The sequence below is a fragment of the Prosopis cineraria genome, unplaced genomic scaffold (genome assembly GCF_029017545.1).
Source record: "Prosopis cineraria cultivar Desert tree isolate PC_DT_omini unplaced genomic scaffold, ASM2901754v1 PC10, whole genome shotgun sequence".
Taxonomy (NCBI): Eukaryota; Viridiplantae; Streptophyta; class Magnoliopsida; order Fabales; family Fabaceae; genus Prosopis; species Prosopis cineraria.
In genome coordinates, this window is record NW_026555341.1 from 38,136,390 (window position 1) to 38,206,092 (window position 69,703).

The following is a 69,703-nucleotide window of genomic DNA, read 5'->3' on the forward strand; positions in this document are numbered from 1 at the left end:
GTTTTAGGGTGGGGGCCGGGCCAAATGGATTTAACATTATAAATGTGTGTATATACATTTACTCAAATGCGTCATATCATGCATCGAAGAAACGAATTGTGAAGCATCTGATCTTTGGTCTGCCATTTGAGATAAAATTATTCCATTTCTTTCCCCCTTTTTCATTAATGAAAAGCATAAATGCTTTTCCAGATGCTTCCCTCTGTGATGGTTCTTGCTCGATCACCCGAAAAGAAAATGCGATATATATGCATTATGCTTTCTGGCTTTTCAATACAATCAGCATCAACATTTTCCTAAACTGAAGATAAACAAGAATTTCAGTAGAGGAAGGCTCTTATGGAGGAGAGAGCTTTTTCCTAAACTAAAGACAAATGTTTCCTATGTTCCTCTTGTTTTGAGACAGAGTTATAAAGGTTTTGATGTTCTTATTTTCATACAAGTCATTTTACAGAAAATTGTCAGTAAATTGATTGATGTTTTTCCCCCCTAAAATACCCTTAAAATTGATTAAATACTCTTGCTCTACCCACCAAAAAAGTACGAGCGTTTCTCATGCTAAGAAAGTTTGGGATACATTTACAAATATAAACTATTTTTTTTTATACCAACACTCAAACTAATTTTAACTGTTTTCTTGGTCTGTATAAAGTGGGTAATTTGTTTCATAAAAAAAAAAAATAGCGAGAGTATTTATTATGGACTACTATCCAGAAATATTTGTAACTAATCCAAAGGGCGACCTATGTTAGGAAATTAGTAATTTGTTAATTGTGCATCAATATCAAACTTCGGCAACACACTGATGTGATAAACTGGTTGAGTTTTATATATTATGGATCATGGATATCCTAAAATGCGTGGGCCACCCCATGAGCCCATTTAGGGAATACAAACCCAACACACAACCTACACAGATCTGTGATCCATAGTTCTGTACTTCTCTTTCATGTTACCCAAATTGAATAAATGCTTAAATAATCATAATCTTTTTTAGGGAAAATCATTTTAAGGTCCCATAAAAGCATTTAAAATATGCTGAAATCCTATAAATTCATCAAATAGCTGTCAGATCCTCAGGGACTTAAGGGTGAATAAGTTTAAAAATGAAATTACCGATTTGTCCTCTACCATTAAAAAGGAAATTTTGCTTTAACGCACATCTCATAGAACCTATAATCAGCGATACTGAAGATTGCCGTATATCCATGATTGTTGATCACAATAAGATAATTTTTGCTTCGTCATATCCATGATTATTGCCCTTATCTTCATCTAAGCAAGATGGGAGTGTTTCATCAGCGACTGCAGTATTTCATTGATAGAAAACAATACAATGATTGTTGAGCGGGTAAATGATTTTTTGGACGTTAATAATTTCATTATTGTTTAAAGGTAGGATAATGATTTCTGGGTATACATGCGATCATTCGGTTTGCATAGCTAATGGGTATGGATTTATCTTGTGCAACACTGATAAATTGAAAAATATCTTATACCAATAACTCTGCATGTTGTCAATAATGTATTCTTGTGTTGTTAATATGTTATGAATAGTTGTCGATATACTGTATTGTGCAGAATGACTTGTAAGAATGCAAATACTACTGAAAAACATGTATTATATTATGTTTTTTTTTTCATATAGGGGATATTTTATATATTATTCTCAAGCATATAATGCAAGCTTGTTTTGTTAAAAAAATCTCTATTATAAAACAACAATGCATCTTGTCAATAGTGGATAAATGTGTTGTCATTATGCTATGTATAGTTGTCAATATACTGTGCGTGGTATAGGTTGACCTCTAAAATGGCAAATTCTTCTAAAGAACATATATTATATTTTTTTTCATATAGGGGACATTTTCAAAATTATGATCAAGGAAGTATGCAATATATTGGGGGGTGTTAGAACAAGAACAATAAAGGAATAGACAATGTATGAAGAGTTAACAAGAATGATATCATCAAATGACTAGCACATACATGCTCTTGTTTGGCATGGCAAATGAGTAGAATACCCTATATACATGCATGTGCAGCAATCAAGCTGGTTTGTGGCAATGTGTACAATTTTGTAGATGAATGTTACAAGTTTACCACTCAATAGAAGATATATGTCAGCAACATGAGATCGATAGCCACACATGACTGTCCATGTCTATAAGCATTGATGGTGACAAATTTATTAACCTAAACCTGCTTCAAGCTATCAATGACTATAAGGCCTTTGGGTAGGCAAAGCGTAAAAGAAGGAAATCTCAAATCTAAAACAAAAGGGTTTATCATTATACAAGATATCATGAGACTGGTCATACCTTCAAGACTTGCAAAAGTCCTAATCCATGCTAGAAAATATCAGAGACAAGTGTACTTTTTGTTTATATATCTGAAATTTATTTTTTTGTTTGTTGCACCTAATATATCAGCACTTGTCAATGAAGAATGCATAGCTAATCAATGAAGTGATAACTTGTAATCAATGGCCAATGGCAAGTAGTCAATCGGTTCTTATAACTAGTTAATTTTTAAAAGGAATTATTGCACTTAATGTATTAGCACTTGTCAATGAAAAATGCATAGCTTGTTAATATAATGATAACTTGTAGTCAATGGCCAACAACAAGTAATCAACAGGTTCTTGTAACTAGTTGATTTTTAAAGGAAATAACAACACCTAATGTATTAATACTTGTCAATAGTGAATGCATGGTTTGTCAATATAGTGATAACTTGCAGTCAATGGTCAATGGCAAGTAATCAACAAGTTCTTATAACTAGTTGATTTTTAAAGTGAATACCAGTACTTAATGTATCAGCATTTGTCAATGATGAATGCATAACTTGTTAATATAGTGATAACCACTTCTCAATTGCTAACAACAAATAATCAATAGTTTTTGTAACTTGTTAATTTTTAAAGGGAATAACAGTACCTAATGTATCAGTACTTGTTAATGGTGAACGTATAGCTTGTCAATATAGTGATAACCACTTGTCAATATCCAACAGCGAATAATCAACAGATTCTTGTAGTTTGTTGATTTTTAAAGGGAATAACAGCACATAATGTATCAGCACTAGTCAATAGTGAATGTATAGCTTATCAATAAAGTGAAAACCACTTATCAATCACAGTTGGCCACTTGTTAACATTTAATTAATAAAACAAACTATTTGTCACATTTACAAATTCGTAATCACCATTCATAATAACATTGTCTAAGTTAACTACACGAAATGAGCTAACTATATAAAAGGACATGATTATCAATAAATTTATATCCTAAAGTTTTATCAATAATCTTTTATTTCCTCTTCTTCCTTTCTTGAGATCTTTCTAATAAGGGCATGGCTTCATGCTCCTTCACATTGTTACAATAACTCAATAGCCACCACAAGAATTCTATCTTCTTCTTATAGAGGTCATCCTGCACCACAAGTAAATCTTATAAGGTACAACAGAGATTTTTTAACAAAACAAACTTGTATCAAATGCTTGAAAATAATATATAAAATGTTTCTTGTATGAAAAAAAAATAACATAATACATGTTTTTCAATAGTATAAGCATTTTTACAAGCCATCTTGTACGATATAGTGTATCGACAACTATCCATAGCATATTGACAATACAAGAATATACTATTGACAACATGTAGAGTTATTCGTATCAGATATTTTTCAATGCATGAATGTTGCACCAGAAAAATCCATACCAATTAGCTATGCAAATAAAATGATCATAGGTATATCCAAAAAGCATTATCCTACCCTTAACCAATAATGAAATCATTAACGCATAAGCAATTGTTTACTTGCTCAACAACCACTGTATTGTTTTCTATCGATGAAATATTGCAATTGCGGATGAACATTCCCACCTCGCTTAGATGAAGACAAGGGCAGTAATCATAGATATGAGGAAGTGAAAATTACCCTACCGTGATCAACAATCATAGATATGCATCAATCTTCAATATCGGTGATTATGGGTTTCATGAGATATGCGTTCAAGAAATTTTCCTTTTTAATGGTAGAGGAAAAATCAATAATTTCATTTTCAGACTTATTCACCCTTAAGTCCCTGAGAATCTAGCAGCTATTTAATGAATTCATAGAACTTTAGCATATTTTGAATGCTTCCATGAGATTTTAGAGTGATTTTCTCTCTTTTTTAACATCACAAGCTTCCTCCACTCTTATTTATAAATCAATTTAATTATATTTAAAAAATTAATAAGTTTTTAATTTTAATTTTAATTATATTAATATAAATTTTAATACCATATTTACTTCTTTTCACCAAAATTTAAACGGAATAAAATAAAAAACCTTATGACGAAAAGTCAAGAACATGAACAAAACAATTCTTCCCTGCCTTATGAAATTTTTCTAAAAGTTAATGAGTAAATAATGACGTGTGATAATTTTATACATGTAATTGTAAAGGTTGATAATTAAAAATCGCATAAACCTCCGGGGTAATCATCAGGTTGTCAGCTCCTCCGGTCTCCCCTCCATAAACCCTACCAAATATTTAGTTTTTCGCCTTCTCCACAATCTGCGAAACCTCAAGCTATGAATGCTTATTGCATGACCAAGCCTCAAGCACTGGAAAATGAAACTATTTGAAGGCATTTTGATCTCCTTACTCTACAAGATGTTGCTTTTTATGCGCAACCTCTTTCAAATTGGTCGGAGAACTTCCCTCCGAGTAAGCTCATTCGCTGCTTCATATTCTGAAAACCCTAGTTACCCATTTGCCGCTGCGTACGGTGTTTCATCATCGATATCATTTTCTCATAGTTCGTTCATTGCTTGCCCTTTGGTTTGGTTCACTGGCTTTCTTTTTGTATTTAGATTCCCCTTTGTCTCCAAATCGAGCCCCCAATGCTCTCTTGATGATATTAGTTCTGACTCATTGCGAAGTATATTAAAAAATGGCGATTGGGATGATCCAAAAGTGGCTAGTATATTTACATCAGCATTAGCGCCCATTTGGGTGGGCAAGGTTTTGGTCAAATTGAATGGAGATCCGAAGCTTGCCTTGAGGTTCTTCAAGTGGGCAAGAAGCCAAATTGGATTTCGCCACACCACAGAATCGTATTGCATCGTGGCTCACATTTTATTTTGTGGGATGCTTTACCTTGATGCAAGAGAGATACTTAGGGAGTTGATTTTGTTAAATAGAACACTACCGGGTTATGATTTGTTTGATATGTTGTATTCGACAAGGAATGTTTGCCGTCCAGGCTTTGGAGTATTTGATTGTTTATTTAGCGTATTAGTTGAGCTGGGATTACATGAAGAAGCTAGTCAATGTTTTTTGAAGATGAAGAAGTTCATGGTTCTTCCAAAAGTGCGATCCTGTAATGAGCTTTTGCATAGACTTTCAAAAGCAGGCAAAGGGGAATCATCAATGAAATTCTTCAAGAACATGGTTGAGGCTGGTCTTTCACCCACAGTTTTCACATATAATATAATGATAGGTTATTTGAGTAAAGAAGGAGATTTAGAAACTGCTAGGAATTTTTTTGAAGAAATGAAAGGGATGGGCCTCACTCCAGACAGAGTGACATATAATTCTCTCATTGATGGACATGGGAAAGCAGGCTTATTAAAAGAAGCAGTTAATTTATTTGAGGAAATGAAAGGTGTAGGATGTGAACCAGATGTGATAACCTACAATTCTCTAATCAATTGCTTCTGTAAGTTCGAAAGAATTCCTCAAGCTTTTGCCTATCTGCATGAGATGAAGAAAAGGGAGTTGAAACCAAATGTCATAACTTATAGTACGTTTATTGATGCATTTTGCAAGGCAGGAATGATGCTGGAAGCAATTAAATTTTTTGTTGACATGAGACGGCTTGGTCTTCTACCTAATGAAGTTACCTATACTTCTCTGATTGATGCAAACTGTAAAACAGGTAATATGGTTGAAGCATTTGCACTGGCAAATGATATATTGCAGGCTGGATTTAACTTAAACATTGTGACCTATACCACTTTATTGGACGGTCTTTGTGAAGATGGTAGGATGAAAGAAGCAGAGGAGTTATACAGGGCAATGTTGAAAGCTGGAGTGGCTCTTAATGTAAAAACTTATACTGCCCTTGTTCATGGATATGCTAAGGCTGAGATGGCAGAGAAAGCGATCGATATTTTAAAGGAAATGAAGAAGAAAAGCATCAAATCAGATCTATTGCTTTATGGAACCATAATATGGGGCCTTTGCAAGCAGAACAAGATTGAAGAAGCAGAGACTGTAATTCATGAGTTAAAAGATTGTGGTCTAACTTCAAATAGTTACATATATACAACCCTTATGGATGCATATTTTAAGGTTGGGAAAACCACAGAGGCGCTTAATCTGTTTCAAGAAATGCAGGACTTGGGCATTGAGGCAACAGTTGTAACCTTTGGCGTACTAATAGATGGTTTTTGCAAAATGGGACTTATCCAGGATGCAGTTAGTTACTTTGGCCACATGACAAGCATTGGTTTGCAACCTAATATAATGATTTATACTGCTTTAATTGACGGCCTTTGCAAAAATAATTGCCTTGAAGAAGCAAAGAAGTTGTTCAATGAAATGCTGGATAAGAGAATGAGTCCAGATAAAATTATTTACACTGCTTTGATTGATGGGTACCTGAAGCATAAAAATCCACAAGAAGCTTTGTGTTTACGAGTGAAAATGGTTGAAATGGGTATGGAGTTAGATTTGCTTACTTATACTTCATTAATTTCGGGTTATTGTGATTGTGGTCTTGTACAAGAGGCAAAGTCATTGCTTGATGAGATGCTTGTAAAGAATATAATCCCTGATGAGGTTCTTTGTATTCGTCTATTGAGAACATATTATAAGCTAGGAGATATAAGTGATGCTGTGGCTCTGCAAGATGATATGATTAAGAGGAGCCTGATTACTGGACCCATCAATGTCACAGCTTCTTCTATACACACTTGAGAGGGAAATTATCTCGTTCTTACTTCATTGTTCCCAGATATAGTGACCAGCAATTAATATTTTGATGATTGCTTCCGGGGCTGAATAACATAATTGAAATGAACATGATGCCTGATTATGGAAGGGCAATTGCTGGTTCCAATCGATGTTTCTAGAAGGTACTCTGATGTGAGTTCTGCTTCTAGGATTTCTATTGCAAACTTTTGCATGTAACTTGGCAAAAGAATGATATTATTGTTCCAGAGGATAATTCTTCATGGTGAGTGATGATCATCTCGCTAAAATTTTGAATTATTTTCTTTTCTGGGTACTTTCATTGTCCATTATTAAGTTAGAGCCTTTTTCTTGTGACTATTTAAGCTTCATGAAGATTTTCTGATGGCTGTTCCTTGTAGGAATCAACCACGTCAGAATAACAACAACTTTTATAGCAGATGAGAAGGATTTCAGGTACAGTAAATGATTCTTTTATTGCTAAGATGCACAAGGTATTTTATATTTCTTAACCATTTTCATCTTAATATATACATGAAGATATTAGCTTAATCATCATAATTGTGTCATCACTGCAGCCATATTAGTGTTCATATGCAAATTTATTATAGAATTTCAGGGCAACAAGTTTCTCAATGTCCCTTTATCTTTGCATGGTAAATGGTGTACTTGTTTGAGAAAACAAATTGTTCTTGTCTTAAAAGTGTTCTGGATTTTGCAATGTAAATGCTTGCTTCTTTATGCTTTTATTTTTTGGTTGCACATCCAGTATCATGGGCTGCCCTACGTCAACTTGAGGGGACTTAACGGGGGCCCAAACTAACCCTGATTGAGCATTATAAAACCCTTTCAAGTGGCTGGCTTTACCATCGAGTTTTGATGTTTGTTGTATTCCTACAGCTTGAATTCGAGGTCACTAGTTAAGTTGGAATAACCCCCTATTGGTTGATCCAGCCATCCAAGAACTCAGTAGTTTTATGCTCTTTTTTTTTAATGACCCCCGAAAGCAATTTTGTCTTCTTCAATCTCTATAAGCAATCTATAGAATAATAAATACTATTTGATATTACAACTCCGTAGTTGATTGAGCTAGCTAACCTCTGCAACTCCTGAGCTCTCTCTTTTTCCTGAGTCCTATGTGCCACTTGCACCTTCAACTTTCTCCCATATTTATCTGACAGCTGAGAGTTCTTCGAGCAAGTCTTGGATTTATTTTGTATTACTTTGTTGCTATTTGGGATTGCCAGAGTTATGATTGTTGGATTTGGAACTAATAAGCACTACAAGTACAAGTTTTGATAGATGGCTTGTGATAAAATTATTTTTCTGTACAGGCTCCACATCATGTTCTTATTTCATGCATAAACAATTTTCGGTTACAAACCAAATGCGAACCAAATGCATGCCAGCAGGCTTGAATTGGAGGTACCTTAGCATCCAGATTGCCCACGTGCTTGGAATCAGGGGGATTACCCATCTTAAAGGATCTTATATATTTAACCTTGTTGGGTTGGCATGGGAAGCTGTGGTTGTTATTATTTACTCACTTCAAAGCTGAGAAGAATTATGGCATCTCGACTCAAGTGGTCATACATGTTTAGAACTGGATCAAATCTATGAGAACCTCTACTGCTATGAGCTCATTCGATGAAGAGATTGCCCATGTATTTATTTTTCCCACATTCTCATTGTCTTGAATGTTGGAAAGGTTGCTTCTCTTGATCCAAGGCACTAGAGAAGTTGGGAAGGATACTTGCATTCAGACTTTACCTTGAGAACAAGCTAGTTTTCAAGGGAGTGACAATTGATGGCAATTCAAGCGCAACGCATGAAAGCATGTATGACTTGACCCAAAACTCAGCCCAACAACCTTGAGTGGAGAAAGTACAGTTGTCTGAAGTTAATACTACAACATGAATTATGGAGAGTATTTATATTTATTAGGCCACTGGTCCTTCGTAAAATAATGTGGATTCACATTGGAAGGACATCATTTGAGGGTTGTTATCTTGATTTTTTCCTTTTACTTGTTTATTTTTGCTTTTGTTAAAATCTGAGTATTCTAACCTGGCAAGGCAAGCAAATGATCCGTCATTTTTTGTAGTTATAGTTTCACCCTCATGATATATAAGTAAAGGACAATTTTGCCTTGTCACGGACCCTGCCCCTTCATCCTAATCTCCAAATTCTTTAGTTTATCCTTTTTGGATATCAAGTTTGATTGGATCTGTCATTTTGCGTTGTTCTTGGTTTTCAATATTTCAACTAATTCATTCAATTGTCTCTTTATCCAAAATGACTTGCTACTCGCGCGCTTGCATCCGCCAGCGCGCTTGCGGACGGAGAGAACAAGTCTCAATTTTACAAATGAGAATTTTTTGGGTTGTTGATAAAAATTGTTCTGGTCAGTAAAGATGGGTGTTAAAAGTTATGCAGGCTTGAACTCGATTTCCTCTATTGATACAAGTGCTTTGTTCGTTGGAAGCAAGGTAATTTAATTTTAAATTTTTTATTTTTTAAAATAGAATTTAATAACTAAAAATAATAATTACATTAGAATTAAAATTGTAATAATGTAAGTAGATTGGTGTCATTTTCTTTTTTGAAAAATTATGTTAAATCGGTTAATATAATCTTTTATGTAAATATACTTTTCATATTTATCTCAACCATTAAAATATTACACATTTAACTTGATTTTGAACCCAATTTTTTTTTATTTTTTATTTAACCCAAATATTTGATTAAATAAAGATCAAGAGTAGAAAGTGTAAAGATATAAAATTTACATATGTTACTTACTTCCTCTATTAAAAAATATAAAAAAAAATTAATTGAATATTACTTCTCAATAAAGTAGTTACTTATTTTTAAGCTAAACCATTATTTTGATAGAGTGTTTTATCCTAAAAAAATATAAAGTAATCTATTCAATAGGGACACTTAAAAGAAAAAAAGATAATGATTACACTTTAAAAAATTAAAAATATCTTACATTTTTAAATATCTAATTCTTCAAAAAATATCTTACATTTTAAGTCATTTTTAATTAATTTACATTCTCCAATAAATTGGTTAATTGTTTTTAAAATCACACATTATTTACATGTTTATATTTATTTAATAGGATGTCTTAGAGAAATCTTATAAATTACAACTTTAATTAAGAACACTTTTTTTTAAAAAATTTATTAATTACACCTTAAAAAGACAAAAATATTTTAGAGAGAATTTCAGTTAAGGACTTAAAAAGACACATAATTTCTAATGAATTTTTAAAGAATTTAAAACTTCAATCTAATCCTCCAAGATAGAATTGAAAATAACTTGAATGTTGAAAAGACAAAAATGCCCCCTGTTCAAATATTAAAAAAAAACTAGTTCAGTTTGCATGTGATAGTGGGAGAAAGAGCAAGATGTTTTTATGAAGAAAGAACTGCCATCAAGGTTCATTTTTCATCTTCAGTTCTCCTCTCCATCTTCATCTTCATCAAGCTCTTAGCTTTCCAATTTGCATTCTCATCTCCGACCAGATTTCGGTTGATGTTTTCACTCCCATTTTGAGGGATTTCATCTTTCATTGTTGACGACCTTCACACAAGCATGTCTACATTGTGCTTTTTGTTAGGTTAGTATTTCAACCATGTGATGACATGAAGACCGCATTCATATTTGCATTGTGTAATTTCAAAACACACAAATTGGGTGTATGATAATAAAGTATACTCTCATATAATTTTATTATTCAATATCACTTGTTAATCTCATACATTACACTCGTTAATTTCTTGGATTCACTTGTTATCAAGGTTCATACAATTTATATACTAACAGACATTATATTCAATCTTACTTGTGGATCTCATATATTAGCTTTGTTAATTTCCTAGGTTTACTTGTCATTTTGCTTTCTACAATTTATAAATCAGCAACCTAACATATATGTTGTTAAATTACTATTAATGACTAGCAAAATATTTAACAACACTAGCAAATCATCAAACTAAACTTCATCATTTTTTGTAAAATCATATTCCAATTTCAAAACATAAATCATGCAGGCAAGAAAGGGTCAAAAATTAACACACCCAACAAGTTCTTGATAAGGGAAAAATGCTTTACATGAATAGGGGAAAATGGTTAACAAACTTACTATTAAAAAGAAGAGACATATCAATGATTGAGTGTATTTGGGAAAGAGAAGGAGACACAACTTTCTCACTTGCGTGCCAGTCGTGAATGGTGAAAGACAAAATCCCTCAAGATGAGGGTTAAAACATCAACCAAAATCTAGCCAAAAATTCGGACGTAAATCAAAAATTCAAGAGCTTGATGAAGATGAATATGGAGAAGAGGAACTAAAGATGAAAAATGAACCTCAATAATGGTGCTTTCTTCAGAACAACATCTTGCTCTTTCTCCCACTATCACATGCAAACTGAACTGATTTTTTTAATGTTTGAACTAAGGATATTTTCTTCTTTTTTGCATTCAAGTTATTTTCAGTTTAATTCTCAATTTCAATTTCTTTAGAAACCCATTAGAAATTATGTGTCTTCCCAAATCCTTAACTGATATTCTCTCAATATTTTAATATGATAGTTTAGAAAAAAAAATGTTTTATAATTTTGAAAAAGGGAATAGATCTATAGGTTATTTATCCTAACCTAGATCTCTCAAAAATCAAAAGACTGGGACGCACGCATGCTGATGCAGACAATTGCACACTTTCTATTTACATAATTAAATGCATTTCCCAAAAATGTGAAAATCCTTAGGAAAGAGCTAATTTATACAAGGGCTATGATATGACAAAGACAAACACAAACCCAATATTCTATGGAATCTGGATTCACTATGAACACACAATATCATGTTCCGATCCTCTTTGAACCACACTCAGAGCAAAATTTAGATGTTTCTCTCAGGAATGGAGCACCACATTCATCACAAAACTTTGCAGGACTCGATGGCTGCAACACAAAAGTGAAGTTGCCAGTCAGGAAAAGGATAGCAGTTATATCAAGGTATCTCAATCATCAAAATCAAATGCTCTGTTAAATTCTCTTGGAGCATTAGGAAACAATCCTAAATCTCCAACTTTAATAGAAGCCCAGAACACCGGTAGAAGAATGAGAAAGAACGAATAGAATTGCAAATCTGTATTTATTAAATCGAATCAGAGCTTAAAAACCCAGGCGCAGGGCCATAACAATAAAACACACGCATAAAACAGCAACGATGACTAACATGTGCCTCTTATCAGAATATAGAAGCAAATTCATTTTAGTTAGATTCGGAAATATGTTGAGATGACTAAGGAATCATCATCCACATTTCCCAACAAGCAACATGGCTGTTAGTATTTCTATACTTCTCAGACATTATTGCTGTTAGAAATAGCGCAGATAATGTTATTTCTTATCTCAGATATAACGGCATATGTGCATATCAGTTATCATATTCGTCCCTTGTATCCTTACTTGTAATTTACTCATCGTAGCTTCCTGATGCCAATAAATACTAAATACTCGTGTATTATGATGCTTCGATGAACATACATGACTATTCTAGACAACTTGTAATGGCATAAGAACCTTAAGATCTTTTTAAAAATATTCCTGTGCGATTATTGCCATTTTTACATTTCCACTTAGGCCAATGGCCCTCATTGTCACCGACATCTATCTTTCTAGACCAGTCTGGTTTACAATTGACCCAAACATCCTGAGAAATCACAGGGCATTTTAAGTGCTTTGGTCCAGATATGAATCTTAGACAATAGGAGCTTTCAAATATTTCGTTAGCTTTAGTTTAAGCCTTATTGTGATCAATTGAGATTTAAGTGACAGTTTTTTTTTTGGCCTGCTTTCATATGATATAGATTTATATATCCAAATATTTTCAATCAATAAAGTTTAGAGGATTAAAAAAAAAAAAATTAAACACTCAATTTTTACAAGATATACTCACCAGTATATGCAGGCGTCCACCAACATGGCCACCTGTGAGTGGTTGTAAACAGGGTAACTGTTGAGATATTGTTGGTGACTGGTGAGCATGAGAAATTTCAGATAAATGTGAGGATGGACCACAGTGATGGTTGTGAGACTGAGAATAGGGGCCTGGTTGCTGACTCTGATGCATAGTTTGATGGTTCTGGTGAACTGGATGAAAGTGAGGCTGATGTGTCAAAGATTGCATGTAATGTTTGCATGGAGTTTGCTGCTGACTTGGTGACTGAAAAACACATGAAGAAAACAAAATAGTTCCTATATTATAATGCATCGGCAAGATCAAAACAAGGCATGTCTTCTCATCAGTTCAAGGGCAGATTGACAGATTCACATTGACCATTAGGATTGCAGTGAAAAAAGGGCATGGAAGAATTATAAAGAATTTGATCTTGAGAAATAGTTGCATGACTTTTGACGCAATTGAGGGAAAATGTATATGATTTAGTTGAAAGATTAACATAATATATACTTTTTGACCTTGAAATTACATTTAATGTTACCTTTGTCCCAATTTATAAGATATTTTCAAATAAAACTACACATACTAATAAAGCTCATTAAATACACTTTACAATCTTATTTTTTCAAAATAAAAATAAAAAATTTCAAAAATACCCTTCATTTAATACTCTATTTATGAAAGAATATTAAAGAGATAGAATATATAGGAAAAATAATATTGAAAAAGTATCATTAACGAAACTTTATTTTTGACAAAGTGTCTTATATTTTGGGACACTAAATCTCCCTTAAAAGTGTCTTATAAATTGTAACAAAGGGAGTACTATGTAGACATGAATACATATAAATCATGATTTATTGATTTACTCAGTTTTAAAATAGAAGGTTTTTGGAGCCGCTAATGAGGACAGTGAAATAGATAGTTTTAAGTCATATGAAGAGAGGTAGAGAAAGAGTAAAGAGAACACTTAAATGAAATTATTGAATGACACCTTATGGTTAATAATATATCACAGATTTAGTTTTTGATAGAGTACAATAGGGTCACCCAATCTGTGTAGCCCATCTAGTAGGATAATGCCTGTTGCTGTATTTAGTTTTATGTGTCTTCACACTAGTTTAGTGAACTTTGATAAAATTAATGATATTGATAATTTTGTTCATGTTACAACTTAATAGTATATAATTATACCCATTTATATAAAGTTCACCTAGCTATGTATCATTTTCTTACCATATCTTACAATACATATGATCCCCAATTCACAATATACTTTCAAGTTCACAGCAAATGGTGCAATTTGCAAATATGGTTTTTGATTTCCAAACATATGACTCAAAAGAAAATACTTAAAATGTGGTTACAATATTTACCATCATCTCTGCAATCTACAACTGAATTGTATTGGAGTGACAAAAACACTAATTGCTGACCAATAAATTAGAATACAAACTTATAATAAAAGCAAATTTAACTTGTGCTTCACTTACAGAGCGGAATCCTTGAGAAGTAGTCAACGTAGTAGAGTTGTCAGCTCCAGGAAAACTCTGTAGAATTGAGTCAAGTCAGGACCATGAAACACTACAAAAAGTTTCGATTAGTAAAAGCCCATAAGTTAAAATGCAGTTACCCTCTCAATATTTTATCATGAAGCTATTAGTGTAGTTTTATAAATATCAATCATGATTATGGAGTCAAAAATAGCCAAGTGCATAAATTGATAATTTTAGCTGAGGCTGCTGAGCCATCTGAACTTCATCGTAATGGTTCTTACATATAAAATGCAATTTTTGTAATGTTTAAAAAGTTGCAATCACAGAAACATCTCTTGGAATCTAAAAGAAGCATTTTATTTGCCAAAGTGAGTCGCACTATGCTTACAGGTAGACCAGAGATATTGGGTATCATGTTTGATGCTGCACGCCTAAACTTGTGCCTTGGAGAATAAAATTTATAGTCACGTTCAGAGATAGCAACCTCATGGCGACCTGTCAATCTCTTAAACCTGAAACAAACAAGTAAGACAAGCATTCACAGTTGGTAGAGTGAAACACCATAATGCTCAACTTACCACTCAGCATCAGCAATAGGCATGTTATCTGGTTTTTCAACAATATTCAAACCATTGACTACCACAAAGCGAACACGCTTCTCTTCTTGAATTACTAGTTCTGGAAACCTTGTCCTTGTTTCCACAGAAGTTGCTAATTCTCTTCTCTTGTACGTAGTACATGGACCTAATGTGCAGTAACTTGATAAACACATTAGTGAATCAAAAACTTGTGAAGAAAAATAAATAAAAGTCCATCTACATCACAAATGCGAAAGTCAGTCTTGTTTTAGAGGATGAGTAAAAGAAGAGTGCGTAAACTAAAGCCTTATAGAACTTCTCATTATAATATATAAACTAAAATGTTATAGAACTTCAGAATTGTGCTAAATACAGAGAAATTAAACTTGTGAGTCATACTATGAAATTATGGGAAAGAATGATTGAGCATAGGTTGAGATTGAAAACTGATATTTTTGAGAATCAGTTCGGCTTCATGCCAGATAGGGTGACTACAAAAGCAATTTATCTACTAAGAGGATTAATGGAAAAGTATCGATGCAAAGGTAAAAATTTACATATGGTTTTCATTGATATGAAAAAAGCTTATGATCGTGTATAGAAAGAAGTACTTTGAAAGGCATTCGAAAAAAAGAGTGTCTAGGTTGCCTATATTCGAGCTATACAAGACATATATGAAAGAGAAACAACTAGTATAAGAACGTCTAGTGGTGAAACAAAAGACTTTCCTATAAAGATTGAACTACATCAAGGATCATCTTTGAGTCTTTATTTGTCTGACCTAGTCTTAGATGCTTTGACTGAGCATATTCAAGAGAAAATCTCTAAATGCAAGCTTTTTGCAGATGATATAGTTCTAATTTGCAGAGATAAAAGAAGAGATTAATTGTAAACTTGAGTTATGGAAGAGGGCATTGGAGTCAAAAGGTTTTCGCCTAAGTAGGAGTAAAACGGTACATTTACATTGTAATTTTGATAAGGGCTCAGTAAGCAGTAACTTGGAAGTGAAACTGAGTGATTAGATCATACCTCAAGTAGAAAAGTTTAGATATTTGGAAGCAATTATTCAACATAAGGGAAAAATTAATGGAGATATTGCGCATAAGATATAAGTTGGGTGGTTTAATTAGAGAAAGGCTAAAGGAGTTATCTGTGATTATAAGGTATCTAATAAACTTAAAGGAAAGTTTTATCGAACTGCTATAAGACCAGCAATATTATACAATAATGAATGTTGGGTTTTAATGAAATAGTAAGAGCATAAAATTGGAGTAGCAAAGATGAAAATGTTGAAATGGATGTGCGAATACAAATGTAACAGCAAATTTCAAAATGAGCGAATACGGAAAAAAGTAGGTGTTGCACCTATTGAAAAAAAATGGTAGAAAATCATTTAAGGTAGTTTGGATATATACAAAGAAGGCCACCGGAGGCACTTGTAAGGATAGTGGAACAGATGACTTTGAGTCCTATCAAGAAGGGTAGATGAAGGTCAAAGAGAACACTTTTGGAAGTGGTTGAGCAAGATCTTTTAATCAACAATATTTTTAAAAAAAGTTAATAAATGATAGAGCATAATGGTATTATATAATCCATGTAGCCGACCCCATCTAATGAGATAAGGTTTGTTGTTGTATAATATTATAGTATATAAAATTAATAATATATTAACTAAGTTATGATTGGTTTGACTACACTCTACAGTCCCGCTGGTGAAACTTGAACTAATTCCTCGATTGGTTTCAGGGCTGATCCAATTTTCATAGCATTGGAAGAGGCAAGAAAATTTCTGTACCTTTCTTTGGAAATTTTTTGGCGAGTCTTCTGTACAAACCACCAGCTGCTTCAAGCGCTACCCCAATTGTCTTTTCACGAATACCATTCAAGGAAGCGATCCGGATGTTGACATCGTTTACTAAACTTTCATACATATTTGCAATATACATCAGAGGTAAAGCAAAATTCGAATCTCCTTCATACTGGACCTCTCTTGTCTTCCTTTTATTAAGCTTGTCTTGCGCAGACTGAGCAGTGGAATCAGCCTCAGAATCAGCCACTTCAATTACATGATCATCAATAAAATGATCCACAACAATTTGTAGAAATCTTGCCCTTGCTGATTCAATGGGGGAAACGTCTAGTTTGCAGTTGTAATAAAATGAGTTTACAACAACTTCATCTTAAATGACCACATATATTTAACCAAAGACCAAAATTCTTATCAACTAAAAGAATAAATAAGTCCAGGAAATTTTAGTACTTTACCATCAATGGTCAATATATCAAAAGGGTCCCTTGAAGAGTCGTTATTCTCGAGACTGGAGCGATCCTCTTCAACTTCAACATTGTGAAGTGGTAAAGAATTCCCATGGGGTTCATGCATGCAGTCCTGCGAAACAGGTACAAATTGTCCGTGTAATTGAATTACTCTACAACCACAAAAATATAATTTCTTGCTCAAGCACGCACATCAACCCGCCACCTGAACAATTGAACAAACTAAGCACTACGGAGATCCATGATGACAAGGATAAGGGAAATGAATCACATAAATTTAGTGAAAGAACAAATAATGTAGTGCTTGTATGAAAACTGAAGTTTTGCATTAGCTCTGTTTGAAGCATCGCATATGTATTGGCCACGATACAGGTCCCAATTTTAAGCTTAACACTTACTACGGCACCATTATCGTTATCATTGTCCAAGCTATCTTCGGTGACAGCTTCGCGATCGACCTCGGCTTCCATGTCGTCCAGATCGGAGGTCCTACTCTCAACGGTGTTGAGAACGTGGAGTGGGCTCTCAATGAACGAAGTGGGGGAGTTGAGATTATAGTGCTGCACAGGAACCCTAGTACCCATTTTCCCCCGACTCGGGAGATGAAAAATAAAGGGTGATTTCAAAGTCAAAAATCAGCCAAATTCGAGAATTTCTGATAATTCTCCACCTTGAGTAGAAAAGCTTGGTTACTGCAAATGAAGGAGAGAGAAGACATTAAATTGAGGGATACAGAGAAGAAGTAGAAAGTTGAAGGAGGGAAAGGGGAACGAACCAGAGCCCAACGGCTATACAGAGAAGGGAGAGACAAGGAGGGAAAGAATCCAAAGCTGAGACCATACCTGAGGTCTGCGGCAGGTCAACGCAACCACCAAACCTAGGTCCGACCTAAACGCGACTTGCCAAACCGGTGCTTTCCGAGTTCCGACTTCTAACCAAAATTTGTCTATTTTCTGGTTGCTATTTATTTAAAAAATGGTACTTTTAGTTCGCACATTTTAATTGGGCTTTTATATACATCCTTACACTTTATTTTTATTGATTTAAATTCCTATACTTTTCTTGATCTATAACATTAATCCTTATATTTACATAAAAATATTGACATAATTCAAATGGTGTTAATAATGCCAACATGTCAATGAACACCATTAATTTTGTCTTTATATATCAAATTGATGCTAACATAAAATTTTTTAATTAAGAAAAATTAAAAAAATTTACATCAAATGAAATAAAAAAGATGATTTGGACTCTTTAAATAATCAACAAAATGCACAAATTCTATATAGGATTTTTTTCTAAAAAAATCTTATTAAAATTTTCATGTTAACATCAGTTTGCATTTAAGCACAAAATTAACATTCTTAATTGACATTTTAGTATTATTAACACTGTTTGTACCACGTTAACATCTCTCCAAAAATATAGGGAATAGTGTTGTAGATGGAGGAAAGTGTAAGAACTTATAACATCAAAAATAAAGTGTAGGAATTTATATTAAAACTCAAGTAAAATGCAATGACCAAAAGTAATATTGTTCCTTATTTATTTTACTTTAATAAGAGGTTGTATTAGTATTTTGTAGAGCCATTAATTCAAGTAAGGCGAGCTTATTTGAGTCGAATGCAATTCAAGTTGGACTTATTTAGATCGAACTCAAAGTATCTTAACTTTTAAAAAAGCTCATATAGTTAAACTTAACCCTAACTTTTTTTTCGAGCGGGTTTAGGTTAGCTCATCAAATTAAAGCTAGTAATTCTTGTGACTTAGTTTATTCAAGTTAGGTTTAAAGTATCATATCTTTTTTAAAAAAATCCATATAATCAAGCTTAGTTTTAATTTTTTTTGAACGGGTTCGAGTTAGCCCGTCGGGTTTTATCCAAATTACCAGCTCTAATATTTTGGCTAGACTTCTATACTTAATCTTATATACTTAATATAATTTTATTTAATCAAATTAAGAATCAAGAATAATATTAATAAAAAAATTTGTTATAGAATAAATAATTTATCAAAGATGTATGTGTCTTAATTAATTGAAAACAACGTAAATTTCTAAATTACTTTAATTTTTAAAGAAATTTAGCACAAATATACTCCACCACCAACAACAAATTATAATTTGCTACTCAAAGTAAAAGGTAAAGTAACGCCCTTACATTTTAGGAAAAAGTAGTCAAAGATTTAACCATCAAATTAATTGCTAAAAAAGCATTAGGGAGTTTTGAAAAATGAGGTCTTTTGATGACAATATTATAGTGACATTAAAAGACCAAAATGCCCCAAGTAAATGAGATTTGAAAATAAAAAAATGTTTTGATCAGTAGAATTTTGAGGGTGGTGGAACTTGTAAAGGACAAACAAAGAAGATGAAGAATTGGTAGTGTCAACAACTTGTTAGCTGGTCAGCCACTTAAGGAGTACTCAAGCAATATCCAAGCAACACTGGCAGTGGAATTTAAATTTACACAACTTTGGATTTGAGGTGCATTACTTGACAACCTTAATCTCTATTTCTCAATAAGTATTGTGTTTTTCATGATAACGATATAGTATATTTGAATAAATGAATGTCCTTGGGCTCTATATGCTTATTTTTCATGAAAACTAGAATACATAGCATGAAAATGATTATGACCTTAGGCTCTGTATGCTTATTTTTCATGAAAAAATGAATACACATCCTGAAAATGATTGTGCCCTTAGGCCCTATATGCTTATTTTTTATGAAAACAAGAAAACATATCCTGAAAACTAAAACACGGTACCACTTTTTAAAAAAATGCACCTTTAAGAAAGATTCGTTGCATATGAAGACTAATACATGCATATATAGAAGAGTTCTGAACATGAGAGAGCATATTGCATCACAAGGAGACCTTTTACATATGCATGATAACTTTCTCATTCTTCAAAAGAGTATTGCATTCCATTGAAGATACATCCATTTATATGAAGACTAATAGCATATCCTTGAAGTTATATACACCCTCTAGAAAATGAACATCCAAGAAGATTCATTGCAAATGCTAACTGATTACATACATATATGAAAGAGTTCTGTACATGATGGGAGCCTATTGCATCATAGGCAGACCTTTTACATATGCATGGTAACTTTCTCATTCTCTGGAAGAGTATTGCATTCCATTGAAGATGCTTGCATCTATATGAAGACCAATTGCATATCCTTGAAGTCATATGTGCTTGCTAAAAAATACACATTTAAGGAAGATCTATTGCATTTGTGGACTGATTACATGCATATATGGAATTGTTCTACACATGAAGGGAGACTATTACATCACAAGGAGGCCTTTACATATGCAAGGATACTTGTATATGTTGTTGAAGATGATTGCATAAAGGGGGGAAGGTATATGTGTAACATCTCAAAAATTATTTCTTAAATTAATTAAGCTAATAAAAGATAAATATGTAAATTTAAGTATAAATGGGTTTAAGGATAGTTAGAGATAGCTATTGAGTTTGGTTTTAGCATTTAGATTGGGTTCAACAGTGAATTAGGCCACCCAAGCTCAAATTGTAGAGAAAAAATTGGATTTTGGCCTATTACATTATGTTGCAGTGTAAAAATTTATGTTGCAACATAATTTTTAAAATCAATCTTTTTAAAAATGTGAAAGCAATTCAAAAATAGAGGAAAACACTAAAAAACAAAGAAGGGGGTGACAGAGAGTGTATTTCTTTTGCTAAGGCATCAACTTTCGAGCATTTTAGAACTTGATTTCACCTAGTTTAGTCTTCCTTATCTCTTTTTCTTCTCTCTATACATTTTAAAAGTGAGATTTGAGGTTGGGAGATGATGATTTTCTGACCTAGGGATATGAGTCCAAACCCATTAGTCTAAATAAGACTAATGAGAGTTATTTTGAGTTGTCTAAACCTAGCTTTGATGAGTTTGAGCATCTTTGAGCTTAGGCTCATTAGTATGAATGAAATTATGCTTTAAAGTACCATAAATGTTGGTACATGAGGTAGATGATTGCCATTGATGTTGATTAAGGATGGTGTTAGTGTTAGTAAGAGTTAGTGAGAGTTAATAAACCTAATATGGTAATTAAACTCAAGAGTTGAGAATTTTGAGTGATTAAAGTGTTTAAATTTGAGAGTTAAAAGTGAGTAATTTGTGATATTGGTGATGATTTTGGGTTGTTGGATAATATATTAGTGATTATTTAAGTTATTGAGAGCTAAATGAAGTTAATGAGAGTTAAGGAGTTCATTGGATATGAGGTTGATCTTGTAGTTGGGAATTTTGGTTATTAAAGTATGAAATTAGATGTTGGAAGTGGTGATTTTGATGATTATTAGTGATAGGTGTTAATGTTAAATTATAAACTAATCCCATAAAGCACCAGTGAGCTTGAATTTAGCTTGTAAAAGTAAGTTATAATTGAGGGATAACCTTTGACCTCTCAAAAGTTTGAGGTAACCAAGAAAAATTTAGTTTATACATTTATTTATTAATTAATTATAACTATTTATCATTGAATAGAAAATATGAGTATGTTTTTTTAATATATGAAAGAATAAAAATTGTGGCACAAAGTTAATATTTAATGGTTTTTTTGTGAAAAAAATTTGATTGTGTGAAATTATTTCTTATGCTTTGTTTAAACATGATTTGAAGAAAAACATGAATTTGAGAAGTGATGAAATTGTGATGGGAGTATAAAAGAGTATGAGAACAATGAGTATGATACGTGTATGCTATATAAAGAACTTGATGAATAATTGCATATATTATATATTAGCCATGATTTCATTGCATGATCATATAAGATGAGGGTTTCGCCTATAAAGAAAGGAGTAGATATTGGAAATCCACTTAGTAAGACCGCTATTCGGAGCTCGATGACTTGTCTCTTTATTTTATTATCCCACTTGTTCTTTGAGGGATTGTCCTACTTGATTATCGAGGGACTCGAATCTAACTAGTCTTCATTGGTTCATGAGAAAGTTAGATTAGAGATAGAACATCCTATGGTTGTTAGTATTATGAGAAACCGTGACTCAAAAGTGAGTATAATAGCCTTGGCCAAGAAGCTCCTCACAAGTAGAAGGCTTGGGCAATTCGATGACAAGGACGAATTCCACTAAACAGCCACATATTTCATGTCGGAGGTATCAAGAGGGTATAAAGTTGGTATTGATCATGCATATCATTATATGGCCACATGATTGTTATTTTTGTGATCTTGCACATTTTATAAAGGTTACATGGTTGTAAGTGTTATGATTCTTGCATGCTAAATAATCTAATATCATATGGTTGTTAGTTTTGTGACTATATGAATTGGGTGATTTAAGATGTGAATAAGTTTCATTTGAAAATGACATTTGCATCACTATAATTAATTAACATACATTTGTATAGGTTTGATTAACCTTGATTATTAAGGGATTTTACTTACCCCTCTATTTAATATTTTACAGGCATTAGTTCCGAGCAAGACAAAGGAAAAACACCAGAGGCTTAGGAATTCGATTTCCTACTATAGGCCTCTCGTAATTTTAGTTACATATGTATAATTAATTGATATTGCCAATCAGGATGCTCATATTTTGTTATACTTGCACCATTGAATATTGAGTATTGAAATATTTATTTTGGACCCTAATGCATATGGTATCTTTTAGTTAAAATATTTGAGCAAAGCCAAAATACTTGTATAAGTAAGGAGTGAGTATATTTGTGAATGATGATGATTTTGATGTGAAATTACATGATTTGGCCCCCTTGTATTTTTATGATCGAGGGGTTGAATAGTGAAAATATGATATATATGTTGTTTAATTGTTGTGGTGTATTGCATGAGTCCATTATAGCTTATTGAGTATGGTCTAAAAGTTAGTGTGGGATTTTGGCACTTGGATTAAGTTTTGCATACTATAGTTATGTTTTGAAAGCATAAATGAATGAGTTTGCATTTTTGTGTCAACTTTTGATTGGCAAATGATTTGAATGTGAAACTAGTGTCATTAGTTAGAGTTCGGAGAAAACTTTCTGTAAACACCTAGATTGCCTCAATCGGATATTGAATGGAGATTTAGTGTACATTCAAAGTTTGGCAAGAAAATTTGCCATGACAGCTTGTTGCTGTTATGGGTTCTGTAGTTTACGCCACCACAGTATGACATTTTATGTTGTAGCATATTTTGTCAAAATTTTTATTTTTACTCTTTTAACCCTAATTTAATATTATCTTACTTGGTATGATGTCCATGTTTTCGTATATAGGTTTTGCTCTGATTTTAATTTATAAAATAATTTTATAGCATTTGAAGTTTTGAAAACTTGGAATCTCGTTTATGTAAATTACAAACTTGATAATTTACTTGAGTTAGTCTTGTGATTACCTCAATTTTAAAGTTAATTGTGAATTAGTGAGAGAGACTTTACAATATGTATTTTTGTGAAGAATGTTGTATATAATGAAAGACACATTGCATCTCATATATGGTCTTTGTGACATAATTTTTTAGGATATCATGTTATAAACTCAAATAAAGGAAGGACTTGAAGTTTTTTTCCATGCAAATCATAAGAGATATTATGAAAAATGAGGGTCATGAATGTTACAAAATCTCTGTAAACTAATTTTTCAGAATATGTGGAAGGGATATCATGAAAAAAGAGGATCACAAATGTTATAGAGCCTATTTAAGGATATGTGAAATTGATATCATGGAAAATGAGGGTCCTGAATGTTACAGAGCCTATTTGAGCCAATTTTTTTAGAATATGTGTATGGATATCATGAAATTTTTCAGGATATATGAAATTGATATCATGAAAAGTGAGGGTCCCGAATGTTATAAAGCTTATTTGAGCCAATTTTTTCAAAATATGTGGAATGGATATCATGAAAAATGAGGGTTTCAAATATTACATAATCTCTATTAGCTAATTTTTATTCAAGATTTATGGAAAGGATATCATGAAAAATGAGAATGCTGAATATTATAGAGCTTCTCTTAGCTCAATTTTCAAGACATATAGAATGGATATTTAAATAAATGAAGAGTGTGTTGTGAGAAAATTTTGTAACATATTACGTTTTTCATGAAAAATGATTGTTATATTCTAAAAAATAGTTATGATTGTCAGACACAACTACATTGTAACTAAAATATTAATACCATTCATCCATATCGACAATACAACACCAATATTGTTGCCATTTATAATCATTACAAGTGTATCATTTTTCATGAAAAATCATTTCATATCCTAAAAATTTATGTAATATGACAAATATACTCATCCAAATTTAGAACAATTTAATGAAATGGCAATAGAACATCATCATGGAGCTTTTTTTTTTCCCATTGAATATTGAATCTATTAGAAGTGTACATCATGATTTTTAAAGTTAAGAGCATCTATACAAAAACGTCCCTACTACTTTTTTTTAAAAAAATGTCATTTTTACAAAATGCCATCTATCTACCTACATATAAACATCTTAATCTAGATTGACTTCTTTGGAATTTTGAGTTGAATTACGTACTAGATATTGTACTAAAATTTATTCTTGTCATTGTTTACCAATAATCAAACCATGTCTACAAAAACATTATATTAAGCATGGGTCATAAGAGTCAGCTGCTAGAACTATAAGTCTTAAAACAAGCGATATTCGTTGAGCCAAGAACACCCCCAACAATATGCATACCAATCAATATTTGCGGTGCTCTCATAACAATTTCCAATGCTAATTTTAAACCATAATTTCATACTTTTAGTACTCTCTAACCCATTAGCAATAAATTTGAAATTCAATAGTAGAAATTTTTTTTTTAGATTTCAAGCATAAATGAAAACCAATTCATATGAAAACTACTATGAATAGAACTTATAAGCATTAAGAAATCCATCTCTCTAATTTGATAAGGGAAAAATAATGTGTATCCACTTTTGACCTATTCCATTCTTTTATTTATGAACAAAATAGTTTTGTTCAAAGAAAGCATCGAACTAAAGGTGAACTAAGCTCCCAAGCTATAGCTAGTTTGAAAATATTGTTTGCACTTGATAAACAAAAAGCAGCTCAGGCCTTCACTTCCTCGTTTTCTAGTTTTGTAAAAGTCATGAAAAAGTTTAATGTCAATGGATCATATGCTTTGGTAAGTCATTAGAAATTATGTAGTGTTTATATCCATATCTTTTTCTAGTAATTTGTGTTTCCTAACATCAATTCTAATCCACATTATAAAAAATCTTATCAATTATTTATGGTGCATCACTCATCCTACAAAACAAAATTATCACTTGCAAAGAATCCAATTTGAATTAATAAAGTAATTTCCTTTCGTTGGCCAAACAGAAATGTAGTGCAATCAATTCAATCAATTCATATTGAATTTAAATATGATTGCATATACTAGTTAAGACATAGATAAAAACCTCACCTAACTTACTATGAGAATCTTTGACCATGGGCAAATCCCTGTCTTTTTAGATGCCTTTGACATTTTGCCAAGTTTCTTTGTATCAATAGACAAAACATCATCTTAACTCATGCTTAACTACTTTTTGTTAGATAGATAAAGGTTTCCATTGCATTTTGGATTGACTCTAGCCTTGATTGGCATATATCAAGAAGTTCTATAGGAATTGATGGAATGCCCCATAAAAGGAGGGAGACACTTAAATCATGCCAATAACTAACATTTAAAAAGAGTTTTCTGTAGACACTTAAATCACCTCATTCAGACATCGGATGGAGAAATGAGGCATGTCAGTAGATGCTGTAAATCTATGCAATGTGCCCTAGTGCATGGCACAAAGGGAGATGTGTTGTGGTGCCCAAGGAACAAGCTACAACACATCCCCTATTTTTCGCAAGGTTATCTTGTCTCTCTACAAAAATGCAATGTTTCAAACTTGTCGATATCCCATGCTTTTGTGTTACATTATACTATGATTTTCATTTACAAAATGATATTTTTGAATTTCTTTAAATTTAAAAACTTAGTATCCCATTTGTACAAATAATTCAAATTTGATAATCTAATTGGGTTAGTCCTATGATTATCCTAGTCATTGCTATTAATTGTAGAACAATAAGGGCGAACTTATAAGTAACGTCCTTGAAGTTCCTCTTCATCCATTCTGGAATCACTCATTTCATTTATTATAATTTCAGCCAAAAAAAAAAAAACTACAACATACCTTGGTAAATAATGAAAAACCAGTAATCAGGTTTTTTACATGTTGTAATTCGTTTTGATTTACTTGATAGTTTATATCTTATCAAGTATTCCATTTCATTTCCTGTGTTTAGTCTTCAAGCATGATACCAAATGCCGTGAGTGAAGTATAATATAATTGTTTGACAATGGTTATCTTATTTTGTGTTTAGGGTTTTTTAAATGTGAATGTTATTTCTCCCTTAGCCAGGAGTGATAGTTATGTTTATTTCAAGCTATTTATTTCGAGTGTTTTTAATTTTTCAATTAATGATATGGATGGTAGATGAGCTTGTGAGCAACGACATTAGCATATGTTATGTTAAATGGCTTGATTTTGACATGGGGGCCTTTGAAAAGGTTTCAGAGACTGAGTGGGAAATATCAACATATCTAATTGAAGAAATTATTTCTTATTTGTGGCATGTTTAACCCCTGCAGAAGTGGATAAACTAACCCCAACCCCTAAACGCCTGTTCATTGGATGGTAGTACATTAGAATATTGTTACTGCTAGTTTGAAGATTTGAATGTCGATTTATTTCAAAACATGTACGGTTTGATTTTGGTACAGATGGGTGTTGATTTTTTTAATTTGGCAGAGATGATAACTCATAAAACAAAATGAATATTTATTAAGAATCCCTTTCCAATAGTTTGATTTGATAGAAGCAATATGCAGAGCGGGAGCGATACGAGTCAATTTCAAATGACATAGGATTAGATTTTTTTTAATGTTTATACTGGATACGTTCCTTATTTTTCTGTGTTAGAATTATTTTTTATCAGATTGGTAGTTTGTCAGGATTTTGAAATTTACAATTTGACCGAATCATGTAATTTTTTTCTTGGAGTTCCAAAATAGGGAAGAATTCCAAGTGGTGGCTGACCCATTTTGGAGGCATTTTGGACTCTTTCTCACTAGCTGTTTGTTATGATTTCGTTCGAAGGAGATTACATACACTATGCTGCATTAAGTTATTCGATAGTTGTCTTTTTGTATCTATACAGGAAGATGGTGAGAAGACTAGCAAGTTGATAACGCTGGCATGTATTTCTTACATCTTCAAGTATACATAATGATGGATTCAACTGTGAATGCGATATGCATACATGTCCAAGGCATTTTCTTTCATTATGTTTTTTCTCTCTTTTGCTATTCATTATGAGGGGGTTTGGAGAATGAAGTGGTTACTTTCAGTAGTCTTTTTCAGTTAACAATGGCAAATGATTTTGAAGCAGCTTTCTTCCAAAGGTTGGAAGGATTTCAACCTTGTGAAGTCTAAAAATTAAAGCCAGGCACTCATATATTTGCTGTTTATGGTCTGCATAATTTCTGTATCATTTCCTTTTTGCTTACTCAGGCTTTTTATTCATGTAAAACCACTTGCACTTTGCACTGATTGAAGTTGATATTATCGAGAGATTACTTCTCCAAGATTGCTACCTACACAATTTGAGGCTTTTTATGCAAGATCTTATGAGGATACCTCAAAAACTTAAGTACATTGAAGCTCAAATTCTTAGAAAGAGGAATGATTTGGGCCAGTTTGATTCAGAATATAGGAAGGTTATTTCTAGCTTTAGTTATTGGTGTTTCAAAGTATGTACTAAGGCACAGTGAATCATTTCTCTCAAACTTTTTTCTAGCATTGACTTGCCATCAAAAGGTGTCTAAAAGATATGCTCGAGAAAAACAATCAGCATGTTATTGTGTCCTTGCTACAGTTCCTATACAAGAGCCTCTCTATATATGCATGCATATTTAGCATTCATTTTACCATAAATTTTACCCATAGGTTAGTTGAAAACAAAATGGAAAGATTGTATTTGTTCTATTGAGTTGTGACTAAGCATTTTGATTCTAATTTTTGCTATCCCATTTACGTGGCATGGTGAGAGAGAAAAAATGCACCAATAGTCCAATGTTGAATCGGATAAACTATAATCTTCTTACCTAGGGGAAGAAGAAAGAAATAACTCCAACAGTGCAATGTTGGCCAAAAAAAACTCCAATAGTCCAGTGTACATTGAGTGGCTGACAGTTTTTTTTTTTTTTTTTTTTAGTGACTAAAAAAGATTATGGACTTTGGCATGACCCTCTATAGCCGTTTTGATCTTGTGCATGTGTCTATATGAGATTAATATCATGTGTTTATATCAACAGATATTTTTGGAAAATTTATACTACATTCATATCAGCAGATTTTGTTGACATGATTATCTTAGAATTTACTCATGTTGGATAACAATGTTCTCTAATGGTAATTTTACTTCACGATTTTTTTTTCTCTTTTGATTCTCTCCATCTTGATGTTCTTTCCTTCCAAATGCCAAAAATTAATAGAGGTGTAGATTAACCAAAGAGAAGCAAAATGTCAGGATCCCTGCAATCTTTGATGGCAGGTGAGAGCGTGAATTTGAACTCTTTAGATTTATATGGGATGAAAATACTACTTTTATTAAAATTGTGTATGTGATTTTGGTTTCTTCTTTGCGACCACTATATTATGATTATTAAAGATAGGGTGTAGGCACTGGGCTTCGTAAGAAACCGACTACAACATATGCTATTGAAGTATAAATCTGATCTTACCTGGCTCAACAATCTCTGCAATGGTGCTTCCATTCTAAGCCTTTCCAGTCAATTCTTCCCTTTACTAGCTATCCCCCTCTTTCTTCTTATGCAGAAATGTCATGGAGGTATCTACTAAAACGCTTTTTTATATTTTATTTTCCTGTACTATGAATTTCCCTTTTATGTCTTAATTTTTGGCATCTTCTCCCTTATCCAACTACCTGGATCTATGTTTTGAGTTTTTGGAAGTTTGTCAATCTACTTGTGTTGTTTTTCTCTGCTAGTTTGTTGTCGATGGATGAACCTGGATGAAAAAGGAGGAGATTTTTTTTTTTTTTTAGGAATTGCGTCTCAGGATGTTATTTTTTAATAGAGAAACCATTTTATGGGATTCAACTGTAATTGTGTTCTTATCATTATTGTCTTCTTTGCTATCCATTTTTCTAAACATCATTATTTGGTTTTATTTTCTTAAATTCGTTTTGTTGATATGAAATTGCATAGTTTTTGGTCATCTTATTTCGTAACAGGTGTAATATGATTGCATAATTGTTGGATATAAACTTCATTTTGTAAATTGTTGCTAGCAATTAGTAACAAGTTGGCCAGAAAAAGCGTCACTCTGATTGGTTAATCAACCTTAGTCATGTATTAATATTTATCTCTCATCGATTGATTTACCTAGTCCTACATGCCTATCTTTCCTTTATATTGTCTTGGAAATATTGTAATCAATTTTTTTGGCCAATTTTTATGGGAGCATTAAATTCAATTTCAAATTTTTCCAGAGCAAAAAGCCACCCATCATGGGAGCATTATTTTAAATAGTGTTATCAGATTTGATTTATCATCTTTAGCAATTCTTTCGTTAAAAAATATAAGATATTTTTTGAGAAATTGAATGTTAAAAAATATAAAGTATTTTTAATCTTTGGTGGTGTAATCATTGCCTTTTTTTTCAAAAGTACCCGTAATGATAATAAATTTATATTTATTATAGGGTGTTTAATAGGGATAAATATAAAAAAATAAAATTAGTTGGAAAGTAGATAACTATTTCATTACGAAATAAGATTTAATTAAAAATAGTTTATATTTTTTAACAGAGGGAGTATATCATATTTGGTTTCTCCTTCTGGTGCGATGTTTGTTGGGTAGGGGTTCAGAGCTTTTGATTATTAGTCCGTTCTGCATTACAATGATAACAAGTATTTTTATTGCCACAAACAGCCATAGAATTTTAGCATTTTGCTTAAGGTTTACTCCTATTATAATGAGAAAGGATGAAATTTCGGAAAAGAACTGTGCTGAATGCATGACAGCTGAAAGGGATATAATCAAATGTGTGCGTATGCTAATAAGAATCATTTCAAAAGCTCTGACAAAATTTATATGATCATATCCTAAAGAATTATCAAATCTCCTAGCCTACAAATGCAAGAAAAATATACTGGCAACTTTCCAAGTTTTAAAATGATTCTTTTTAATGTTCTTAAACCAATAAATTATGAAAATAACCAAATGTTTGTGTTTGCTAATAAGATCAGCTGTTGGCCCTTGCTTCTGCCACCTAATTTATATTTTCTCTGCATATTTGACAGCTCTTAATTTGTTTACATCCATTTTAATTTTTTTTTCATGTAGATGGTTTAGGAACCAAAGTCGATGAGGAAGAGATTGCTTTTTATAATAGCCTTATCGAAGCTCTTCTTTAAAGGGGCACAAAAGTGTTTTACCTTCACACTTTTTTTGAAGTCACAGCTACAATATTCATTAAGGATACCTTTTTGTAGTCCAAGTTTAGACTTAATCCCTAATTATCTTAAAGAACATTAATTGTTTTCTCCAGGCTTTTCTTCCTCTTCGATCCTATCATTTTGCAATCCTCTGTTTCTATAACTGGCATACAGCAAAGAATATTTTGAAATCAATGCGGACACTTGCTCTGCAAGTTTTGGTGATACAGTGAAGAACTTTCTATCAATGAGCCCCTTCAAACTGCTGTCAATGGGGATATTTTAACCAAAATACTTGCGTCCCTTTGTTATCCAACTCATATACTCTTTTCAGGTACTTGTTCTTTTAATTTTTTTGATAAACTTTCGGGTACTTATTCTAAAAGGGTTTGTAGATGTTGTTTTGTCTGTGATTGTTTTTGTAATAATTTTTATCTATTGTCATAGTTTCTTACTATTCAACCTTGCTGATATTGTATATTATCTCTATCTTTTTTTCAAGTAATTTTTAATTACTCATCTCTGATGCTAGTGAAGTGCTTTCTCTTGAAGATCACAAACCAAATTGGGGTTATTTTTGTTTTGTTCAAACAAAATAGAGATTGTATCTCAATTTGGATTTTGTAAAGGGGGATCATCCTTTCTTTCAGCTTTATCATCAAGGCCTTTTCAGGTACTTTTGGTTTTGGCCTTTAAAAAAAAAAAAAAAATACTGCATAGAGAGGAGGAGTAGTACTTGACTTTGTGGTTCTATTCTTCACTTCAACTTTCAGAGAGGATCTAGCACGCATATATGTTGCTGAAATTATATTGTTTCTGCAGATTCCCATCTCCATGCAAACAGAATAATGTACAGGGATCTAAAACCTGAAAATATCCTACTGGATGCTGATATCCATGTATACTCTCCTCCATACTTCATGTTTGGCTCTGCTTTAGACTTTAAATGATCTGGAGGTTTTTGTATTGATCAATTAGGTTATACAGGATTCATCATACTTTTAATCATTATGGATTTGTGGATGTGGTCTTTGTTTTCATGATGACACCCAACCTTAACTCATGCAGCTAATTTGTTCATATTAATGAAGCGTTTATGGCCCTCCTGCTATTTCTTTTTCAAGAATTTTGAAAGAAGAAATCCATGAGGCATGCTAAATAAATCCTCTTTGGGCTTTGAATATGGGTCTCTTAAATTTTCATTTCTAGACTCCTAAAATTCAGAAGCTTTGGATGATACTTACTCATCTTTTTGCATGGTTACATGTCATATTGTTATTCTTTTTTCTATTATAATGGAATGAAATTCTTGATAATTTATTATGATTGTTTGGTTCAAACTGGAATTAAGGATTCCCCCCCCCCCCGGTTGTCAGTTTTTGTCACGATTTTAATATTAACACTTGAATGTCTTTGATCTATTTATAATTTTCATAATTTTTAATGTGCGAAAAAAAAATTGTTTCTATTTTGTTGATAGATTTTAAGATAAATTGGCTCATTGGAGGAAAAAAATTCTTGTACCCAAAATACAAGAGGCTTGTCATTAATATATATACCAAGGGTTTATAATTAAAAATTTAAAAATTTATAAAAATTTTATTATTAATATATAATGATATATCATTAACAAATAAATAAACCAATCATATTGCAAAATATAATAAATATTGAGTTGTTTGCGTATTTTGATCCTATCACATGTACTATATCATTGCCCGTAGATTTTATCCTAATGTTAATATTACTCTCTCATTAATTAATTTTATTAATTTTTTTTTGGTTGGCTGATGGAATTTAATTTATTTTGTATTTTTAGTTATTTTAATTTACTTTAATCTTTCAACAGGAGCATTAATATTCGCAGTCTTCCAATGTTATCGAGGCCCACATTTAACTAATTCTTGATTATTATTTTTAATATTTTAGACCTTTTCACAAGATCTGCCGATGTAGTTGTATCTACCTATTGTATCAGTCTCACTATTAAGTTAGTGAGGTTGAACTTTTTTTTTTTTAAGGCAACTGAAGTTTTCTACTATGTTTAGAAGGCTGTTCTTCATCCAACAACTCCATTATTTGATTAGGAATATAATCACAAACTCTAAAACCTCAATGTGTACAGGCCTTGAGGCAAATTTTTATCCAATGTGACCATGACAGAGATGGTGCTCTTGATCATGCTGAACTACATAATTTATTTAATGTCATTTTAATATCATATTAGTTTCCTAATATTTAGTTTAATTTCATATTAAATTTATTTATTTTTTTTACATTTATATGGTCTCAAACCCGTGCAAATTGCAAGGGCATTTTAAAGACACGTGTTTGATTGAAGAAAATATTAGGAGGAGTAATTTTCTTATAATAAATGTGCATTTTAAAGACAACCACACAAGAATGTGCAATTAATATATTATGTCTTAGTGATAATATTATGCTCATATTAGCAACATATACCGTTTAATTCTCCCATTTAAGTTATAAGACATAATTATATACAATTTCTATGAAAAAAAATTGTACGATAATTTTTCTGAAAATATGCTATAAACATGAAATCAGAATAACAAATATATAATTAAGTTCAATATATTACAAATACAAAAAAGTACATAATTTTTCACGTTAATTTTTTTTAAAAATGAACCTTAATGTTCATGAGTTTATTTTATAAAGGAACATTAGTATTTTTGTTGAAATATTCTAAATGTTGACGTCTGAAATTCTTTATTCAATTGTCTTATATATAATCCGTGCCATTTATGGGAACCAATCTAATTACATAACTCAAAAGTCACAAGTTTAACAAAAAAATTTACAGCTTTAAAAAATTTACTTGGGCAGGCTTATATGATCCGCCATTGAGATATTAATCAGATTATACACCAGCATAATTTTTAGAGAAGCTAACAATTATATAATTTGGCTCGCTTATGATGCTCATAATATAAATAATGGTTATGAGATTATTTCTAGGCTTTTGCCTTGCTGTTATGTTCCCAGAAAAAAAAAAAAAAAAATCCCCACTAATGTATAATTTGCTCATGCATATCATGAACGGCAAGGTCGCGTGGCTGCAAATTAGTCACGTGGCTTCCATGGGAGCAGATGATTCTCTGTCTGCCATTGTTCCACTTGTCAACTTTTGAGTGGTCAGCGATCTTCTCATGCGAGACGAAATCTAGTGGACGATAAGGTATATATGGAACCCAGCCTTTTCTTGCACCATTTCTTCTCTTCAAATCTTATCTCTTTGACAATAATGGCCATTTCCAGTTCTGCAGACTGGTCTTTCGCTTCAACCACTAACTGCTGTAGAAGAAGAACCCACCAGCTTCTTCATACTCTTATACCCACTTCTCAATTCGCTTCCTTTTCCTCTATTCCTCACTCAAACCCTCGATTCTTCACTGTCAGGTTCTCAGACTCGCCCACTCCGATCTTGGAAGAAGAAGCATCTCAACCCAATGTTCCTGTAATCCAATTCGATGTGAAGTTTTCAGATGATGCGTTGCAGTACTCAAAGCCTTCTGGTGCTGAGAATCTGAATGAGTTCGTGTGTGGGTTGTTTGAAGATCCTCAAACGGAGGAACTTGGGTATGAATACTATCAAAGATTGAAAGAGAGGCCTGAGTTTAGGCCAGAGGCATCAACTTTAGAGCTTGTGATCAGGTATTTGTTGAGATTAAAGAAATGGAGCTCCGTTTTATCTGTTTGTGAAGACTTGAAGATTTATTCTGTGTTGCCTGATGTAGCTACATGTTCTAGATTGATTAGTAAATGCATAAGATCTAGAAAGTTCAGGATTTCTGAGGCATATCTTGATGTTTTCCAAGATTCTGAAAGTACTGAAGTTGCTGTTTCAGCTTTTGATTCTGCCATGAGAAGCTACAATAAGCTTCATATGCATAGGAGCACCGTTTTAGTCTTTGAAAGAATGAAATCCACCAAATTAGCTGTTTCAGATTATTCCAGATGCTATCTACACGTTATGGAGGCTTACATGAAACTTGGAGATAGTGACAAAGTGGTCCAGTTGTTTCAAGAACTTGAAAAAGAACAGTCATTAGTTACTTCAAAAAGATATTTATCTCTGATATATGGGATTTTATGTCAGTCATTGGGCCAATCAGGACGAGCATTCGAAGCTCTAAAGTACTTCAGGGACATGAATAAAAGAGGGGTTGTTAAAGATTCTATATATTCTACATTAATATGCTCCTTTGCGAGTTTGCGCGAGGTAGATGTAGCCGAGGAGCTTCTGAGAGAAGCAAAGAACAAAACAATGATAAAAGATCCAGAGGTGTACTTCAAGCTTGTGTTGATGCATGTTGAAGAAGGTTTAATGGAGAAGACTCTCGAAGTAGTTAAAACAATGGAGAATGCAGGTAATGCAGATGCTATACCTATTTTGATTCTTTAATTAATATGACTTTTGAATGTAATGTACATATATGCTGCAAGTTAATATGACTGAGTTTTTTTCTTAACAATATTTATGTTTTTGGAATCATCAACCTATATTTAAAAAAAAAATAGTCGTTTTATAAATTTATTATTTCTCTCAATTTGCGTGTAATTGTTTTACAATTGTATGTAGCCGTGCAGTAATTGTTCAACAGTGTCGTCTGTTCTTTTGATTAGAGACACAAATGTGATTTCTCTTGCATTGCATTCATTTTTCATTGAATGTCTTCCAAAACTGAACATTGTCAAGGGAAAGCAATATGTTAAAAGTATTGGCCGGTCAAAACATAACAGTGGAACAGTGAAAGATTTACTGAATAGTGAATAGCGAGGCTCACTCAACGTGAGGACCCAGCAATGAATTACTCAATCATATGTACGCGAGATGGTTACAACCGTACATACACGTCAGTGATTCTACAACCTTCTATAAGAAGGAAAAGAATAAAGAATGAAAATAAGAAAATGGTACAACAATCTAAATTACATCAGAGTGTTACAACTTGGGCTTATGAGCTGCAGAAGACTTGGGCTTTATTACTGTAGGCTTGACAAGGGTTACATTTCTGGACTGAGCACTGGTATTGCTATTGGGCTTGAATGATTTTAGAACTTTATCAAACAGAAGATACGCTCCTAAGCACACAAGTACTAGATTTCCCCCCCCCCCCTTTTTAATAGATTTCAAGGAATATGATGACTGTTTGCTTACCAAACTGATACAGCCCCGTTTGTACTTGCATTTGTTTTGTGCTTTCACTCACAAACCAAGCCCACCATCCTCATCAAAGTTACCCCATATTCCCCTTCTTCATGGTCCAAAAAAGACCCCCACAAAAATCAATTGTAGTCAATTTCTAGAAGATAAACCCAAAAACCAACCCTTCTTTTGATTGCTTGAAGGCATGTTACTTCTACAATGTTTTTTAGAACTGTGATTCCCTTCTTTGATTTCCTTGTTTCACGCTCCATATACTGAGACCAGAGCTAATGGTTCTGCATTGGTAGGTGTCAAGGTTACTGACTGTATACTATGTGCTATTATCAATGGCTTCAGCAAGAGGAGAGGATTTAGAGCCGCTATCAGTGTTTATGAGCAACTAGTTTCCAAGGGTCATGAACCAGGACAGGTCACCTATGCATCAATCATAAAAGCTTACTGTCGTCTTGGCCAATATACTGAAGCGGAGAAGGTTTTTTCAGAAATGGAGCAAAAGGGGTTTGATAAATGTATTGTGGCCTATTCAAGCATGGTTGTCATGTATGGAAGAACAGGGAAGCTAAGAGAAGCCACGAGGCTTGTGGCCAAGATGAAAGAAAGAGGGTGTAATCCAAATGTGTGGATCTACAATTCTTTGATAGACATGCATGGGAAGGCTAAGGATTTGAGGCAGGTTGAGAAGCTATGGAACGAAATGAAGCGAAGGAAAGTCGCTCCGGATAAGGTTACTTATACGAGCATCATTGTGGCATATAGCAAGGCAAGAGAGTTTGAAAAATGCATCAAGTTTTTCGAGGAGTACAGAATGAATGGTGGAGAGATTGATAGGGCCATGGCAGGCATGATGGTGATGGTTTTCTCAAAGGTTGGTCAAGTTGATGAACTCGTAAAACTATTAAGGGACATGAAGATGGAAGGAACAGGATTGGATGAAAGGTTGTATCAGTCTTCTTTGAAGGCTTTAACTGAAGCTGGAATGCAAGTACATGCCAGGTGGTTGCAAGAGAGATTCAAAGTAACATGAGGTTGGATTCCTGATTTCCTTCCAATAATTGAAAGATCCAATGAAGAGAAAGATGGACAGACTAGTGAGATCCACCTCTCAGGTAGGTCCCTACACTTTCTTTGTTCTATCTCTTGAATACTCCTTCCAATCACTAGAGGGGATCCAGATTCAGTCAAAAGTGAAGATGGAAACACAAGAAATTCTCTGGTATGTATAAATTGCAATGTCTACCTCCCTTGGGAGTTGAAGCTTCCAAATCAAACCATGTGTTTGAGCATCCCTTGTGATTTAAGTGTAAGTAAAGAGCCAGAAATTCTCTGGTTTTCTTGGCGTTGCTCAATGTATCTAGCTTTTCTTGACCAGCCTCATTGTGTCTGTCGTGTCTAAGCTACTTGTCTAGGTTGTTGTGTGTGTCTGTATGTATGTATGTATGTATGTATGTATATAGGAAATTGGGGCCTTTTGGTTAAATACCATCTCAACTTTTTTATTAGTTCAATTTGTGTTTGTGCTTGTAATTTTATTTTTTTTATTTTTTTGGTGACTTTTGTCTGTGTAATTTTGCAAATCACGTTGATTGGGTTGATTTTTTTTTTTAACTGAATTACTCCATGCCATTAAACATTTGTCGGCATGTAATTAAATTCTGTTACTATTGCTGGCCACAAATGGGGCGGAGGGAAGCCTCCTCTGTCTCTCCACTGAGGTAGACGAAAATTTGAATGGCCCAAATAAAATATTTTTTATTTTTATTTTAAATTTATATTGTTAGATAAAAAATATATAAAAATTGTAAAAAAATTAATTAATATACTTATCAATCTAACAATTCAGATTTAATATAGATAGTTCAAATTTAATATTAAAATTTTTTAATAAGTCTATTGTTGTGTTTAAAATATATTTACACTATACAAAATATATCTAAAAAGTCAATTTAAATTTTTAATATTAAATTTGAACCATATATATTAAATTTGAACTGTTAAATTAATAAGTATATTTATTAAAAAAATTTATATATTTTTTATTTTAAAAATATAAATTTAAAATAAAAATTAAAAACGTTTAATTTTAACAGTTCATATTTTCCTCTACCTCAATGGAGAGGCAAGGGGGCTTTCCTTAGTTGGGGGAAGCCGTCTCTGACATGTTGAATATGCAAAACTTATGCCATTATTCTTTGGTCAATTGTTGCAAGTTGCTATAGTACATAGAGTAATAGACATATGAATGAATGGATTATTGAATTTCACTCTAATTTATTCCTTTTGTAGAAATGATTTTGTTAGAAGAAATAAATATGAAACTAGAAATGGAAGTTTCAAAATGTTTTTTTTCCTTTGAAAGATTACTAGTAGACAGACATATTTGGACCTTGTAATGCAAATTTTATTGAGACCGATTAATTGTATTAACACACCATCTCTTGATCATTGAGATGGATTAGTCACATTAATTCCAACTACATACTTTCTATTGTTAAAATTTTATTGAAAAGATCATTGGAAGACAATCTCATTCCTAAGTAGATTATTTGATTGTTTTTCTTTCAAATGATTTACTTGGAATTCGGAACTAATTATATACAATGCCAATACTTTTATTCAAAACTTCTGAAATTAATTTGAAATTTTCTTTTCTTACAACTGGGCTAACATTAATAAGTTCAAATAAATCATTTGTAAAAATCAAGTAACATATTTGGAATGGGGAGTAAATAAATATCGGAGACAACCCCATCCCTAAGAAGATTACCTTGTTTTTTCAAATGATTTATCTAGAATTTACAACCTAATAATGCAATTTCAGTAGTATCATTCATAACTTATGGAATCAATTTGAGCTTTTGTTTCGAATAACTTTTTTGTTTTTCCTCATCAGGAAGGCTAGCCAAAGCTAGAGTAAAAGGTTACACCAAAAGCAGCAGCCAAGGGATCAGTGGGACAAACCGCCGCTATAGTCTAGCATTAGCAAATGTTCACATTCTTTAGGGGGATCATGAAGTAACATCAGCTCACTTGAAGAATTTTGAGCCATGTGAGCCAAAAAATCAATACAAACCATCACCTCACATGGGGCATAAAGAAGCTTGAGATTGCTATGGTTAGCAATCATCTCTTGTACTTTAGAAACATCCTCATAATAAGGCTGGGCAACATGAACTCCTCAATAGACATAGAGGATGGCATCGAGAGAATTAGAATAAAACTGTCGGTTCAAAATTCAAACTTAGGCTTAGTTGTACACCATATTTGATAGCTTTAATTTCTGCAATAGTAATTGGGAGATGGCCCAAATTGCAAATAAACCCTTTCAGCTACTCGCCTTTCGAGTTTCGCACTAAACTACCATAGGCTGAACAATTCTCAGATTTTGTTTCTAATAACTAAATTACTGAAATTGCATAAAATCAGTTGTGAATTTAAGGCAAACTACTCATGAAAATTAGGTAAACCACTTGGAAATTAAGTTGTTTCATAATTATCCCTTAATGAAATTTTAATATTTGAAGTCTATAATTAAATTTAATAACTTAACATGATCTTTAATTGTCATTTTCCTAAAAAATTGATAGTTGGGTGAAAATAAGTGAAACATGCAAACTTACCCATGATGTATCACTTTTAATTCTTAGAAGCCTTTTACAGACTCGACATTTCAAGGAATCCAAATTACACAATACAAACATCTATGCCCTAAGAAGAACAAGCTTGCGAGAATTGAGTTGAATTCTTCTCAAGTTCAATGGGTCTCACTTGCTCCCTAACAGTTTTGCTTAAAAACTGGGAGTACCATGTGGCAGAAAGCTTAGGCTTTCTTTTTAAATTTGGATCATCCAAATCAACATAATATAGACCATAACCCGAATCATATCCATCAAGTAACTCAAATGCATCCAAGAAGGACCACACAAAATAGCCTCTTACATTGGATCCATTTCTTGAACATGTCAAATATTTTTGCACGAAAAAGAGAAAAAAAAAATATTAGAGACTGTGATAAACTTGAAGATGGAAGTGATGTTTCTAAATTGCTTCACTGATGCTTACCTATGTGCATCAAGCGTTGCTCCAATGTGCGCATGCAAGTAATTCACTCTCGGCCAGTCATCCATTGAAGAATTTCGTCGTGTTCGTTGCCCTGCAGAGTTTCAAAGATTTGTTACATATGACTTGAGAACTGAAGTTCTTCCGTACACTTCACGGTAGAAAAAATTTATCTTCTTCACGTAAAAAAATTACAATTTGTATGATTTTCTTGTCTATTTAAAAATGCATCATTAATAATCTATCCAAAATTTTATCACCTGTCATCAATTTTTTTTAAATTTAGTGATAATTAATCCATAGGAAGATGTTATTGAAAACAATTTCATTTAAGAGACAAAATTAAGAAACATCCATTTTTAACAGATCAAATTGAAAAAAAATTTCAGACACAGAGGGAGAGAGAGGACTTACCGTTTTCATGAATGTAAATAGGAAGATTGAAATAAAATTGCTTGAAGAACTCCAGCAACCCTTGTAAACCCCAAGGGGTAATGGGAAACTAAAACCAACCCAGATGGTTAATTATTGCTCAAAATATATCCAACAACGCAACAAGCAAAGTTCTGATTGTTTTATTGTCTCACGGAAAAAATTGAGAGAGAGAGAGAGAGAAACTAAAAACTGTCCATACCTCAAACGAAGCATTTGTAATACCTGCTACAAACAAAAAGCAAAATAATTTTTGGAGTTGAGTGACCGATTCTATTAAATAATGATGGCGTGGATATAACATATATTGCATAGAAGGTGTATTCTCTAATCTCTATGTACTTCTATTTATATCACTTTTTCATAGGCTAATCAAACACCACCATAATGCTTAAAGTTCGCACTCTCCTCAATCTATCCTTTTTATTTAATCACACACATCACATTTACTCCCTCCAATTCTATTTACAAGTTACTCTCAATATGTTTTGCTGGAATCAAGAAAAACTTTAAAAACTTATTAACTATCTTTTCTTATGAGTTACTGTTGATTTTTATTGATTGGTTCATCCCGTGAATTTAATTGTACTGCTAGCAATTATTAATTGTTAAATAAATTAAAATATTCTCATTGATGGGTTAATATTACTAGCAGTACAATAAAGGCCAGTCTGGTAGAAAGCTTTTCTCTTCATAGCATAAAAAATGAAATATGCACATATAACAATTAAAAAAAAAAAACAGAGAGAGAGATGCAGTATTTGTATCTCTATTATCATTATTCAACAACAACTGTTTTTTTATTATGCACATATGAAGGACATCATACACATGCATACTTTTATTTTCTTTTCTTTTCCGTTACATTCAATTCTATTTTGAATATCAAATTATCCCACTGCACTAATTAGTAGCAATGCATATCTTGGACACAACATAGCATTCAACTTACTTGTCAATTCTATAGCTATATCTTCCATGACGTCTCTCTCATGCATCTGTGGTTTTCTTGCTTTGTTCTTAGCATAAACTACGTTATAATAATTTAATCCTATGAAATCAACCGATCCCTTGATAATATTTGATTCAGTTTTGGTAAAGGAAGGAAGTCTGGAGCCAGCAATCTTCTTCATTGTTTCTGGATATTCTCCAAATAATAAGGGATTGAGATACCTGCAACAACAAAGCATAGATGAAACCCTGTTAAAAAAGGCATTGATATCAATTAATAAGCATGAAAACGTCTGCTTGCTAAACTAACTAAAACAAGACAGAGTTATACTCCACGAGATAGAAATCATTTAGATAAGAGTGAATTATTCAGACTTCTCTTGAATTTTGTAAAAATTACAGAGACTTAACAGCATCAGTTTGCATGATTGAATACAATTGAGTGAGTCCATGAATTAGTGAGGTAATTTGAGATTGACGCTAGAATGATTAAATGAAGTCATAGTAGTAAGAGAACAGACATAGAATGACATGTTTGGACAGACATGGTGAATTTGAGCAAATTACCATCCAATATAAAAGTCCTGGGCCCTCCGACTGGCAGCTATGTCCTCGATGGTGTTTGTTAGAGGAAGAAAATGATAAGAAAAGATATTGATCCCAACAAATCCGTGTTGCTTTTCCTGCATTAAACTAGTACTCATGTTTTCTGTGTGTAATATTATCACAATCATAATCAAGAAATGTAAATTCACCTCAACTTTGCATCATTTGCAAATACCACCCTCAGCTTATGAAACTAAAAAATACCCTCCAAACAATCAACATTCAGATCCTCCATTCTAGTTTCCCATTAATATTATTGCCTAAAAAGCCACCTCGACATGCTCCAAATGGTCTCCAACTCAAGTTCTTAGTCTTCGAAATTTCCTTCTGACTTTTGACTTGCTAATGTTGGGTTCAAATGTGAATGGCAGGGAAAACTAGATAAATTTGAACTAGAGAAGAGATATATAAGTAGAAAAGATTTTAAGCTAATGATTTTAGATCAATAAATGATGTCAACCTCACGTATCTCCTCTCTTAAGTTCGTCAAAGAAGAAGACCAGGTAAATATCCCCAGAATTTGAGGCTCTTTCTGACCCTCACATAGAGAACTTTGGATAAAAGGGTTTAAATTATCAGTTTAGTTAGAAAATTTTAGAATGAGAATTTGATTACATTGCACAGCAATATCACGTGGGGAGTGTGCCATGTGTCAAGTTAAAGGGTTGGAAATAACATCTTAGTTAACAATAATAATAAAATTGGACAGAACAATTTAAATCCTGAATGATCATAATTCAGCAAGTGATCCAAATTCAAACAGAATATCTGCACTTTCGCTGAATACTATTCTGATCACCACCAAAATTTTGTCTTTGAAACAAACTACATGATTCCAAATAAAAAAGCAGGGCTAAGTTAATGTTTAACACATACATATATGTTTACCTGATACTTTTCCCTATACAATCTAGCAGCCGATGCATGCGCCAACAGTATATAATGGGTTGCCATATATGGCTCAATTGAGGAATTTCCAGCAGAACAATTAAATCCAAACAGAGGAGAACATCGCCTTGGTGGAAATAACCCAATGTCATAGCCTCCCAAAACAAATACGTTAGGCTCATTTATAGTAGTCCAATATTTAACTCGGTCACCAAATTCTTTGAAGCACAAATCTGCATAAGCTGCGAAGTCTTTTCTACAAACATCAATAACTATGTCAACATACGATGCAGAGTAACCCCTGGGTAACACAATTTATCAAAGTTCAAAATTTAAAAGCCATACATAATTCTTTGGCTAACCCATCCTCCATAGTCATCCTCAAGTGCTTGGGGCAAGTCATAATGATGTAACGTAACATGAGGTTGGATTCCTGAATGATGGAAAAGAAAAATCAGTAACTGGAAGGTGCAAATGCAATCACTGTATACAAGCGGATAAAGGAAGATAACCATGGCTTATGAGTTCATAGATAAGGTTGTTGCAGTATTGCACTCCCTTAGGGTTAACTGCTCCTTTTCCATCTAGAGACATCAGAGGAGAGGAGAGTGAGAAAGAGTTTGAAATGATTGGAGAGTAATGAGAATTAGTGTAATTCTTTGCACCTGGAATAACCCTTGACCATGAGATAGAAAATCTGTAGGCATCTAAGCCCATTTTAGCCATGAGTTGCACATCTTCCTGCAACAGAATGAATTTACAAGTATGAGAGAGAGAGAGAGAGAGAGAGAGAGAGAGAGAGAGCATGGTGGCAGAGAAAGAAATGTGAGCAGAAGATAATATTATCATTGAGTGTTGTAAATGGAGTTTGTATCACAGTCCAACCGTCTAATCTTGAACAAACTCTAATGATACACTGTAAATTGAAATACAGGTGTACAGAAAACAAAACAAACTAAAAATCAAAAAAACCAAAATATGTAAATTTTCATGATCTCTATAAATGCCTTGTTAGTGACGAATTGTCTGAAACCAATTTGTTCGTTGCTGTCTCTTTCATAATACCTTGTATCCTATGATAAATACAGATTGAACCGTTTTAAACTTTATTGTTACGAAAGTATAGAATATGTATCATGCCAGCCTTTGTCCCAATATGCGAACCAAAATTTCTTCACTGATATAAGCCTCTGCAAATTATCAACAAAGCCTTGGAAAAGGATTGGATACAATTTAAGCTCAGAAATGAAGACTTTTTACGATGATGCTTGCTTAAAAAATATGAAAGTTAAACCTAAGATTTAAACAACATTCTCTGCTTCTCTAGCTCTTTAATTATAATTGTGATCGCAAAAAAGATCCATGTGAGGAAATAAGGACATTATATCATAGAATAAAATCGGTGAAAGAGGACAGATTGTTAACAGCAAGAGAATCCCGACTTATTAGAATGCATGAGCCAGCATTATTGGGTTGTCAAATGTGAGTGACTTGACTCGGTGTGGAGAAAAGTCCCACACCGAATAGAGTTGGGCAAGAGAAAAAAAGATATAAGTGAAAAAGACCCATAAACTTAATGCTTTAAAATTTTGAGTCAAGATATGGTGTCATATTTGCTTATATGTGTCCTTTTAGAACCATTAGGTGATCCATTTGTGTTCTCCCCTCTTCCCTAATCCTAGTGGTATCAGAGCCTAGTGCAAAAAGCTTTGAAGCTCACAAGTATTATTGGGCTAACCTATAGTAGCAGGTTGGCGTCTTTAAAGTACGTGAGTGGACTTGACTTGGTGTGGAGAAAAGTCTCAAATCAAATAAAGTTAAGCTAGAAAAGAGGTATATAAATAAAAAAGACCCATAAACTTAATGCTTTAAGGTTTTAGGTTAAAATATGATTTCATACTTATTTATACGCATCCTCTTAAAATCATTAGATGACCCAACTATGTTCTCCTCTCTTTTGAAATGCTCCCCAGGCCTAACAAGTATATTATTGCTTGGCAATATTGGGTAACCACATGTAACTACAGAGGTGATTTATCTACTAAGGGAATTAATGGAAAAGTATCGTTGTAAAGATAAAGATCTACACATGGTTTTTATTGATTTGGAAAAAGCTTATGACCGTATACCAAAAGAAGTGCTTTGGAAAGCGTTAGAAAAAAAGGGAGTACGGATTGCTTATATTAAAGCCATACAAGATATGTATGAGGGGGTAAAAACTAGTATAAGAACGCCTAGTGGTCAAACAAAGGATTTTCCTATAAAGATTGAACTATATCAGGGATCATCTCTGAGTCCTTATTTGTTCAACTTGATCTTAAATGTTTTGACGGAACATATTCAAGGGGAAATTCCGAAATGTATGCTCTTCGCAGATGATATAGTTCTTATAGCAGAGACAAGAGAAGAGGTTAATTACAAACTTGAGTTATGGAGGAGGACATTGGAGTCGAAAGGTTTTCGTCTGAGTAGAAGTAAGACGGAATATTTATATTGTAAATTTGGTAAAGGACTATTTGACAATAATTTGGAAGTGAAATTGGAAGATCAAATTATACCTCAAGTGGAAAAGTTTAGATATTTGGGAGCCATTATTCAAAATGATGGCGAAATCAGTGGAGATATTTCACATAGAATTCAAGCTGGATGGTTTAATTGGAGAAAAGCTAAAGGAATTATTTGCGACCGTAAGGTGCCTAATAAACTTCAAGGAAAGTTTTATCACACTGCTATCAGACCGGCAATGTTATATAGTAGTGAATGCTAGGCTCTAACGGGACAACAAGAGCATAAAATTAGAGTAGCAGAGATGAGAATGTTACGATGGATGTGCGGACATACACGTAAAGATAAAATTCAAAATGAGCACGTACGCGAAAAAGTGAGGGTGGCACCTATTGAGGAAAAAATGGTAGAAAATCGGTTGAGATGGTTTGGACATATACAAAGAAGACCAAAGGAGGCACCAATGAGAAGAGTGGAACATATAACTTTAAGTCTGATTAAGAGAGGTAGAGGAAGGCCTAAAAGAACACTCTTGAAAGTTATTGAACGCGATCTCTTAATTAATAATATTTCTAAAAGCTTGATAAATGATAGAGCACAATGACGTCTTGCAATCCATGTAGCCGACCCCACCTAGTGGGATAAAGGCTTGTTGTTGTTGTTGTTGTTGTAAAGATGGACTTCCCATGCTTACTTAGGAAGTTAATTTTAGTTGACAGGGATCTAGAGATCAATCTGCTTCTTAGAACAGCAATGTGAAGACTCTAATGTCCCTATTGTACTTACAGAATAAGAAAGCATATCAACTGACCTTATATTTGTGGTATTCATCACTTGCTATGTCTCCATCAGCTCCGCCCGAGTAACCTGAAATTTAATGTCATCAGTAATGATATAACCTTTGGAAATTTATGGGGAAATTTCGCAGGTGATGTTTTGTAATAGGCATTTTAATTTTTCAAAACTTGAAAACAGTTCGACACATCAATCATTAAAGCAACTGAAAATGCTTAAGCAAAGCAGAAGTTAGCAAACAGTAACAATGCTTGTATATTGATTCTCACATGCATGGAGTTTAAGTTCACCATTTTATTACCAGCATGGGCGAAGGTATCCCATATGCTGGGCTTCCTTCCATCTTCATTTGCAGCACCTTCAACCTTTAACAATATATATTCCCATTAACTAACTGCCTTCATGAGTAGTAGAAAAACACCAGAAAATACAATAAATAAACGGCCATTTGCAAACAATTCTGCCAGCGATAGTAGTTTAAAAAATCAGTTTAATCTAGACTATAGTTGTATAAGTCGTATTCATCCCTTTTAGATACTGCATCTCAAGTTTTTACAAGACAAATCCCAAAAAATTTTCTATCACACGCAGATAACAAGAGCTGCGGTTCTGGTGCAGCGTTCTGCAGGTTTAGGTAGCATGTTATAAATCGTAAAATTTACTATGTATGCATAATTGTATGTTCAAATATATTTCTTCAAAAATGTGTTAGTATAAATTTCCCAAAAAGAATAACAGAATAAGAACATGCTATTGAATGAAAGAGATACAAGGGTGGGGACCAGCTCCTCTCTAGAATCTCCATGAATCTGGAGAACGGTATTTTCAGTCTCAACTTATCAAGTAGAGAATGAAGATTGTTGAGGGGGGTAGTTTTTTTAAAAATGCGGACATTTATTTATTTATTTTAGTTCCAGAAAGATCGCCGGGATCGGGATCGGAATCGGAAGAGGGAAACCTGATAAGCTGAAGTGGAGGTGCCGAACACGAAGTCCGGCGGGAAGTCACGTCTGCTAAATGTACCAGCACCAAACACCATCGACGGCGCCACCGCTGCTGCAAATATCATCGCTATCAAGCCAGATAACTTCATGATTCTTCCACCTCTACCTCTTCTAGTTTGAGCGGTGGTGACTCTCTGAATCGCCATATCCTCTCTCGGTACACTGTTTTTATCTCTGACTCGGCTGTTGAGCTAAATTTCTTCGCTGATTCGTCTGGGAACTTTGTCACGAAAATTACAAAAGTGCAAGTGCAATACCAAACTTGCACGTAATTAACCGGTCCAACCCGAAGTAGTAAAAGGCGGGAAAAATCACGTCCTATTTTGAAGCCTTTATTAAAAATACCGGGTTCATGTTGGCGCATAGCAACTCAAGAGTATCAAGGTGCTCATCAGTTTGTGAAGCAGAGACTCGCCAAATCTTCCCTCTTTGCCCTTACTTTACTTAGTAAACCTTATCACGAATCATAACCGGCCCTCATTGGTTGTCCGCCGATTCCCTTATCACGAAATGTTTCCACGGCTCCTTGAACAAATTTCTCCCGACACATTACCAATTCACTTACGTCGATCTACTTCTTACTGATTGATCGATAAAAGTATTGTTCTAATAGATAACTCAATATTGAAGCTCATTAGTCTACCCCACCTATTTGAATAATTGGTCTCAATTCATAAGAAAGGACTGGTATTAAATATAAAACCATCCATTTTAATTCTATATTGATTAAAAGACACTTAAAAAGAATTTAATAGTTCACACAACTTCCTCTAACAAGCAGTGAACATTCATAATTAAAGGTGAAATTTAAATTTTAACAAGTATTCATTTAAAAAATTAAAAAATTTAAATTTGAATTGTTGTGGGTAAATCTAGATAGTTAATTTATAAAAATTATAAAAAAATTAATATTAAATTTCATATTAAATACGTACTGTTTAGATTTATAATGAAGAGATTTATTAAAAATTTTAACTCATATAAGTTGATCTACCTAATAAGAATTTGACCCACAATTCATAAGAGACGATCTGTAAGTATTTTTTTAAACCTAAAAATATATCATGATTTTAGTAAACTTTTGAAAGCCAACTCACCTTAACCTTCTCAATCAAAATTTTTTTATTTTAATAAATATAAAATATAAATTAAAAGTTTTAAATATAGACAACTCAATTTTTTTAAAATGATGAAATGGTGCCCATACTGATTAAAAAGATCTCAACAGCCCAAATCTTTTTTAACTTGGTGATCATCAATATGCCAAGTACAGAAGATGAATGCAAAAATATCATGGGAGAATATAAATAAGTTCCACAAAATATGATAGTTACTTTGAAGTTTGTAGGGACTTATCATACATAATTTTTTGTACGAAATCACGTTTCTAACTTTAACCAAAATAATAAAAATTATAATTCATAGTCATTAATACCTAAATTAAAGTTGTTAATAACAAATGTAAAATTGTTCATATAAGAAGCAAAATTGTTAGTTTAATTATGCAATAACAAGTATGTTTCATATATTAACAACTTTAATTTAAGTATTAACAATATATTTGGTCGCACCTTCAATTTATTCATATAATAACAATTACACTTTTTATATTAACAACTTTACTTTCATTATTAATTACTTAAGTTTAGGTTTTCATTAACAACTACTCTTTCTATTATTTCGTAGAAGCCCAAAAACGTAATTTTGCCAAAAAAAAATAATAACAGATAAGTACCAAGGGATTTCAATGTTATTATCCCATTTCATACCACTCCCTCTATTTTTATTTATAGGGAAACTATCACTTTTAGTTTGTTTTGTGTGTGTGTGTAAACAAAATTACATTTTTTTAAGAAGCATTTATTATAAATTTCTTAAATCACCCGTCATAATGTTATCGTTCGCAGTCATAAGAAATAATTAATAGAGACTTAATTAACACAATTAATAAAGGGTATTTTAGTCTAATTTTTTTATTTTCAAACACAATTAACATAGTTAATTAATTTTCTTAAACTATGTGATATAATTTTCTCTCCTAAAAATAGAAATAGAGGAAGTACTATTTTGTCATTTGTCTAGTTGGAGTGGAATTTGTGCGATTTTTCATCTAATAAATTTGCTATATTAAAGTTGTCAAGTAATGTTGCATAGTTGTTAACATAGTTATTTAGTTGACAACTAAGCAATAATAATTACTAGCACTCTTGACAATTTCAATAAAGGACTTGAAACTTCATGGTATAAGTTTATAACTTTATAAGACTTTTTCCGTATTTAAATTTTTTGTGTATAACTCAAAGCTCAATGAATATTAGCTTGTAATTTTACTATACCTAAATATCTATATTATTTAGTAATCCTTTAAGTAATAGGAAAAAATCTAATTTGAATAAATTAGACCTGCATCATCCTCATCCCGAATACCAGTCATGAACTAGTCAAAAAAATAATGAAAAATAAAGATCCAATATTCAAAAGTAAACTCATTGAATATCTTTTATTAGCTCGTTGAGCTTGCAAAGTTGAACTACGAAATAAATAAAAAGAAAGAAAGAAAGAGAAATAGTGAATTTAAAAGAGATAAAAAAGTTTTCCTTATGTCAAGGATCCTAACTCTACCACTATCCCTTCTAACCCTAGATCCTAGCTCTACCATTGTGCATGCGTGCTCAATGTATTAAATGGTTCAAATAAGAGAACCTAGAAACATATACAAGATTGGTAAATATCAATAACCTATTGAAGCTTGAGTGGCTCATATTTGGACTCATATTTTTAAAAGGATTAAATAGAAAAAATGTTCTAGAACTTTTTTGTTAAGGACGCTTGGTATTCTAATTTTTTTATTAGAGCAATTTTGGTTTGAAAATTTTAAAAGGGGTGTAATATCACCCTTTCGTTAGGGTTGACCATTAGGTTGACCGTTATTACCATGTGGCATCCACCTATCATTTAAAAAAAAAAATAGATCCCTTTCTCTTCCCCTTCCCCTAATCTTCCCCCTCTCTTCCCCTTCCCCGTCTTCCTTGTCTCCTCCCTAGTTCTTTATTCTTGCTCTTATTCATCACCTCTCCCCAACTAATAGAGTTGAGCACTCGATCGGTTCAGTTTCAATTTTTTCAAAACCGATCAATTGAACTACACAAAAGGTTTGAATCAAATCGAATCAAAACACTTGATCAAACCTAATTATAATGGTTGGATTTGATCAATCTATTCGATTCATGGGCTTTGATTTAAGTTTATGAAGTCTAATTGTTCATATATTTTTCTATCCATTTTTTCCTTAATGTTGAAGGCCCACAAAAAAAATGGCAATCTTATACCATAATTCATGAGAAAATTAATAAAATTCAATATTATTGCATTAAAAACTAAATTATAGAAATAAAAAACAAAACATCACATTAAACAAAAAAGAATACTACTACTATAAGTAGTAGGAAGATATTTCTTACTCACCTAGATGAGAATTTATTCACTTTTTCAAAAATATGAAAAGAAATTATATATATATATATATATATAATTCGGTCAATTCAGTTTATTTGGTTCAATAATTCTCAAACCGAATCAAATTGATCAATCAAAATTTTTTTAAAAGAAAACCAAATTGAATTGTATAACCAAATAGACTGAATCAAATAGATCAAATTCAATTCAATTTTCAATTTCAATATGATTTTGCTCACCCCTACCAACTAGTCTACACTTTCCCTTTGGTTCTTGAAGCTTGATTTTTTCTATAGTCTCTCCCCCCAAAGGTTTTCTCCAAGAACTTTAAAAATGGTGTCCTTCGATTAGGCACCAGAAAACTACTAAAAAAACCCACAAGGACACTAATCCACTCTACATCTCCTCATTAACGATGGCAGTGCTTCAATGATGAGGTAAAAGTTAGTTAGTTGATTAGGTTGGTTGCTTTTGAATGATTCTTCCCCCTTAATGTTGACTAGGTTTAATTCTATTGATAAAACAACCTCAACCTAATTTTTCACACATAAACATATCATGCTATAGTAGTATAAGATTTACCTATCAATAATGTAATGTCCACCTTGACATTACTAATAATTTATCACAATCATAATATACAATGATATTTAAAAGTCATTAAGCTCCTAAGTTTACTTAAAACAAAGAATGGATATAAACTTTTATAGAAACTTGAAAACATTTGGGATTCTAAGAACTTTTTAAATTAGTAGTTTGAGCTCAAACCAATAAAGTTCTAAACAACGAAAGCTTGAAAAAAAAATCAAGAAATAAGTCTCACAAGAAAATAGGGACAAAAAATTCATTTTCACAAAAAATAGCACATACATTGTGGCTTAGGTGCCATATGCTGTAAAGCCAAATCTTATTATGTGACATGCATCGCAACATGTTCACTATGCACCGTGACGCACATGATAGCTTACTAGGGGCAAACTTTTGATATTCACCATTTTTGTATACAACGTCCAACTGGAGTGATTCAAGTGCCCACAAGTAATCTATTCCACAATCTAACTAATGACATAAGTTTCACTTTAATTTGATATTTTATTTGAAAATTGAATACCCAAATAACGAATGACTGCTTTTATATCATTTCCAAGCAATTAAGTGTCCTAATCACCAAATTTGCGTCATTAACCTCAACTAGAGCCTCAACTATAAAATTTATAAGTTAGACCACTAAGGTTACCCTTACTAATCCTCCTTAATCTTCAAACACCAATGTAATTATCAATTTGTCAAATTACACAAATGGGATCCCAAGTTTTCAATATCTAAAATATTCCAAAAGATCTTTGCAAATAAAAAAATCAGAATTTGACTAATATGCAAAAGCATGGAATCTCAAAAAGGAATCAAGACATAAATGTTGAAAACAATGTATTAGTATAGAAAAGAGGTGCATGCCACAACGCATTTCATGATTTTGACAGCAATGTTACTGTTAAATGATAGCAATTAGGGTGAACTTCCAACGCACCCCATTCCTCCATCCAACGTCCGATTAAGGCAATCTAGATATTTACAGAGAGCTTTCTCCTTGCTCTAGCTAATGGCTTTAGTTTCATAATTAAATTATTACTCAATCAATATAGTTAGACACACATTTCAAAATTCACTCTTTTTCATAATTTCCACATAACTTAAGTACTTAAAACTCATTCCAAAAGCTAGAAGCTATAAACATAACCCAAACCACACTCAATGGATCAAAACAGACCTATACAATACATCACATCACTAACATACCACATATAACACATTTTCATTGTTCAACCTCTTAGTCACTAAAAACAAAAAGGGGAATATCCAATCACACAATCCATCAATTAATCATCATAAATCAAGTGTCATACACAATGTTTACTTGCACTAGTATTTTAGCCTTGTTAAAGATTTCATAATTAGTACGTATACACCTTAGGTCCAAAAATACATAATATAGTTTAACAAAACACATAGTGCAAGTAAGACACAACATGAACCTTCCCTAGCTGGCAACGTCATTTGAATTATACACATTAAAAATTTAAAGTAAATGAGGCCTACGAATTTTAAGATTATAGTCATAGGCCTCATCTATTTCCCTCATTCATGTCCCGATGAGCTAGTTCTTGCAATATTGAAGATAATGGGGTGAATACAACCACTCAATAACTAAGGTCCATTTAACTTATACTAATGCATGTTAATCGATTTAAATACAAGTGACAATAATATCAATTTCAAGTCATTTAACATGATCAAGAGCATAAATTCATAATTCTCTTTCACGAGATAATAAACAAGTAATACAATTTCATATAGAATTAAGGCTAATCATGTGATTTGTTTCACTAAGGTCACAATACAGATAATCATATGCACTTTTATTACTATACGCATGATGAAACCTCCCTTATATTCTCCTTATGCCTTTAACATGAAATCATGGACTATAACACATTGGGATTGTATATAAACTGACACTATCCTAGCCAAAGCACGCATGAGAGGTTACTCAGCCAAGGTTGCCTAACTCACTAGAGGGTCATAGTTTCCCCCATTTCTCACACTATGGGGTGTCATTTCCCTTAGCCTAGCTTTCTCGTTGAACAAGTGAAAAAATTAGTTAGGTTCAAGTTCTTTATTAAACCAGTGGGATAATTTCTCATTGAACAAGTGGGGTGATAAATATGATAAACCCAGGTAAACCATTAAGTTTTGATGGAAGTCTTACCACATGGATTTAATTTTTTACTCCTCTTCCTAGATGAAATCCCGCCTCTTAAGATTGTGTGATGTATAACAATGCAACATTTCAAGGTATGCAATTACTCAATGCTCAGCATGCATAACATCATCATTGTACTCATCTCATACATGTGACATCATATTAACACACATAATCAAATCATTGAACTCTACTTTACCTCGTTAAACTCCTTAACTACCCATTTCGTTGAACTCCATAAATATTACTTCATTGAACTTTACAAAACTCTATTTTATTGAACCACTCACATATTAAGTCATTGAATTTCACTTAGCACATAATCATTGAACTCCCCATCAAATCTTATCATTGAACTCCAAATAAATCATGTCATAGTACTCCACTAATAATGTTTCATAGAATTTTGCATATACCATGTCATTAAACTTTACAAAATCATTATAATGAATTTTTGAAGTAATTGATGCCACACTTACATTTCATTCAATTTCAAACATCTAAATTAGTAAATATAAATCAATAAATCAATTAACACACAAAAGCACAAGAAAGAATTGCTCAATTACCTTAAAACTCTAATAGATCAAAGGTTTTACCCTATCAAACACACTCTCCCAAAGCTTCCATGAAGTTTGAATATTGCCAAATATGCTCACTCTATAATTAATCACAATATAATTCATTAATATCCCTTTTTTGACACAATGTCCACTATTAAATCAAACACTTCTTCACTCTTAAAATTCAATCTTTTCACATACAAGGATACCCATAGGGTTTATGAGCTTTCTCTAACTTCCATTAACCTTATTAGACTCTTAAGTAATCATTAATGGAGCCACATTACTCCAACCATCTTATTAATGGTGGATTTTCATTCATTTACAGCTCCCAACCATGAAAAAACACATAGAGTCATAAATGCTAGGTTTAAATAGCTCAATCAACTTTCATTAACTCTATTTAAGTCAATAGGTTCAAACCTATAACCTTTATGGACTGAAAATCATCTTTCTCAACCAAATCCTAACTTTTGAACTAGAGAAAATGGAAGAGAAAGGGAAGAACTGAGCTTAGAAATCTTACCTCAAGTGTATAGAAGCTCTAATATACTCTAAATGCTTGAAATCTCTAATGCTTAACAAAGCTCCTTATGCTTCTCTTCATTTTTCTCCCTTCTTTCTCTATTTTGTGAGTAGCAGAACACTCTTATTTCTACTGAAAAGTGACCATGCCGCAATGCATGGTACAAAAAAGTCTTGCCTAGGCTCATTGGCACACATGTGCCGCAATGGATGAATCACATACCATGGTGTGTGACATAAAACCTTTTTCTTCATATTTTCTCCCTTTTTCACATCCGTGTGACCTAATTTTACTTTGAATCCACATTTAAGGCTGAAATTATAACCAAATATGCCCGCTAGACCTTTTTAGACACACTTGACATCAATAAACTTAATTAATCGATTCAAGCTTAATTAATCAAGTTTAAATTTTGAGGATGTTACATTAACCACAACTAATGGACCAATTTATACTTGATTAAACAATTATAATAACAAATATACATTCCAGACTAAATCTGGCCACTCATATGCCTGGATTCTTACAGAACAAGGCTACATTTTATATTTATATATAATTACCTTCTTTAGCCAAATTTTATACTTCACATCAATTCGAAACATACCAATATATACTTATACTAGTATCTTAGTCCTCTTACCACATGTATCAAGGCTAAGATATACACCACATCAACTTATATAAGTGCAATAAAAATGTAGATGCATTCCTAGTTGTAAACTGCATATTTATTTATACATTCAAATGCACAATTCAAAATATTAAAGCATTAAAAGTAGAATTCCGCTACTTGATACGTGGCTCTTTCCCTCAATCTTTAATAGCATCTAAACTTGAAAAAATAATAACTATAGGGCAAAACAAAGTCCCAATAACCATGATAATTCACAATTATCTATTAATAAGTAAAATTATGATATAAAACAAGATATCCAAACTCATTCATACACACACATTCATAATATCACATACATGATCATACCATCTATCCAAATCTCAGCATCAGTCTCCAACAAAATCTGTAGACTACACACTAAACCAATCCTAAATAAGTTGATCTAAGCTCACCTTGAATGAGAGAATGGCCTTGGCCAAAGGTGTTTCTTCCCACTTTTAGACTACGAATTTGCCCTACTATGCATATAATTGGGGTATTGTTTACTCCAATGTTGTATCTTTCAAATGCTAAGAAGCGTTTTCTCTAATACCACACCCTTTCTGGTGCTAAGGAGAGAATGTTAGCAACACTGGGTGTCCCAAGGTATTAGCAAAAGCCATATGGATTTTCTCACTACTTCACTTAAGGTAAATTCCCACCCTCACTATCATAATTATGATTTTCATATACAATGCAATCTACATGCTTTATCATTTAACATTTAATTAAAAATACAATTAACGAATGCATGTTATTTTCTTAAAATCAGTTTCGTTTCCCATTTTACAAGTGTTAAATAATATAAAAGTATAACAACATATTTAATTTCACAAACAACTTGTAAACATTTATACAAGCTAATAAACAGTATGAATTATTCGATTATCTCAACCTTTTAAACACAAGGGTTACTCCTAGCAATTATCACTCTTCTCACTTTCAATTGCTTAATATATACTTTAGTCATGTCAATTTATAAGATTAAGCACTATATGTCAATTTTTCAAATTAACATAAGTACTTAGTAGCACGATTAAGCTAACTTAAACTTCTAACTTCTCTTGTTAGACAACTCTAATCCTTAATCAACCTCCATAAGCTTCCCATAATCTCTACTAACCCCATTAATTTCATATTTTTTTGGACCTAATTAACATTATGTCACATTCAATAGACTTTCATGAAATTCTTCCTATATATAATACCCTAGACCTAAGCAATGGCCACGTGCCCACCATTCAACATTTATCCAAGTTTTTTCCTTTTTTCATTTATAAACTATTATTTTGTTAATTTTCCTACTTATTCCTTTAGTGTGTGTGTGTGTATTATCTTGTTTTCCTTTTTATTTTCACATTATATATATCATATTTTTTTAGATATTTTAAATTCTCAAGTATAATTTATTTATAATTAATCAATTTTTTAAAAAAAGAAAAAATTAAATATTAAATGTATTTGATTTCATTATAATTTCAATAATATTTAAATAAATATGATTTCTTAAAAAAGTTAAGATCTTATCTATTTAATCTAACCCAACCTTATAAATTTTTTGTTCTTCTAAAATATGTCTTACAATTAATTCTTCAATTTTTTTGGCATTTTGAGTAAATTCTTCTTAGTCAAATAATTATATAGTAAATTCAAATTACCTTGAAATAATTTCTTCCTAATATTAATTAAGTCTTAAAATTTAAATGATATGATTTTTTCCTAAGCCCAAATTATTTTAAACTATCTTAAATGTGAATTTGTCCTATCCTTAAACCCAAAAATAATTTTAAGGGACTTCCCATAAAGTGAGCGGATGTTACAATCGACGCACATTAAACTTGGCATCCACATGAAATGATGTTTGTAGAGTTAAAAGGTCTGGTTTTGCTTAGAATATTCAATTTAATGTTTTCCAAGTTTTTGAATTGATATAGCTTGCTGGTTGAAATTGGTATGGCCATCAAATTTGGGCTGGAGAAGTTTCCTTTTGTGAAGATTGAAATCAGGATCGTTAAAGATGAATAAATAGAGAGAGGTGGAGGGAGAGAGAAGGAATGAGCTAGGTGTCATTTTTTTATAAAAAAAATGCCACGTGATAGTTAAAATCAAACTAACGATCAATACTGATGAAAGGATAAAATTACTCTCTTTTTAAAAGTTTTGAGATAAAATTATTCCAAACAAAAGTTTAGGGTGCCAGATGCTTTTAAAGAAAAAGTTTTAAGGCATTTTATTTATGCTCTTTACCCATTTTTTTACTTTAATTTTATATTGAGTTAATATGCAATTTGAACATTGAACTACAAGTTCAAAGGCGATTTGAATCCTAAACTTTTAAAAGGTACATTATGAACCCTAAATAATTAAAGTTGGGGCAATTTTACCCTTACAGTTAAATTTAAACAAACATGTGCTGGTTTTTAAAAAATTGGAGCCTAATGTGCGATTTTCATTATTCTCATTCGCCCTTTCTCTCTTAGCTTCATTTGAGAAAAATTATACATTAGGCCCCATTTTTTAAAAACTAATGGAAAAATTTGTTTAAAAATTTGTTTAAATTTAACGATGGGGAAAAATTGCCTGAAATGGAATGACAGCAACAGTGAATGGGAGAGGAAATAGCCATCCGTTCACGTCAATTACAATAGTTGCAATACCACCAATAACTAAAATAAAAACACGTTTGTAACTTGCCAATTGCCATTTATTTTCTAGCTATCAGTTTAAGCATCAGAGTAGTATAAATAGGAGTCCTCATTTCCTTGTAATCATCGAAGATTGAAAGCAATAAACTAGAGTTTGTTTCCCATTCGGTTTCTAAACCATTTTGGTATCAGAGCTTGGTCCAGAGAGCAAAAGAGTAAGATAGAGTTGAGGAACTATGTCGGAAAGGAGAAAAGCTTAGAGGAGGAGTGCCTGACTTGCTCGAACCTTGCATTCTAGGCATTTTTTTTAAGAAACTAATATCACCATCGTGCTTAAGAGATCCAAAAATATGAAATAGGAGGTTTCCCTTCGTCGAAAATGCTATCATGTGATTGCACGAGCTATCGCCGGAAGTCTATGCACCATCGCCATCGATCTATGCACTTCACGCGCTTGCTAAAGGTTGAAGACGCTGACGTCACCCGACACATCACCTATTTTGACCAGTCAACAACATGTCAGAACAACCATATTCTATCACGTGTCATATTTGACACATCATCCTGCCCAGTCAACCCAATTTTTCAAAATTGCAATTTGACCCCTAAACTTTTAGTATTTCCATTTCGATCCCTAACCTTTTAAAATTCTATTTTGGACTCAAATCTTTTCAAAAATTACACTTTGACCCCCTTAACTTTACATAAATTCCATTTTGACCCTATATTTTTTCAAAATCATACTTTGACCCCCAATACTTTCTAAAATTTCCATTTTTACCCCTATACCTTTTGAAATCCCTATTATGCCCCTATACTTTTCAAAATTCTCATTCTACCCTTATATCCTTTCAACATTTTCATTTTTCTCCTAAATTTTTCCAATATTCCTACTTGCCCTTAAATTCACTAAAATTTCCATTTACCCTGATTTTTCTTAGAAATTCCTTATCCTAGTCTTGACACCTAAAGAAATGCCTCCAAAATGCAAGAATGTGCAGAAGGTTAAGATAGAAGAAATAAGACTTCGGATATGAGAGTTGGAAGCTATTATGAAAATATAGAGAACTCTGTTAGACAATAACATAGAAAACCCAGAAGGAGATTTGGGAAGCAGTAGCTTGTCATTCACTGACAACCACTGCCGTTCTTGACAACAACAATTTCATTCTAATGACATCAAGGTAGACATTCTTGAATTCGAGAGAAGACTCCAACTAGACAAATTCACAGACTGGCTTCAAACTGTTGAACATGTATTTGAATATAAAGAGATTCTAGATGCCTAAAAAAGTCAAGATTGTTGCTCTTAAACTCAAAAAATATGCCTCTATTTGGTGAAAAAACCTCAGATGAAAGTGAGAACATGAGAGAAAGTGCAAGATTGAGACTTGAGAAAAAAATAAGACGTTAGCTTACCAGGAAATTTCTATTAGTCCATTACTATGAGGATAACTTTCTCCAGCTACAAAATTTTTGACAAAGGTCCTTATCTGTAAAAGAATATACCAGAGAATTTGAACAACTCATGATAAAGTGTGACATTCAAGAGAAGAAGGAGCAAACAATAGCTCAACACCTTACAAGCATAAATACTAACATCAGTCGTCTAGTCTAGCTTTAGCAGTATTAGACCTCAGATGATGTAATCTATCTAGCCATACGAGTTGAGAAGTAGAAGCCTGAGAGAACATATTTCTAGCCCACTTCCTCTAAGGGCTATTCAGATACCCGTAAGATGGAGTTTCAGCAAACCAACCCTTCAAGCAAGCCACAAACTAGTACTATACACAAACTACCACTCAATACCACGAAGGAATTTAGCTCTAAAGCAATTAAATGCTTTAAATGCTAAGGATTTGGCCACATTGCTGTGGATAGTCCTACCTAGAGGGTTGTCACTATCAGGGAAGATAAGTGTATGAAGCACTTGAAGAAGATGAGAAGGAAACTGAGTTTTACAAAATTGATCTAGTATATGGTGAAGAAGTCATGCCTATAGATTAGGGTGAAGTATTGGTGATTAGATAAAGTCTACATATAACTGTAGTTAAGGACGAAACTTGGCTACAATGCAACATTTTTCACACTCGTTGCATGGCCTAAGAAAATGTTTGTAATGTCATCATTGATAATAGAAACTGTGAAAACGTAGTGTCTAACTACATGGTAGAGAAATTGAAGTTGCTAACACAAGACTATCCGCATCCGTATAAGCTTCGTTGGCTCAATAAGAGGAATGATGTAAAAGTTTTTAAATAATATCTTGTGACTTTTTCTATTAGGAACAAGTATTGTGATGAAGTTTTATGTGATGTTATGATCTTTTCCAATCATAAAGCCCTTAAGTATTTAAATTCCCAGTAGAAAATCAGCCATAAGCATGCATGTTAGAGTGAAATCTTGCAGTCTTATACATTACTTACTAAGTATAAAGCTAGAAGTTTGAACTTCATAGCTGATGCTTTTAGTCATCGACATGCGCTGTTCATAACAATGCAAACCAAAGTTGTTGGATTTGACCTTATCAAAGAGCTGTATCAGGATGATCCTAATTTCTGATAAGCATGGGAAGTGATTAAAGAACAACCTTTCCATTACTACTCCAGGCATAAAGGGCTCTTATTTCATGAAAAGACCTTATGTATTCCTCAGTGTTTATTATAGGAAGCAATAATTTGGGAAGAGCATGACAATGGATTAGCCAAATATTTTAGACAGGATAAAACAGTTGACCTAGTAAAGGAGAACTTTTACTAGCCTTGACTTGAACAAGATGTCAACAGGCATATGCAGAGATGCAGAATTTTTCCCTTGGCCAAGTTCATAGGTTATACATGCATTTATCGGTTCCAAAAATAGCTTGGGAAGATGTAAGCATGGATTTTATCCTTGGCTGATCCCATACTCAGAGATAAAAAGACTTTGTAATGGTTGTTGTGGATCGTTTATAAAAAATGGCCCATTTTGTTCCCTGTCAAAAGACTAATAATGCTTTTCAAGTTACTAACCTTTACTTTAAAGAGATTGTCTAACTCCATGGCATTCCTAAAATGATCACATCTAATTGTAATGTTAAGTTTCTCAATCACTTTTGGAAGACACTATGGAAAAAGATGGAGACTAAGCATCAGTTTAGCAGTGCTAGTTATCCCAAATGGACGGTCAAACTGAAACTATAAACAGGGTTCTTGGCAATCATTTTTACAATTTCATGGGAAAGAATTTGAAGCAGCAAGACTTCATCCTTGCTCAAGTTGAATTTACATACAATAACTCTGTCAGCCAAGCAATTGAGAAGTGTCCATTTGAAATTATTTATGGCACTTGTCCCCTTAGTCTATTAGACTTAACACCTTCACTTGACAAGTAACAAGATAGTTCTAATTAGGGGTGTTCATGGGTAAGGTCAAATCGGGCTAACAATGAACCCGAAGCCAATCTTAAAAGTGGAAGGGCTATGTTTGTTAGCCTAATGCTTGAACATGCCTGAAGATTGCTCGAGATTTCCAAGGTTAGGCACCAGGGTAGGGTCGGGCTAATAAGTATGTCCAATCCATCCTCTAAATTCCTTTTCTTTTTTCAAAGAAGTTTAGTTCTTTGGGCCTAAAACCATTAGACCAAAATCATATAAATGGATAAAAAAATAGATTTAAGCTATGCATATACTTGCAACTGAACTTGGAGGAGAAGTAAAAAATTTAAATAAAAAAGCAAACAATGATCTTAAAAAACTAACAAAAATATGATCCTAGAAGCAAAAAAATTATAAAATTAGATTTTGGAAGGAAAAAAATCAAATGAAGGAAAAATTTTAACTACAAATCAAACTTAAATACAAAAAAAATGAAAGAAAAATCAAACTTAGAAGCAAAATATATATAACCAAAATCAGACCTAAAAGCTAAAACTATATAACCATAATAAAATCATCCATAAACTCAAACCAACTTCAAGTACAATCATAAATTCTTGCATAGCTAGTTTGTTTCCAGTATGATTGTTGCCATTTTTGACATTAATAGATAGGACTAGCATGACAAGTTCCTTAGTTTCAAAAATTTCTTAGATGTGCTTGTATAAGGGAACTCTTTTTGCTCCTACACATACTTAGTGAAACTCCAAAAATTGATTTAGCCATAATACTCCCAATACTGTCAAAATATAGTCCTCCATTAATAGAAGAGGATCTACTCAATCAGCATGAAGAATAAGAAGAACACATGCAAAGGTCGGCTTCTTTAAATAGTAAAGCATCTAATTGGTCTAAAAAAGTAAAATAATACTAACTAGTAAGGCCAATGGTAACAGAAAAGGCAATACCCACAAACTGATGAAGAGATAAAGATGATGACACCCACAAAGTCATGAACTAGAGATAGCGATGAATCTAAGTGGAGATAGAGATCTAAGATGGTGATTAGCTAACGACATCGTTACGCCCGAATCTAGTAGAGACGAATAGTGACTAAGAGACTAAGGGTGAGAATGAGAATGAGAGCATTTAAGGAGAATTTGCAATGGAGTGGAGTGGAGGAAAATTATGGCACAAATGAAGGGATAGGGATGGTGAAATGGCTAATAAATAAATGAGTAAAAAAAGTAAAATTTAACCCCACCACATCTCCCAAAAAGGCACAGCATACTCTTATCTATTTTTTGGTATTTTATTACCTACGGTCAAGTTGAGCATGATTGTCCAACACCTTAACCCTAGCCCTAGCCTTGCCTGATGATTAAACCCGGCCTAACCATGCTCGAAAAACTTTGGCCATCTTTTTCTTCTATTAGGTTAGGAATTTTTTTGGTTTGGTCAAGTTGGGTGGACTAGGTTTTCGGGCACCCTAAATAGCCCTAATTCTAATGCAAATCAAAGGGTTAAGGAAATTAAGAAGTTGCATGAACAAGTTTGTGAATGAATACAGAAGCAGAACTTGAGATACAAAACTCAATGAAACAAGCATCGGAAATATCAAACTTTTAACATGGAAGACTTGGTTTAGATACATCTGAGAAAGGAACGTTTTTCTAAACAACCAAATGCAAAGCTGTCCTCAAAAGCTAATGGTCCATTTAAGATTATGCAAAAAATCAACAACAATGCTTATAAGGTGAAATTACCTGGTTCTTATGGAGTGTCTACCACCTTTAATATTGTTAATCTATCTCCTTACATTGATGATAATGCCAAACTTGACTCGAGGGCAAGTTCCATAGAACTCAGGGAAACAGAATGACAGTAGCAGTGAATGGGTAAGGAAATAGTCATCCATTCACGTCAGTTGCAACAGTTGCAAGACCACCAATAACTAAAATAAAAACACATTTATAACCTGCCAATTGCCATTTATTTTCTAGCTATCAATTTAAGCATCAAAGTAGTATAAATAGGAGTCATTGTTTCCTTGTAAGCATGGAAGATTGAAAGCAATAAACTAGAGTTTGTTTCCCATTTGGTTTCTGAACCATTGTCCCAACTTTAATTATTTAGAATTCAAAATATACTTTTTAAAAGTTTTGGGTTCAAATCGCCACTAGATCTATAGCTTAAGGTTCCAATTGTATATTAACCTTTTTTATATTTTATATACACACGCATGACTTTTTTCACCATTACTCGCACAAAGAACATCATCAATCAATACATGAAAGAAAAACTACTTTAGAGGGAAATAACGCACTCCTATATCAACATCATAAACTCAATAAAAGCAGAGTCATGTTGTAGAATATTTCCTTTGAATAGCCTATATGGATCATGATTGGGCCGGTTCTATGCCAAGATCAACACGTAATATATCTATTACTTGAATAGCTATCCTTTTCCATTAATTACTTGCCTTTGTTACACACATGAAAAACAATTTGCAATATGCTTTGATTGTTACATGTCCCACAATTGGGAACATCATACATCAAACTCTGAAAATTAAAGATGTTTCGAGTGAAGGTGCTGTGATCAGCATGTGTCAAGATCCTGATCCCGCGCTTCACGTACATTTGTTTGTGTTCATATCAGTGTCGGCACGCATGTCATCGTCAAAAAAAGAAAAAAGAAAAAAAAAAAACAAAATTATCAGATATCTTCGACAACATCAGTCCCATCACGTATTGGGTGTGATACAAGTGTTTGATGTTAATGTGTTCGGCTAGAGTGAATTAAAATATATATATTGAGCCAAGGTTCATAATATTAGAAGTTGGTGAGAAATTTGATCTACATATATATGATTAGCTGTGTTATGTCGGTGAGATCATAGGTTTAATATAATTGCACGTTAAGGTCATTTTCTTATTTAATGTTAATCCAAAAACTAAGAGTTAATTAGTGTGTTTAGAGTTTAGATTTTGGGGTATTCAAATGGGGTTTTAGTAAAAACAGAAATAATACGTTGCTGCTGCCAAAATGTAATTTTGGAGCCAGCCTAACTTGATTCCAAATACATACTGCGTGATAAATAGTCTAGATTTTGTGCTTATGAGATGACACGACAATGATTATGATCAGAAAAACCAAATTCAAGCAGAATTTCAAATTATTAGATCCTTCTTCTTATGATTTATATAAAACGCATAACGGACTAATAAGTCTCTTACAGATAACAGACTTTTATTACAGACACACCTATAAGTGCTATCTAACTTGCAATTCAAATGTTAAGATTGCACCAAGGCCATTTATTTTAGGGGGAAATCTTGAAAGAAGAAATTAATAACAATTAAGTCTCAGATTTTTTTTATAAAATAAGTTGTAAATATCCATTTAAATAATTTTAAATAAAGAGATTATAATTATAAATAAAAAAATTAAATTCTAAATGTAATTCTTAGTTTTATAATTGGGATTTATATTTATAATTATGTAAATGAATATTTATAAATTATTTTTTAGAAAAATAATTTGTCAAGACCTAACTATCATTATTTTCTTATTTTGGAAACGCTGTTGTCATTCTCCTTTTATTTTAACATAAACATAAATGGCTAAAAGGGGAAAAAATGATTGGGTTAAATGTGGCCAGCTAATCAAATTGAATCACACATAAATAAAAAATAACATATTAATCAGCTCAACCCTTGTATATATCAAGGAAATTTTATCCACTATATATTTATAAAGGTTTGAATGTTGATTAATATCCACGTATACTTATTCTCTTATCTTTACAAGGATTTTTTTTTTTTGGGCAAATGAAATCAAAGATTGAAATAGTTTGAAATTAACAACCCCACTCGTAAATGATAAATATTACAAGTGTATGTAATAATGAAAACCAATGTTATGTCAACATGCGCACAGCTGATAAACGCAAAAGAAGCAGCAGAGCATTTATTGGTGGTCATTTTCTATCACTCAATCAAAGTCACAAGATTAAGATTGATTAGTATATTAGTGTAACTGATTAAAAACACATTAATCATCGATCTCATGCTTATTACATTAATTAATCCCATCTATTCCATTATTTAAAGACGCCCCACCTCCCTCTTTCATTTGCATCAGCATCATCAAAGCTTAATTGATTCCTCACTCAATCCGTCTCTCTCTTGATCTCTCTATCATTCTGTCACTCCTCACATGGCTCGTTCTTTGAATCAACTTGTTTCTTTCATCTTCGTCGTCTTCCTCCTCCTTCTGGCCTCAGGTACGTAACACAAATGCTTTGTTTTGTATCAGAAATTTTGTTCAATTCATACTTCTTTCGAAGCGTTTTGTACGTAAGACAGATTTTTAATATTCATATGTAGATTGTTTTTAAAACTTTAGTATCAGAACCAAGGTTTAGGCAAAGTCCAATTGCAAATTTTTAACTTCAACTTCTATTTCACCAAAACCATGTATCACTTCTAGTTGTATAATGGAAGCATCTATTAAAAAGAAGATTTAACATTATTTTTATTCCGTTTTTAAGTATGAGTGAATTTGAATCAATATAAAATTTTTTTACATAGAATAAAATTAAATTTTATAATTAATATATAATAAAAAAATGACTCATAAATTTAAACTTTAATATTTTGAATTAAGATATAGTCTTGTTATATTAACTATTACATACAACTTTATTTAACATGAAAATTCTCACATCTTAACAGTTTATATACTATTTAGCTGCTGGGTAATATAGTGTGCATATACATAGTGAAATGATGGGGATGGGATGATTTATTTAGCAGGGATGGGGCCAAGAATGGTGGCAGAAGCAAGAACATGCGAGTCAAAGAGCCAACGCTTTAGAGGGATTTGTGTGAGGTCCTCTAACTGTGCCTCTGTCTGCCAGTCGGAGGGCTTTTCCGATGGCCATTGCCGTGGCTTCCGCCGTCGTTGTTTCTGTAGCAAACAATGCTGAGTCATTCTGAAATGTGTTCACATCTTGCCTATGGGGAAGAGAAGATCATGATGTGTGCTTGTGTGTTGCAGAATAATTTGTACCCTCCCTATATATATTGGGTACTTTCTTTTATGTAACCTATGTTCAAGTATCTTAAATCTATTACATGCTAGTATGCTACGAAATCAAATAATTTTATATCTAAAAACTTGTCCTTTTTTCATTTTTCTTTGATCTATTCAGTGAATATTGTCTGAATTTTTTTTTTTGATAAAATTGTCTGAGTTTTTTTATGTGTGTAAAAATAAATTTTACATGATTCAAATTTGAGAAAGCTTTATGCTTTGCTTGGGTCAGAACAAAAGTTGAGAAAAAAATAAAAGAGGAAATAATTTCTTCTCTATTTGGATAAAAAGGAAAAAGAGAGTGAAAACAAAATAAATAAAAGAAAAAGAATAATAGGTGGGATCCACTGTTTTCATTCTCTCAATTTCTCTTCTTGTGGCAAGAGATTTCGGCAGAAACATGTCCATTCCAGCAGTGCCCCTAAAGTATGGTTATGCTCTTCACTATTGTTTCGTCAGTCACCACCTTCATCATCCCTCATCTCTTTTCCACCCGCTGCCATTTCTCTTCTCATGTGAGAAAATGCAACACTTTCCTGTTAAAATTCCAACGGTAAAACAATGAGAAGAAGACAAGGAGATGAGGGAGAAAAAAGAAAGCTTTTATTTTTTTTTCCCCACATGATACTTTGCAAGACAAGTTTCACTAATCACTTCTCTCTTCAGTATAGATCTCCACAATCTTTTGCCTTTGTCTTCACATTTTCTTTTGGAATGGTATCCCCTCTTCTTATAACTTTCTTGAAGTTATTATCTTTTATTTTTTAAAAAAAATTATTCATTATACTTTTAAATGGAAAATAAAAAAATATTTTTTGCTAAACAATTTGATTTTAAAAATATTTTGATTGTATTAATTTTGATGTCATTCTTGCCTTCCATTTATTTTGATATGGATAAATATAGGTATATTATTGTTTGTGACATTTGTTTATTTTATTTTCTCTTTTTTTTTTTCTTGTCCACCCAAACATAAAGAATGATAGCTTTATTCCTTAAGTTTTTTTTTTTCCTTCCATTTTCTCCTCTATTTTTTTTTCCTCCTAACTTTTTTCCCTATCCAAACGGATCACTAGATTATATGTAGTTACATACTAAGATGAATATTTGAGTGAGTAAATAGCCTTATTAAAAGAGAATTGGGCTTGCGTGCAGAGTAACAAGCCAATATAATTGAGATTAAACTATTTTTCATCATGCACGATTTAAATGTAGTGTTGGGCACTTTAATCATCATTAATTATTTTTAATTGTGATGTTCAAAAATGTTTTTTCTTTAATGATCATTAAGCCATATTTAAACTGATTAAGATGTTTTTAATTGCCTCTAAACCACCCATAGTTTTTTTGCCTATATAAGCACGTGCCAGCAGTGTGTTTGGTGATGTACCTCTCTCAGTTTTTCTTTCCTTCTGAGTTCTATCTTTCTTTTTCACATTTTCAATGTCTTGTCATCCTGATTTGTTTAATCTTAGAGAGTTGCTCCAATTGATCGGTGTAATGACTATTAAAGATGACCTGAATCAAAATTTCTACATGATTTTCTATCAAAATTGAATGAATAACATATCTATGCATAACTCATAATATCTTTCATATAATAACTCATATCTCTAATTCCTAAATCCACACTTAATTTCATTTTAATTATAAATTAAAGTGGATACCTGTTACTGTTAGTGGAATGTTAAAAATGCTCAGTTTGAAATTTGAATCACATCACTAGGCATCGTTCTAAAGAACATAGCTATCCCAAGATAAAACAACCACGTATATAGTACTAGCAAATTTAGGTGATGACCAACATGCCCTTTTTTACTTAGGAAAAATAATAATAAAATTTTACTAAAATGTATAAATAACAATCAAGTCTTTTAAAATGTCATAATTTTTTTAAAATTCTTGAATAACTTTTTGAGATTAATGATTTTAAGTTAAATGATCAAATTATTTATTTATTTAAAATAAAAAAATAACAAGTTTAAATAAAAGTTGTAATTTTATTTAAAATTTTTACAATTCACAGAATAAAAGTTATAATTGCCTAAATAAAAGTTATAACTGACTATTTTTAGAATTTGAATTTCAATAATAAAAAAAATTTCATATGAAAAGTTGTGATTGCTTATTCAATATTTGTGATTCACGTAATAAAAGTTATGATTACTTAAATAAACGTTGTGATTGATTATTTAATTTTTAAAACTTGGACTTCAATAATGAAATAAATTTCATGTGAGAAATTATAATTTCTTGTTCAATTATTGCAATTCACATAATAGATATTGTGATTACTTAAACAAAAATTGTGATTAGATATTTTCATAACTTAAACTTCAATAATAAAAGAAATTTCATGTAAGAATTAGTTATTTTTATTCAATTTTTGTTGATTTACATAATCAAAAATATGACTAGGACTAACTATTTTTTAGAGCTTATTTATCAATCTTAAAATAAATTTTCAAATGAAAAGTAGCAATTTGTTATTCAATTTTTGTGATTCATTGAACAAAAATCATGATTGAAAAATGAAGCCTGACCTATTATTTTTATTTTAAATAAGGGGCAATTTAATCATTTAACTTAAAATCATTAATGTTACAAAGGTACCTAGAGACTTTAAAGGAATTATAACATTTCAAGAAACCTAATTGTTGTTTATGTATTTCAGTAGAATTTTATTGTCATTTTCCCTTTATACTTTAGTTACATGAACCTTATTTAATAATATGTGAATCACATAATTCTAGATACTCCCTCCGTTCCAACTTATAAAACACCTTTAAGAAAGATTTAATGTCCCAAACTATAAAATACTTTGATAAAAATAAAATTTCATTAATGATACTTTTTTAATATTATCTTTCTCATATATTATCTTTCTTCAACATTCTTTCATCAATGAAGTATTAAATGAATGATATTTTTAAAAGTTTATATTTATATCTTGAAAAAGTAATGTTGTAAAGTGTGTTTAATAAACTTTATTAGTGTGTGAAATTCTATTTAAAAATATCTTATAATTTAAAATAAAAGAAATACAAGAACCACGCAATACTAAAAGTCACATTCAAACCTCTAAATATTGATTACATAACATGAATCATGTATCTATATTTATTAGCTTAATTGAATTGAATTTACTGATTCATCATAATGAATCGTGAATGATAATGAAGATCAGTCAAGACTTTTCATCAGACAATGTGAACATTATCTCTTTGGAATACTCAAACTCATCAATATCCAATAAGTATGGTTGGTTGCTAACACTCACCTGAATTGAGTAATACATACATATATACATATATATATATACATATATATGTATATATATATATATGTATATATATATATATATGTATATATG

At 32.2% G+C, this 69,703-nt stretch overlaps 5 protein-coding genes across 13 annotated transcripts; 3 read left to right on the top strand and 2 right to left on the bottom strand.

The window, feature by feature from the left end:
- The first annotated feature begins 4,501 nt into the window (after nucleotides 1-4,501).
- LOC129284657 (putative pentatricopeptide repeat-containing protein At2g02150) lies at nucleotides 4,502-9,125 on the top strand. Its single transcript, XM_054920192.1, has 3 exons — nucleotides 4,502-7,235; nucleotides 7,372-7,426; nucleotides 8,305-9,125. Exon 1 carries the CDS (start codon nucleotides 4,625-4,627, stop codon nucleotides 6,974-6,976), a length of 2,352 nt encoding a protein of 783 aa, XP_054776167.1. The 5' UTR covers nucleotides 4,502-4,624; the 3' UTR covers nucleotides 6,977-7,235; nucleotides 7,372-7,426; nucleotides 8,305-9,125.
- A 2,553-nt stretch (nucleotides 9,126-11,678) lies between these two features.
- Nucleotides 11,679-18,227, bottom strand: LOC129322805 (uncharacterized protein At2g02148). Of its 5 annotated transcripts, none has more exons than XM_054969204.1 (9): nucleotides 18,140-18,227; nucleotides 17,696-17,989; nucleotides 17,286-17,409; nucleotides 16,816-17,157; nucleotides 15,021-15,186; nucleotides 14,831-14,954; nucleotides 14,440-14,496; nucleotides 12,944-13,210; nucleotides 11,679-11,943 (listed from the first exon to the last, which is right to left on the bottom strand). In XM_054969204.1, exons 2-9 carry the CDS (start codon nucleotides 17,879-17,881, stop codon nucleotides 11,842-11,844), a joined length of 1,368 nt encoding a protein of 455 aa, XP_054825179.1. In that variant the 5' UTR covers nucleotides 17,882-17,989; nucleotides 18,140-18,227; the 3' UTR covers nucleotides 11,679-11,841. The 5 variants fall into 5 exon arrangements, with proteins under 5 accessions (XP_054825179.1, XP_054825180.1, XP_054825178.1 ...); XM_054969205.1 differs by having other exon boundaries at nucleotides 16,816-17,136; nucleotides 18,073-18,216; XM_054969203.1 differs by having other exon boundaries at nucleotides 18,073-18,216.
- Nucleotides 18,228-34,067: 15,840 nt separating this feature from the next.
- On the top strand, nucleotides 34,068-39,467 carry LOC129322742 (pentatricopeptide repeat-containing protein At5g13770, chloroplastic). Of its 3 annotated transcripts, none has more exons than XR_008596282.1 (3): nucleotides 34,068-35,226; nucleotides 36,314-37,326; nucleotides 38,917-39,467. XR_008596282.1 is itself a non-coding variant. In XM_054969105.1 (2 exons), the coding sequence occupies exons 1-2, from the start codon at nucleotides 34,101-34,103 to the stop codon at nucleotides 37,048-37,050; spliced, it is 1,863 nt and encodes a 620-aa protein (XP_054825080.1). In that variant the 5' UTR covers nucleotides 34,068-34,100; the 3' UTR covers nucleotides 37,051-37,531. The 3 variants fall into 3 exon arrangements, 1 of the variants encoding a protein (XP_054825080.1); XR_008596283.1 differs by having other exon boundaries at nucleotides 36,314-37,132; XM_054969105.1 differs by lacking the exon at nucleotides 38,917-39,467 and having other exon boundaries at nucleotides 36,314-37,531.
- A 172-nt stretch (nucleotides 39,468-39,639) lies between these two features.
- On the bottom strand, nucleotides 39,640-47,823 carry LOC129322743 (beta-glucosidase 11-like). 2 transcript variants are annotated; one of them, XM_054969107.1, is made up of 13 exons: nucleotides 47,218-47,823; nucleotides 46,561-46,624; nucleotides 46,276-46,331; nucleotides 43,625-43,700; nucleotides 43,472-43,543; nucleotides 43,305-43,392; nucleotides 42,960-43,215; nucleotides 42,033-42,148; nucleotides 41,467-41,687; nucleotides 40,717-40,742; nucleotides 40,497-40,584; nucleotides 40,086-40,176; nucleotides 39,640-39,975 (listed from the first exon to the last, which is right to left on the bottom strand). In XM_054969107.1, exons 1-13 carry the CDS (start codon nucleotides 47,407-47,409, stop codon nucleotides 39,732-39,734), a joined length of 1,590 nt encoding a protein of 529 aa, XP_054825082.1. In that variant the 5' UTR covers nucleotides 47,410-47,823; the 3' UTR covers nucleotides 39,640-39,731. The 2 variants fall into 2 exon arrangements, with proteins under 2 accessions (XP_054825082.1, XP_054825083.1); XM_054969108.1 differs by having other exon boundaries at nucleotides 40,717-40,739; nucleotides 47,218-47,822.
- A 17,535-nt stretch (nucleotides 47,824-65,358) lies between these two features.
- Nucleotides 65,359-66,428, top strand: LOC129323023 (defensin Ec-AMP-D1-like). 2 transcript variants are annotated; one of them, XM_054969541.1, is made up of 2 exons: nucleotides 65,359-65,518; nucleotides 66,051-66,428. In XM_054969541.1, the coding sequence occupies exons 1-2, from the start codon at nucleotides 65,452-65,454 to the stop codon at nucleotides 66,221-66,223; spliced, it is 240 nt and encodes a 79-aa protein (XP_054825516.1). In that variant the 5' UTR covers nucleotides 65,359-65,451; the 3' UTR covers nucleotides 66,224-66,428. The 2 variants fall into 2 exon arrangements, with proteins under 2 accessions (XP_054825516.1, XP_054825515.1); XM_054969540.1 differs by having other exon boundaries at nucleotides 65,362-65,518; nucleotides 66,048-66,428.
- The last annotated feature ends 3,275 nt before the right edge of the window (nucleotides 66,429-69,703 follow it).

Excerpts from the sequence above, each read along its gene's own strand:
- LOC129322805 (XM_054969204.1), bottom strand. The coding sequence starts at position 17,881 with ATGGGTACTAGGGTTCCTGTGCAGCACTATAATCTCAACTCCCCCACT. Across the intron at positions 14,497-14,830 it reads CCAATATCTCTGGTCTACCT|AGTTTTCCTGGAGCTGACAA; the intron begins GTAAGCATAGTG and ends TCAATTCTACAG. Across the intron at positions 11,944-12,943 it reads GTGGACGCCTGCATATACTG|CCATCGAGTCCTGCAAAGTT; the intron begins GTGAGTATATCT and ends TTTGTGTTGCAG.
- LOC129323023 (XM_054969540.1), top strand. The coding sequence starts at position 65,452 with ATGGCTCGTTCTTTGAATCAACTTGTTTCTTTCATCTTCGTCGTCTTC. Across the intron at positions 65,519-66,047 it reads CCTCCTCCTTCTGGCCTCAG|CAGGGATGGGGCCAAGAATG; the intron begins GTACGTAACACA and ends TGATTTATTTAG.
- LOC129322743 (XM_054969107.1), bottom strand. The coding sequence starts at position 47,409 with ATGGCGATTCAGAGAGTCACCACCGCTCAAACTAGAAGAGGTAGAGGT. Across the intron at positions 43,393-43,471 it reads CTATGAACTCATAAGCCATG|GAATCCAACCTCATGTTACG; the intron begins GTTATCTTCCTT and ends TCCATCATTCAG. Across the intron at positions 41,688-42,032 it reads CAGGACTTTTATATTGGATG|GTATCTCAATCCCTTATTAT; the intron begins GTAATTTGCTCA and ends TTGTTGTTGCAG.
- LOC129322742 (XM_054969105.1), top strand. The coding sequence starts at position 34,101 with ATGGCCATTTCCAGTTCTGCAGACTGGTCTTTCGCTTCAACCACTAAC. Across the intron at positions 35,227-36,313 it reads TAAAACAATGGAGAATGCAG|GTGTCAAGGTTACTGACTGT; the intron begins GTAATGCAGATG and ends CTGCATTGGTAG.
- LOC129284657 (XM_054920192.1), top strand. The coding sequence starts at position 4,625 with ATGAAACTATTTGAAGGCATTTTGATCTCCTTACTCTACAAGATGTTG.